This window comes from Lactuca sativa, chromosome 8 (assembly GCF_002870075.4).
Source record: "Lactuca sativa cultivar Salinas chromosome 8, Lsat_Salinas_v11, whole genome shotgun sequence".
Taxonomy (NCBI): domain Eukaryota; kingdom Viridiplantae; phylum Streptophyta; class Magnoliopsida; order Asterales; family Asteraceae; genus Lactuca; species Lactuca sativa.
The window spans coordinates 205316934-205389022 of NC_056630.2; the positions used below are offsets into that span (position 1 = coordinate 205316934).

At 38.6% G+C, this 72089-nt stretch overlaps 1 protein-coding gene and 4 long non-coding RNA genes across 7 annotated transcripts; 4 read left to right on the forward strand and 1 right to left on the reverse strand.

Annotated features, from left to right (window-relative positions):
* Window positions 1-33525: 33525 nt before the first annotated feature.
* Window positions 33526-34146, reverse strand: LOC111919292 (uncharacterized). Its single transcript, XR_002859450.2, has 2 exons — window positions 33860-34146; window positions 33526-33749 (listed from the first exon to the last, which is right to left on the reverse strand). It is a non-coding gene; the product is annotated as an uncharacterized LOC111919292 (long non-coding RNA).
* A 42-nt stretch (window positions 34147-34188) lies between these two features.
* Window positions 34189-35118, forward strand: LOC122195507 (uncharacterized). The gene is made up of 2 exons (XR_006185751.1): window positions 34189-34416; window positions 34511-35118. It is a non-coding gene; the product is annotated as an uncharacterized LOC122195507 (long non-coding RNA).
* A 181-nt stretch (window positions 35119-35299) lies between these two features.
* LOC111919291 (putative late blight resistance protein homolog R1A-10) lies at window positions 35300-39734 on the forward strand. Its single transcript, XM_023914899.3, has one exon. The coding sequence runs from the start codon at window positions 36634-36636 to the stop codon at window positions 39466-39468; it is 2835 nt and encodes a 944-aa protein (XP_023770667.1). The 5' UTR covers window positions 35300-36633; the 3' UTR covers window positions 39469-39734.
* A 3862-nt stretch (window positions 39735-43596) lies between these two features.
* Window positions 43597-47267, forward strand: LOC122195509 (uncharacterized). 3 transcript variants are annotated; one of them, XR_008225386.1, is made up of 4 exons: window positions 43597-43960; window positions 44248-45998; window positions 46694-47042; window positions 47107-47267. It is a non-coding gene; the product is annotated as an uncharacterized LOC122195509 (long non-coding RNA). The 3 variants fall into 3 exon arrangements; XR_008225387.1 differs by lacking the exon at window positions 43597-43960 and having other exon boundaries at window positions 43975-44303; window positions 44589-45998; XR_006185753.2 differs by lacking the exon at window positions 43597-43960 and having other exon boundaries at window positions 43975-45998.
* An 18449-nt stretch (window positions 47268-65716) lies between these two features.
* On the forward strand, window positions 65717-66704 carry LOC122195506 (uncharacterized). Its single transcript, XR_006185750.2, has 2 exons — window positions 65717-66412; window positions 66487-66704. It is a non-coding gene; the product is annotated as an uncharacterized LOC122195506 (long non-coding RNA).
* The last annotated feature ends 5385 nt before the right edge of the window (window positions 66705-72089 follow it).

Consider the following 72089-nt stretch of genomic DNA (forward strand, 5'->3'; position numbering starts at 1 on the left):
TACAATAACCATGTATGTGTGCAAAAAGACTTAAATACCCTTGCATTGCATCCACATCATTGAAAATATTTTCATTGGTGTCTCATAAAAAATGTAACTTCTTTCATCTTTAGATGTCCCATAAAAAAATTGCAACTTTAATTTTGGTATTTACCTCACAAATATTATAACAACTTTTATATTCCAAACTCTAGAGGTAAATTACAAAATTACACTACTATTTTTAAGGATATTTAGACCTTTGACTGATAGTCAAACATTGGAATTTCATGGGACAAATATAATGTAACATCCAAAATTTCAAGCAAATTTAAACTTTTAAAAACATGTCATGTTCATCAAAACATTACAAATTTAGTTTTCAAAACATTGACTATCAGAGTATTTTCCCAGAAACATAACATAGTAGGAGGATCTCTACGATCACGTCTTGGCCTTGCCGCGATCCCCTGAGGTACCTGAAACCATAAACTGAAACTGTAAGCCCGAAAGCTTAGTGAGTCACCCCAAAATACCGATACACGCACAGTCCACATAGCAATATCAACTTTAGCATATCATATAAATCAAAACGGAACAACATGTACTGGGTTCACAACTTTACAAGCTGGATTACCCATGGGCCCTCAGTACGAGTCTGGAATGTCTATCGGGCCCTCAGCTTGTATCTGGAATGCCATCGAGCCCTCAGTACGAGTCTGGAATGCCTACCGGGCCCTCAGCTCGTATCTGGAAAGCTCCTGAGTCCTCAGTATGAGTCTGGAATGCCTACCGGGCCCTCAGCTCATATCTGGAATACTCTCGGGTTTGTTGGCTACCGCACGGAGCAGTACAACCTCAACCCACCCCACACAACATGTCGACATGTAACAGATAAATGCACATACAGGTAACCAATCAGTATCACAAGCAGTCCTACAGATCTACTCGTCTAGCATATCAATTGGCATACATTACTAACTCAACTCAACATATCAATAACTACTAGGATATCAAAACCATTGGGTCGGCCTTGGTGCCTTAGACCCATTAGTATAGTGAGGATAACTCACCTCGAAACGTCGACTCACAGAATTTAGTTCCAACCTTCGGGTTACTGTCATGAATCCCACCACCTATAATTATTATGAATTGCATGCATAAGATTCTGATCCTTCTAGAACTGTCCTCAAAAGTCAACATATCAACTTAGATCAATGGTCAAAGTCAACAGTCAAGGTCAACAGTCCATGTTGACTTGACTCGCCGAGTTCCCTCAACTACTCACCGAGATTCCTTGGCTTCCGGTGCACTCGTCGAGTCATCGAGTGACTCGTCGAGTTTCCCTTGTTTTTCGACTGAACTCTAAAGCCACTCGTCGGGTTTCCTAAGCGGAACTCGACGGGTGCATACGTGGGCATATCCTTGGGAAAGTTCATCTGACTCGCCGAGTTGTTCATCAACTCGCCGAGTTTCATGACGATCTTCATCGGACTCGCCGAGTTGTTCATCCAACTCGTCGAGTTTCACGGCTTCCTTCATCAGACTCTTCGAGTCATCCTTGTGACTCGCCGAGTCCGTTTGGTCTTTTTCCATACAGACTTATTCTGAGCCATGCAGTGGCTCCAATTCATAGATCTAGGCTTCTATGGTATACTTATTACGTAAAGTCACAAACTTTACGTACATGCATTGCATTCAAGGCTCTAAATGCCAATTCTAAGCTCTTAATGGGGCTTCATGCCCTAGAGGGACCTCATACATGATCAATTCTGAGACTTTATGTTTCTAGAGCTTAGAAAGGGTTCAGATCTGAAGTTACAACTTCAGATCCAACTCATTGTTCAACTTATCAACCTTTAAGGTCCATAGAAAACCCTAGAACGTCAATAAAAGGAAAACTCACAGAAGAGATGGTAATTTAGGATACCTATGGAAGATAACAACTGAAAATAGTGCTGATTTCCCCACCTAACTTGCTCCAACCTCCTCTTCCTTCAAGCCTTCTCCTTCAAAATCTTCAATTCAAGCTTCATACACTCAACAAGTACACACACTCGAATCAGGGGCTCTCTAAGACTATAAAGAGACCCAAGGGAGGCTAAGGCTCCTTTAAATAGGGACACAAACCCCGGAATTAGGGTTTCACTTGCCAGATCCTACTCGCCGAGTCCCACTAGTGGACTCGCCGAGTCAGTCACTTAAGTTGCGATCCAATCCCGCTGCTACTCGACTAGTAGGGTAACCGACTCGTCGAGTAGGGCCAAAATCAAGAAACCAGAATTTAAACAATACCTGAGAATCGGGGCGTTACAACTCTCCCCCACTTGAACTAGACTTCGTCCTCGAAGTCCGCTGGACTAAACAATGTTGGATAGTGCTCGCGCATCTCCACCTCCGGCTCCCATGTCCACTCGGATCCCCTCCGATGTTCCCACTGTACCTTTACTAAAGGTATTTCCTTGTTGCGCAGAATCTTCGTCTTTCTCTCCAAAATGGCCACAAGCCTCTCCACATAGTTCAGGCGCTCGTCGATCTGAAAATCATCAAATGATACCACAACCTCCCGATCCGTAATTCACTTTCGCAATTGCGATACGTGGAAGGTATTGTGGATCCGACTAAGCTCTTCTGGAAGCTCTAGTCTATAAGCCACTTTGCCAACCCTTGCGATGATCCTGAATGGCACAATGTATTGAGGGACCAATTTCCCCTTTTCCTGAAACGGATCGACCCTTCCAGGGCGAGACCTTCAGAAGTACCATGTCGCCGGTATGGAATTCCAATTCAGATCGGCGTCTGTCGGCGTCACTTTTCTGCCGACTCTGAGCTGTCTGCAATCTCTGTCTAATCTGCTAAATCTTCTCGGTCGTCTGCAAAACCACCTCCGTCTGACCCATTACCCTGTGACCCACCTCCCCCCAACAAATCGGGGTGCGACATCTCCGCCCGTACAACAGCTCGAATGGCGGGGCGTCGAGGCTAGAATGATAGCTATTGTTGTAGGCGAACTTTGCAAGCGGTAGGTGAGAATCCCAACTCCCACCGAAGTCGATGGCACACGCCCTCAGCATGTCCTCGAGGGTCTGAATAGTCCGCTCGCTCTGGCCGTCTGTCTGAGGGTGGAATGTTGTGCTAAAGTGCAACCGCGTGCCCAACTCCTCGTGAAACTTCTTCCAGAAACGGGAGGTAAGCCTGACATCCCGATTCGAGACAATGGAAACGGGAATCCCATGGCGAGACACGATCTCTCGAACATACACCTCGGCCAACTTCTCGGCCAACAAACTCTCCCTTATGGCCAAGAAATGGGCACTCTTGGTCAATCGGTCCACGATGACCCAAATGGCATCGAACCCCTTCACTGTCTTTGGCAGCTTGGTGATAAAGTCCATCGTGATCTGCTCCCACTTCCACATGGGAATCTCCAGGGGCTGCAACTTGCCATGCGGCCTCTGATGTTCCGACTTGACCATCCTGCAGGTCAAGCACCTGTCGACGTACCAAGTGATCTCGCGCTTCATACCTGACCACCAATAGCTCAAACTCAAATCTCGGTACATCTTGGTGGCCCCCGAGTGGATGGAGAAGTGAGACTTATGAGCCTCTTCCATAACCATCTGCCTAATCTCGCCAGTGATCGGAACCCAAACCCGACTATAACTGGTCAGTAATCCCCGACTATCCAGCACATACCTGGTGTTTTCACCCTTGATCCTTTCCTTCTTCAAATTTTCCGGTCGCATGTCCTCTATTTTGGCATCCCTAATCAAGCTCACAAGCGGGGAGTCCACAGCTATTTTCATACATATTACAGGAGTGGAAGACCCCGCCGACTTGCGGCTTAAAGCATCCGCAAGCATATTCGCCTTACCAGGGTGGTAAAGGATCTCGCAATCATAGTTTTTTACTATATCGAGCCACCTGCGCTGTCTCATGTTTAGGTTCGGCTGATCCATGAGGTGTCTCAAGCTCTTGTGATCCGTGTAAATGGTACAACGGACTCCATAATGGTAATGTCTCCATATCTTGAGGGCGAACACCACCGCCCCAGCTCCAAATCGTGTGTAGGGTATCGGGTCTCATGCGGTTTCATCTGCCGCGATGCGTAGGCTATCACACGTCCCCTCTGCATGAGAACCATCCCTAACCACGTGATGGAGGCATCACAGAACACCATAAAATCCTCAACTCCCTTCGGAGTTTCAGGACTGGTGCCTCACACAAACGCTGGTGAAGGGTCTCAAACGCTCCCTGCTGTTCGGGACCCCACTGAAAATTCACCCCTTTCCTCGTGAGGCGAGTGAGGGGTACTGCAATCTTAGATAAATCCCGTATAAATCTCCGGTAGTATCCTGCCAGTCCCAAAAAGCTCCTAATATCCGAGGGGGATTTCGGGACCTCCCACTGCATAACCGCCTTGATCTTGGCCGGATCGACCAAAATCCCCTCTTAGTTAACAAGATGTCCAAGGAATTGGACCTCTCGCAACCAAAATTCGCACTTCAAGAACTTGGCGTACAGCCGTTCCCGCCTCTGGACCCCCAACATCTCTCGCAGATGCTCCTCATGCTGCTCTCGGGTCTTGGAATACACCAAGATATCATCTATAAGCACTATGATCGAGCGGTCGAGCATCGGTCTGCAGACTCGATTCATCAGGTCCATAAACACTGCTAGCGCATTGGTGAGCCCAAACGTCATCACCACGAACTCGTAATGTCCATAACGAGTTCGGAATGCGGTCTTCTCCACGTCCTCCTCCCTGACCCTGACCTGGTGGTATCCGGACCTCAAATCGATCTTGGAAAACCAAGATGCGCCCTGCAGCTGATCAAAGAGGTCGTCTATCCTCGGGAGTGGATAACGGTTCTTCACCGTTAGCTTGTTTAACTCCCGATAATCAATGCACATCCGATGTGAGTCGTCCTTCTTCCGGACGAAAAGGATCGGCGCTCCCCATGGAGAGCTGCTAGGTCGAATGAACTGCTTGCCCAGCAGTTCCTGCAGCTACGACGACAGTTCCTGCATCTCAGGCGGCGCCAATCGGTACGGCGCCTTAGAGATAGGGGCCGCACCTGGCACCAGGTCGATCTTGAACTCGACCTGCCTCTCCGGAGGTATCCCTGGCAACTCCTCTGGAAACACATATGCGAACTCCCTGGCCACTAGTACATCGGAGACCGAAATCTGGTCCCTGACTCGCGTATCTACCACGTACGCTAGATAACCCATACACCCATGCTGAATGTACTACCGAGCCCTAGCAGCTGAGCAAAAACCTGAACCTACTATGGTGCCCTCACCATATATCACCATTTCTCCCACACTTGGGGTTCGAACCACCACTCGCTGACCCTCGCAATCGATCATAGCACCAAACCTACTAAGCCAATCCATGCCCACAATCACGCACACCTCCCCCATGGGAATCAGAATCAAGTCTATCGGAAAAGACACCCCGAAAATCTCCAAGTCACATCCTCGATAAACTGAAGAAGCAGAAACCCCGTGTTCGTTAGCGATGGACAATCGCAACAGACACTCCAACTCGTCCATAGGCGTACTGAACTCCCCACTAAAAGACTGAGACACGAAAGATCGACTCGCCCCCGATTCGAATAAGACCAAAGCAGGCAAAGAATTCACCAAAAACGTACCTAATTACAGGTACAATAGATAAGCATATAACAGATAAATAAAACAAGGTGAGGATAGAAACATACCAGCAACCACATCTGGTGCTGCTCTGGCCTCCTCCGCCGTAAGCTGAAAAGCACGGCCCTGAGCCTTCGGAGGCTCTGTCCTGTCTGATCTCCCGTCTCTGATCCTCAAGGTAGTCGGTGCTGTAGCCTGCACCGGCTTGGCGGTAAGTAGTGGACAGTTGGCCCTCATGTGGCCAACCTGGTTGCAGTGATAACATAACCTCATACCCTGAACTGTGGCAGCCTGGCGACAATCCTTCACGTAATGCCCCTCCTTACCATATTTGTGGCACCCACTACCAGCCCGACATACCCCAGAGTGACCCTTGCCACACTTCCCATAAGTGCAGCCCTATTGACCCCCGGTCCTAGCATCGGCAGTCTTAGGCCGCTTCGGCGCTGGCTGTGACAGTACTGGGGCCGGCCGCTGCTCCCTCAGCTGCAGCTCAATCTCCAACTCTCGCTGCCTGGCGGCCTCATGTAACTCTAGTAGAGTATCACATCGCTGGGTGGATACGAACTGTCGGATATCAGTCTTGAGCATACTTAGATAACGGGTCATCTGAGACTGCTCAGAAGCAAATTCTGGGCAGAACATCGCCCTCTCAGTAAACATACGGGTGATCTCCGTCATCAACTCTCCATCCTGTCTCAGACTCAGAAAACTCCTGTGCCAAACGTTCCCGCTCAACCATTGGGATGTAACGAGCGCAGAACATATCCCTGAACTGCTCCCAAGTAACAGCAGCTCTCTAATCATCAGTATAAGCCCCAGTCGTAAGTCTCCACCATTCCTTGGCTCCGGACTTAAACAGGTTAAGAGCACACCTGACCTTTTGGTCAGTAGGACACGAACAGGTGAAGAAACACCCCTCCACATCTGAAATCCATCTCATAGCCTTGATGGGATCCTATGTCCCATCAAAAGTAGGGGGCTTCGTGTTGTCGAAGTCCCGGTACTGAAAACCCCTACCAACTCCTCCCCCTGCCATAGTTACAGCTGATGCAGCTGCTGCGGCGGCTGTCTCTGCGAGGGTTGCGTAACGCTCATCGAAATACTCCACCATGGCAGTCTTAATTGACCCGAACATTTCCGGCAATTCGGCCCGGAACAACGCATCAACCTCGTCATGCAGGATTGCTCGAATCCTGTCGTCCATTTCATCCAGCCTCATTTGGTCGATCGTCTCGGGTGCTGTCAGCTCCCCTGTCCACCCTCTCCTGATCCCGACCCTGATCCTGACCCGGATCCAGTCACAAAGTGCCTAGTCATCACCATTCTGAAACACATCGCAAGGTATTAGTTAACTTCATACACAACAACTAGGGACCAACCCCCAACAAAACCCTGGGAGTTGTGAGTTCCTTGTCATGCGTATAGGTCCTGTGCTTTTAGTAGTACGGGCCCATATTACCTTCCACACCTACCCATATTTGTTCCAAGTATCACCACAATGCCCTAACAATACATATAATCACATCGAGCACTCAAGTCTGGTTCCTAAAAGGATGCTAGACGACTCAAAATCGGCGGACTTATCCCAACAACCTTCCCACTCACGAAACTTCCACCAACCCTGCAGCGCTAGTGCATGCTAGCCACACATAACGTTGGACCCGATAGACTTTTGAATATTCAATTCTACCCTAAGCTCCCAATCAAACAAGAACAGAACATAAGGCTAAATCAGACATTCTCAGGCTATAAGGTCATAATTATGTACAACTGTGATGCATATAGTAAATCACTATAGTAATGATGTCAATTTCATGTAAAGGAAACCCTAGGCTAGCAGACACCACGTAATCATGCAATTTTATCATGCAATTCGTGAAGATCCCTAGCCTAGTACTAGCATGTTGTTCTAACATATCACAATATCAAGTAACTGTATGGTATTTTGGGGTCTACTTACTAGCTCCGGCTGATCGTACACCCTGCATCCTCCTTTACTTATTTTGAAAACCATTTAAAAACTATTTTGAAAATCTTTCCTTGATTTGAGACTAGATTCACCCGAATGTTCCTCCAATTTGCTCAAACCTAGACTCTGATACCAACTTGTAATATTCAAAATTTCAGGCAAATTTAAACTTTTAAAAACATGTCATGTTCATCAAAACATTACAAATTAAGTTTTCAAAAAATTGATTATTAGAGTCTTTTCCCATAAACATAACATATTAGGAGGATCTGTACGATCACGCCTTGGCCTTGCCGCGATCCCCTGAGGTACCTGAAACCATAAACTGAAACTGTAAGCCCGAAAGCTTAGTGAGTCACCCCAAAAATACTGATACACGCACAGTCCACATAGCAATATCAACATTAGCATATCATATCAATCAAAACAGAACAGCATGTACTGGGTTCATAGCTTTACAAGCTGGACTAACCCTGGGTCTTCAGTATGAGTCTGGAATGCCTACCGGGCCCACAGCACGAGTCTGGAATGCCTACCGGGCCCTTAGCTCGTATCTGGAAAGCTCCCAAGTCCTCAGTATGAGTCTGGAATGCCTATCGGGCCCTCAACTCATATCTGGAATACTCTCGGGTTTGTTGGCTACCGCACGGAGCAATACAACCTCAACCCACCCCACACAACTATTGGATTAGTGTCTAAGTCCATAACTATTTTGGTATGTACTTGACCCGATGGTGCATGGTCCTTTTGGGTTGCCTTCACCAAAGCAACTTGATAGGATGAATTATGGAGACAAAGGATTAAATATGATTTATTAATATATTATGAGAATAATATATTAAAGGAGAAATCATATTGTTTAATTAATATTAGTCAATAATTAATTAGTAATTAGTTTTGTGACTAAAAGAGATTAATTAAACTTAAGGGACTGAAATTATAATTATAAGATAATTGCAATTTGGGTTATGGATTGCCTTATATTAAGGAGTGGACGAATTCTATGGGAAACCCATGGGGAAATCGTCCAAGGCCTTAAGGAAAGGGATCCATGAGTTGCTTAGGGCTTAAGCATCCAAATTAGGGTTTCTTTGTTAGATAACCCTAATTGCCTCCTATATATAGATCCCTTATGACCCAAAAACGTGGCTAAGCATCCTTCTAGGGTTTCACACGTTTTTGGGCAGCCTCCATCCTCTCTCCTCTTCATCCTCTTGCTTATGGTGTTTGTGAACCATTAAAGGAGTGACATTTGTGACTCTAAGCTTTCAAAAGTCAATACAAGGAGAATTTGAGATTGTTATTGCTATATAACAATCAAGGTATGATCTAAACCCTAATTATATGTTATATTGATTATCATATGCTAGATCTAGGGTTTATAGTCTTGGATAAATTGCATGTACAATAGAGAAACCTAGATCCAAGCATTAGGGTTTGTATGAGCATATAGGATGTTCTTATGACCATAACCCATCAGTGGTATCAGAGCCTTGATTGGTTTCTATTGTATTGATGCCTTGTTAATTTGTTCATGCTTGAAAAAATCGTTTTTTGCCTCCTGCCTGATGTACTCGGCGAGTCCATAAGGGGACTCGACGAATTTAGCTGTCAGACAGGCGGATTTTCAAGATTTTTTTTACCTATTTTGACTTAGGATAATTGCCATAATTGTTTAAACTTAATAAAATTCGAATTTTGTTAATCCCTTATGATTATCCTTGTCAAAATAAAAGATTTTGGTCATCTAATTAGATAATTGTTACCTTATTTGATATATGTTAAGTTATGGAAATTATTTGATCATTATCTTGCAAGAATTTGAACTAGATCTAATTAGATAACCACCAATTATAGTTAATTGCCTTATTTGAATTATGTGATCTAGAATATTCTTGACAAAGTTTGGAAAAGTTTCAAATTAATCCCTTTAGGTTTTATAGTTTAAATTAGAACTCAAAAGTTTAGTTTTGAAATTTAAATAGTTGAAACCCTAGTATTTTGAAAGGTTTCAAAACTTGCCCTCAAGTTTTGGAATTTAAATTTTGATTAATAGTTTAACTTTGATGTATATTTAAATTCTAAACCCTAATGTTTTTGAAATGTTTCAAAACTTGCCCTCAAGTTTTGGAATTTAAAAGTTGATTAAAGGTTTAATTAGGAATGTTAAATTCTAAAACCCTAGTATTGTTATGAAAAGTTCAAATCACACCCTTATGGTTTTATTAATTAATTAAGGTATATAATTAAAAGAGGTTTAACAAATCCATAAAAGTTTAGGTTTACAATTTAATTGAATTAAAGGTATAATTATTAAATTTGACCACATAGTATTTTAAAAGTATAAAATACACCCTATACTATATATAACATTAAAAGTCTAACATTATATATATGTATGAGTAATAGTCAGTCTTACCGTTAGTAGGCCTCATTCACGAAGCTAGTCTATAAGGGGTGTTTAAGAAAATTGCCTATAAAATGGCGATTGAATGGGTATCCACTCTTACCCACCGCACTCTTGACTAGTGGAGGGTCGTTAGCCGAACGGGTAGGATAGGACAAAACCTTCCATTATAAGTATAATGAAGTACAAAAGTAACTAAATGTTTTACAAATTCCCAATCTTAGTTACTTAGGCAAAAGTGAATTGATGCAATTCCATGAAATTACACTTTGCGCCCTTGTGAAGACATTAGTGGAGCGTGTGTGGTTTACCGACACACTAAATGGTTCTAAGAAAAGGTAGCAAAGGGTGACTCAATGTTTGTCATAGTTCGGTGGAGCGTGTGTGGTTTACCGGCACATCGAATAGGTGATTGTAATATGTGAGGGCACCATGTAAGTTTGCATGGTTATTCACACCCGCTTTGTGATCCTCGGCATCCCAGTCACAAACAAGAGGGGCATATCGAGATTTAAACATGCCATTGAAATGTTCAATGAATCTCAAAGGATCTAGGAGTTTTCATAGATTTAAAACTTAAATTTCTTTTTCGTTTTTCATGGTGGAAATTAGTGAATCGTCATTCACTTACCTTCAAATATTCTGCAACTAGATTACGGCATCCCTTTTTTAGGTTGTAGCGTATTGTGTTGGGTCCTAGCCTTAGTATCTCATTTAGGTGATTTACTAAGGACTCAATCAATCAACTAACTTGAATTCGTTTTCTCCAGTTTTGTAGATGTCAAAGTTCGACAACTATGGTCTTCCTAAATCCCGTGGAACAAGCTTTCCACATGAAGATGATATTCCACGATTCGATCGAGGAACAAGAAATCATGCTTCACTTCCTCCACCTCCTCCAATTATTCTCCCTAACCCACAAGTTCGAAGGCTTGAAAAGTTCAAGCTCACTCAAGCCCTTTTGGCAAGTAAACATAAAGAAGGAAAGTCAGTGTGTGCACACATCCTAGTGATGAAGTCATACATTGATAGGGTAAGAATGTTGGGATCTGTTGTCTGTGAGGAGTTGGCTGTTGATTGGGTTCTTCAGTCACTTCCTAACTCATATAGTGAGTTCGTAAGACAGTACTATATGATGAACTGCAACGTGACCCTTATAGATCTCACTTATATGCTTATTGCTGTTGAATCAGAAATGGTTTGGCGCAATAGAAAAGCAAATTTGATTGGTGAATCTGCCTTCAAGACCTCTATGGATATAGACAATGGCAACGAAAGACATGCTATGATCGAAAAGTTTGATCATAAGAAAAAGGCAATGTCTGAAGTAGTTCCATGTCCTGTTCCAAAAGAGTCAATTTGCTTTTATTACCAAGAGAAGGGGCATTGGAGACGAAGCTGCCCTATTTACCTAAGAGATGGGAGAGTCAAAACGTATGACTCTGCTTTAGGTAAAATCCATTGACTAACTCTTTTAAGCTCCTATTCTAGATTCTTAATACATAATGTGATAAGATTACAATTGATGTTTTGTAGAATCAAAGAAAAGAGAGGAAGCTTAAGGGAAGAAGTGAGCAGAATCTAACCGTGAAGAAATGGATTTCGATCGCATTACTTGAAGATTAGATTTTGAGCTACTACTTAGAGTTAGAATTAGAAATATGTATTAACATAGTTTTTCAATGAATTGCACTGTAAGGACAAAAATTTTTCCGCAATAAATTAAATTTTGATTTTTATATTATTTATTTATCCTTGCAATGGCATATATGAAAAATTGATGTTTGGATGTTTCTATTATTAGCAATAATGGATTTGATTCTAGTTATGGAAATGTCGACGATTTACCAAATAAGGAGAGTTTCTCATCGCCCATGTTTCAATTGGACAGAAACTTGGAATCATGAAACTTGGTTGCACGATGAATGGGAAATTTCATATTTGGAAATTAGACTAATTCATTGACAAAGTGTCAAGTGAAGGGCTAAGAGATCGACTACACAAAGTCGTGTGTTGATCAAAGTCCACCATAAGAGTAACAAATATATCCGTCATGATTTACTAAAGGTTTAGTAAATATGAATATACTTATAAGATTAAGTGTAATTCTGAATTGATTGAAAATGTTTAAATCAATAGCAGAACGAATAAGAAGAATCAAGTAGGCAGAAAGATAAAAGTTTTTCCATTCTAAGAAGAAGGGAGAGTACCTTTTATGCTTTATGATATGTCTTAAAGATTAAGAACCATATCTCAATTGATCCTCTAAGTGAGTCTTAGTATAATTGTATGTCTAAGAAGAGGAATCAAGAATTGAAGAAATGGTTAAATCAAGAAGTCAATCATACTTCATTCCAAAACAAGTCTTAGAGTTAAGATTGTGACATTGAGTTATAAGTATTAAGAAGGTTTATAACATTCATCAAATGAGGAAAGTTGTGATGTCTTGGATAAGACAAAAACCAACTTGGACCTATTTATGAAATGTTTTGATAAAAACTGCACTAACTCTTGAATATTTGTTTGTCAAGAAATGTTTATTGACAAAAGAATCTTATATGTCAAGGAGTCAGTGGGAGTCTTAATGGTCTTGAAAGGATTCAAGAACAAATCAAAATAAACCTTATCGATCATCACTAGCACACAAGTTGAGGTTTACAACCTATCGTGTTGACACTATATTGTTTTTGTGCCATTACAATTGAGTTAATTATGCATGTGAGTTCTATGAATTCTCATTTGAATGCATAAAAGGCAAGAACCTTGATCAATGAAAAGTACATTGATAGGAAAAGGTGAGCTGCTTAACTACTTGGAAGACATGGTGGGCAGCTGTGCTACCATGAGGCAAGAAATTAAGATTAAGAAAGTTCGATCCATATGAGTTTGAATTTGTCGTAAACTTTTGTTTTGACAAATTCACATGGATAGGAACACATACACCGTTTAAATCTAAGTGTCATAAGATTTCCTCCTTCATGAAAATTATTGTGAGAAAATGCTTTCACTAAGAAAGATTTTAAGAAGATAGTGGTTGTAAAATTGCATTCTCGAATTCGATTATGGTTACGGTATCCCTTTCCATGATTTGAATTGAGAGGTTTGGCAATTAGTATTAATTGTTTAGACACACATATGAACTATCCAAGGCAAAGGTGTATAAGTTCAAAAAGCCTTGATAAAAGGTTATCAAAGCATTAAGTATTAGAAACATGGACTTAAGAAATTCAATAGGTATTGTTTTTCTGGAAGTTAAGATGTTTATGAATACATGTCGAAGCTACTGGGAGCATAAGTGTTATGTTTTATAATAATAATCATGATAGTGGGAGCATAAATGTTATGATTGTATGATTATTAAGGCACGTATTGCAAGTTGGAAATATTAATTATAGAAAACAAGAGTCATACCTTGCAAAGTCGTAAGGGTTGTAAAGTTGTTTTGCTATAATTAAGGGAGAGAATATTATGCCTCATTTCAAATCTAAAGGCTTAGGTTGTGGAATGTTAATAAATTTAGTCAAATGTACATAGTGTGTTCTTAAAATTTCGATTATGATTACGGCATTCCTCTTCACAATTCAAATTTTGAGAACATAGCAAATAAAATATTATGGCAGAAGATTGATAAAGTATCAAATCTTTATGTAAAACATTATGCATCGTGTCCCATACGCTTCGGGTATAGGATCGATTACAAATGCTTTAATATTTGACCATTCTAAAATTTTCCAAATGTCTAGCGCATTTTGAGGGAAAAGTGACTAGAATCGGTTTTGACTAAAATAATTAAACAACTATCAAAGGACAATCCAAAGTTCAGCGAGGATTGGTTGCTTGTGAGTAGTTGGAAGCATGGTATTGAATGGACCATATCGACATTATTACGAATAGATAGGATTCTATTAAGAATGAGTTGTCATATGGAAAATATGGAAATGTGTACATATTGGGAATTGAATATTGAAAATCTATGTCTAGATTAGAAACTTTTATGCAAAAGGATGTTCAAAGGAATGTACTTTGAGTGAGAGACATCATATCTAAGGAATTGTCTTGTAACAATCTCCGATAGAGGACTTTGTAATATCATTGGCAATAGTCTTTGTGACTTTGGTGCAGTGACATTACGAAAGGATCGTTGCATATAATGTAGCAAGATTTTGATATTCTTTCACTTATGAAAAAGGATTTGGAGTTGTGAAATGAGAATGATTGGAAATGTGCTCAATTTGGTCTATTTCACAAAGTAAGAACCATAGGTAAACATTGTGTGCATGCTAAGAGCATGGGACAAGTGTAATAATTCAAGTAAGAAGTTGATTACCCGAAACAACAAATAATGAGTAATCGATATGGTGATAAATAAAAGGTGTTTTATTTATACTCAAAGGTTTGAGGCCATATGGGATTAGTATTATTCTTGTGTTTCACATTTGCATGTTTTGACTTCCTGAATAATTTAATTGGTTAAGAACAGTTAAATTATTCGAACGGGCCACAGTCGTTCATATGTTGGAAGTAGGTATGAATGAAGACTGTTGTGAATTGGTGTGTGGATTGTCTAAAGAGCATTAGACATAAGCAAATGTTTGCTGCAACGTTAATGAGGTCTTATGAATATGAGTTTGAGCATCGGATTAAACCTACGCTCACTTGGATCCCTCCATGAATTGTATCACGAGTGATTGGTGAGACGATAACATCTTATATTCTTGAAACCAAGATGTGTGAGTTGTATCTTGCAAATCGGTTGCACATTGATAATATGTAAGCGCACTAGTAACTTGGTGTTATAAAACTTATTGTTGTGTGTGATTCGGTGAGTAAGTGCAAGTAAGCATTGTATCAAAGTTTATCTGTTCCTTTTATCCAAAGTAGGATAAAAGCGATATCTTTGGGCCGCTTGATGATTTAGTGATGACAAACGTAAATGCTCGGCCGGGCTAGGGCTAATTTGATTTGTTCAATTAGTCAGTTGTCATAAATCAAGAATCGAGATATAGTACAAAGAGAATGATTTGAAATCATATCTCATATGATATCTAGAATGGAGGAATATATGATCCCTTATCTAAAGGAAACGCGTATCTGATAGGATCAGAGTTGACAGTGGCTTTAGAAAGCTATGATTGCAGATCAGGATCTGAAGTCATACGCATGATAGTTATTAGACTTATCCAAGTGGGAGACTATTGGATTAGTGTCTAAGTCCATAACTATTTTGGTATGTACTTGACCCGATGGTGCATGGTCCTTTTGGGTTGCCTTCACCAAAGCAACTTGATAGGATGAATTATGGAGAGAAAGGATTAAATATGATTTATTAATATATTATGAGAATAATATATTAAAGGAGAAATCATATTGTTTAATTAATATTAGTCAATAATTAATTGGTAATTAGTTTTGTGACTAAAAGAGATTAATTAAACTTAAGGGACTGAAATTGTAATTATAAGATAATTGCAATTTGGGCTATGGATTGCCTTATATTAAGGAGTGGACGAATTCTATGGGAAACCCATGGGGGAATCGTCCAAGGCCTTAAGGAAAGAGATCCATGGGTTGCTTAGGGCTTAAGCATCCAAATTAGGGTTTCCTTGTTAGATAACCTTAATTGCCTCCTATATATATAGATCCCTTATGACCCAAAAACGTGGCTAAGCATCCTTCTAGGGTTTCACACATTTTTGGGCAGCCTCCATCCTCTCTCCTCTTCATCCTCTTGCTTATGGTGTTTGTGAACCATTAGCGGAATGACATTTGTGACTCTAAGCTTTCTAAAATCAATACAAGGAGGATTTGAGATTATTATTGCTACATAACAATCAAGGTATGATCTAAACCCTAATAATATCTTATATTGATTATCATATGCTAGATCTAGGGTTTATAGTCTTGGATAAATTGCATGTACAATAGAGAAACCTAGATCCAAGCATTAGGGTTTGTATGAGCACATAGGATGTTCTTATGACCATAACCCATCAACAACATGTCGACATGTAACAGATAAATGCACATACAGGTAACCAATCAGTATCACAGACAATCCTACAAATCTACCCGTCTAGCATATTATAACAATAGTCAAATTCGGGTCAAGTCTAAGCCGGACAAAATCAACGAGTCAAACCGGTCAACTCAATTAAACCTTGTATAATAGGGTTTGTATTATGTAAATTTCTGTATAACTCACTATCTTAATGAGAAAACATCACTTGGAAAGTTCGTGTGTTTAAATTTCTTTAACCTTAGTGCTAAACAATGAACAAGAACAATAAAACAATGTTGCATACTCATAGGGAGTGTGTAAGATCCTAAAACATGGCATAACGGGGTTTACGAACCTTGCATTGCGAAGCCGGACACTCACATTCGTCACACACGAAACCGCTCTCAATCGTTTTCACTCTATCTCTTCTTATCGAGAAATCTCTCCAAGAATGTCAAATCTCTCCTAAATCTCTCTAAGTATGTGAAATCTCTCCCAAATATCTCTTTGTATGAGAAATCTCTACAAGAATGTCAAATCTCTCCTAAATCTCTCTAAGTATGTGAAATCTCTCCCAAATATCTCTTTGTATGAGAAATCTCTCCAAGAATGTCAAATCTCTCCTAAATCTCTCTAAGTATGTGAAATCTCTCCCAAATATCTCTTTGTATGAGAAATCTCTCCAAGAATGTCAAATCTCTCTAAGTATGTGAAATCTCTCCCAAATATCTCTTTGTATGAGAAATCTCTCCAAGAATGTCAAATCTCTCCCAAATCTCTCTAAGTATGTGAAATCTCTCCCAAATATCTCTTTGTATGAGAAATCTCTCCAAGAATGTCAAATCTCTCCCAAATCTCTCTAAGTACGTGAAATCTCACCCAAATATCTCTTTGTATGAGAAATCTCTCCAAGAATGTCAAATATCTCCCAAATCTCTCTAAGTATGTGAAATCTCTCCCAAATATCTCTTTGTATGAGAAATCTCTCCAAGAATGTCAAATCTCTCCCAAATCTCTCTAAGTATGTGAAATCTCTCCCAAATATCTCTTTGTATGAGAAATCTCTCCAAGAATGTCAAATCTCTCCCAAATCTCTCTAAGTATGTGGAATCTCTCTCAAATCTCTCGCAAAATCTCTCTCAACTTTCTATAGTCACTCGAGGCATCCCGACCCTCGAATTTGGCGAAAACAGCCCAAAAACGGAAGTCTAAGCGAAAAACGGATTTAAGGAGCCGAAACCCCTCTTAGGAACCGAAAGTCCTCTTAGGACCCGAACCCTTATGAGTCGAACGCTGCTGAACCGAACCTCACTCAAAGAACCGAACCCGAAGGCTCCTGGAACCGAACCTCGCATGCCTCACCCGAACCCGAACGTTCGGTCCATTTCGGGTCAAGGTTCCCTCGGTCTAGTTCGTTTCTGTCTTGCTTCGGACCGAGCCTTCGGACTGACCCCTCGCCCTTCGCTTCTCGCTTCTGGTTCGCACCTTTCGCTTCTGACTCGGCACCAGCAAGGACCGAACCTCGGCCTAGGACCGAGAGGTCTCGCTGGGAATGCTTTTCTTCCCGGTTTTCGACTAAATTTGCGTTTTAGGCCCGTTTGTAATTGTTTTAACACGGGATTTTCACCCAAAACTTTATTTTAACATATAAGGACCCATAATTATTAAATTATCACGTTTTTTTTAAAGATAAAACCTTATCCAAAAGAGTGGGTGAAGTACAAAGGTAGAGTGTTGACTTTCCTTTAAGTTATGACACAAGCAACCACTCCCATACCCACTCCATGTCACTATTCACCACCAACCCATACCTTGTCACTTCCTTGTACTTTTTACCTCTCTAACAAGTTATTCCCACGTTTTTGAGAGCTAGATATTTATCCTCTCTTCTCATTTTTCTTCCAATTACTCTCATTTCACCAAAGATCCAACTCCAACTTTTCCCTCAAACTTTTCTCTCCAATTCGAGATCCCAAGGCTGATCATCAAGTGTTCTTCCACTCTTGGTAAGTATAATTCATCATCCTTGTGATTATTGCACTTCATTCTACTCAAATCATTGATTGCTTACACAAACTCCATAACTATGATGCTAGATTCTCGAAAATCTTCAAGGCATCTCCAAGTGTTCTTGAGTTAAACACTCCCATTCTTCAACAATCATCCACTGAAATCACTTAAGGTGAGCTCATACCCCTACATTTTTATGTTTTCTTAAGTTTTTAGGGGGGGAATACAAGTTAAAACACCAAGAACATAACTAAAATTTTCTAACAACTTTCATCAGAAAAGTTGGACTCCATTCACGGACTGTTTTGGACAACTTAAGCATCTTTGTTTGAAAAACTGTTTTAGGTGTAAGTAGTTCTAGTTCTTAGGTTTAAAATGACTACTTGCACATCTCCATAAGATTTTTTTACAATTTATGGTGATTTTTACAAAACTGCCTATCATTTCAAACACCAATCCGGACCAGTCTGTGATTATGGACTTTTTCACCCAAGTTGGAGGTCATTAAAAATCATGATAAAAATTATGAGTAAACTAGTCACATTTTGGGAACTCTCAGAATTTACGGAATTAGTTTTCAACTTCGTATGATTTTTCTATGACTTTTCAAAAACAGTGTAGAAAGGTTGAAAATTTGTTAACAGCTTATAACTTTCATAACACTTTGTATTATGTTGAGCAAAGTGTATAACGATAAGTTCTAAATATTGAATGTGTTTCCTTGTTAGTTTATCATCATAAACTGAAACATAGTCATTCATGATAAGATTATTCATTCATTTAGAACACGCATATTAAGCTATAATGAGCATAGTTTATGGATTCATAGCATTAAGGCATTCATAAAAGAATTCTTATACATTACAAACGTTTTGGATAAACTATAATAGGTATAGTTTCTGTATCATTTACTTCTCAAACTTATTTACCAAAGGTTTTCAGTTTAGTTCACGTAAATCTGTTAATGAATAAATTTGTGAGTCATTCCCTTCGGGTTACTTCCAAAGTAACAAAGTCAAAAAGTCCTGTAAATTGTAACCAGAGTCTCTTGTAGGGAGAACGTGATAGTTGTGTATAGATCTATATTGGGTTTGACAAACCCACACCAGAGCTGCTTGCAACAGCTAGACCGGCAGGTCTGTGGTGACAAGTGTCATTTAACGGCGACGCCTGAAGAACGTCGTATTACGAGTCCGTCTATGTCAAGTATGGTTATGATAGCTCACATGTGGTATTAACAATCATAAAATTTACGGGTTCTAACTTTAAATTAGTGAGTTATGTCGATTTAGCTATCAGAAATTACTTTAAGTATGGAATAATACTTGTGCGCTTTCATGTCAAAAAGGGGTTTTATGCTGACTTAAAACCACGTTCATATCATTAACTCTGGAAATCACTTGTTCATTCTCGGTCTTGGTATTTAGGATCACATAACTTTTATAAGGAAAATATTGGATTTTCTTGGTAGCATACAACTCATTATAAGGATCGATTTTCCAACTCTTACTGTTAAAAGCTTATGAACTCACCAACCATTGTGTTGACACTTTTTCAAACTACTTGTATTCTCAGGAAATCGCTAAACAGGTAACAAAGTACTTTTGAGGATGGGACGTTGAGGCGTCAAACTTATCATATTTTGTCAACATATTGTAATTGATTTTGAAACATGTAATTCATACAATTATGTAACTCTTTCAATTATATATATGTTGGTTGTGTTTACTTTCATCACTATTGCCATTGTTGTTATGATACTACACATGAAGTCCTCCACCCCCGGACGTTTCCGCCATCCTTGGTTTGGGGGTGTGACAGATTGGTATCAGAGCACGGTTTATAGTGAATTAAGTATATCAAACAACATAGGATATACAAACTATAAACACAATTGGGACAAAGAGTCTCTGATTTTGAAACAACCTAACGGGTTATACTTTTAGAAAATGAATGGATTCTTGTTTAAAAGTATATCTACATGCATTGCATACTCGCGTAGTGTCATAACTAGAAGAACATAAACTAAAAGAAGAGGAGTTGAACGCTACGAGTATGCCTTGGTATGTGTAATCAGTTTTGGGAAGGACATAGTCTGATCAACTATAGTCGTCCGGGAAGTGACTTACTCATATCGGGGGATAGTCGTAGGAGGGCAACAAATCTAATAACCTAACTTCACCCTACAAAGAATGCTATAAGAACCAAATCTAAACATTTAAAATACTATAGGAGTATTTGTATGTTGCTATATCGCAATATTATTAATATCTACCGCTATCTGCTTCTTACACCCCTATTCTCGCGCAGACGACATGGCAGGATTTCACCTACCAGGAGACCCATACTTTCCCAACCAGGGAAATGCCGGCTGGATTGAGGAAGAGCCCGAAGAGCTGATTGAAGAGGATCCCGAAGAAGAACCCGAAGAAGAAGAAGAAGAAGAAGAGGTAGACGAAGAAGAAGAAGAAGAAGAGGAAGATGACGAGGTGGACATGGATGAGGATGAAGGTGAAGAAGAGCCAGAGGAGGAAGTCTTCAACCCTCCTTACATCGCGAGGGTACCTGCAAACCGCTGGGGGCACAACGGGCCTAAGCCCCGTTGGGCAACTATGATCGAGAGGTGGAGCCGGCAACAACGCCAGAGGTCACCCTATGGCGACCAACGAGGTTACTATGACCTCAGTCACGGGGGACCGGCTGATAGAGCTCTCCCCGTTATGACCCAGCACATCACGAACTTGGGGAACCAGAGTAGGGAAATGGCAGACCAGGTTCGAAATGTTCGCGCTATTACGGCAGCTACCGATGCACGCACCCAGGATTTGGAGAGGGACTTCTATCCAGTGGACCAACTCATCGAGGACCTTACCGCTGCTCGAGCGGAGGTAAGGGAGTACCAGGAGAGGCACACAGCTCTCGAGGAGAGAGTGATCGCGGCCGAATGCCGGATTGCGGAGCTTCAGGGAACCTCGACCTCATCCCAAGGCCACCATGGACCAGATGCTACTCGCCGCGAGTAGTGTTCGCGCTACTTATATTTTGTTATAAATCTAGGATTTCGATTATGCGTTGGTGCTAGTCTTTATTGCGAATGGGTTGACCTCGCGACTAAGTGATCACATTAGTCAAAGGGGATTTTGTACTGCCAAAACTTTATCTTTTATTATGATGTAATGTAGACCCTTGTGAGGCCAAATTTCTCAAAACAATATGTACTAACAAATTATCAATGAATGTGGCATGTATTCTACTTCCTTAGATGCTGACACGAACCAAACACATGACTCTGCTCGGGTCAACACTATTTAATTCATAAGTTTAATTGCATAAACTTTTCGATGAATTACCTTCTAAATTAGTAAACTCGGATAAAATACAATTAAGATGAAACAAGTAACGCTCGACTCGTTATCACCATTGAATTCTTACCGAAAAGTCTTTTCTTTTTATTTTTTTATGTCAGAACCATGCCGCCAAGGAAAAGACCAAGACCTTCCGGAAACTCAGCACCAATCCCCTCCGCCACCACCTCCGGAGTTTGATCCTGTAATGTTTCAGGCTGCAATAACAGCAGCCGTGGTAGCAGCAATGTCGCAAATAGGTACAAATGGTTCCGACAGTTCCGGATCCGGGAATACTAACTCGAATCAAGGGGACAACACGGGGCGTACTAAGGAGTGTTCTTACAAAGACTTCACAAATGGCAAACCCGATCCTTTCGACGGAAGCGGGGGCGTCATAGCGCTGATGCAATGGTTCGAAAGGACCGAAGCAGTCTTCGAAATCTGTGCTTGTCCCGAAGCGAGCAAAGTCAAGTATGCATCATTCACTTTCACAAGAAAAGCTCTTACTTGGTGGAATGGCCGAGTTAAGTCACTTACTCCTGCAGTGGCTAACTCCATAGGTTGGGAAAACTTAAAAGCATTGATGTTAAAGGAGTATTGCCCGAGGGGAGAAATACAAAAACTCGAAGAGGAACTCTGGAATCTCAAGATGTCGGGGACAGATCTCGAAGCTTATACCGCCTGATTCAATGACCTAGCACTCCTCTGTCCTGAAATGGTCACTCCGGAGGAGAAAAAGGTAGAACGATACCTTTGGGGGCTATCATCCCAGATTCATGATAGTGTTTTGGCCTCGAAACCTACCACCTTTGAAAGTGCCAAGGAATTGGCACAACAACTTATCGATCATAGGGTCAGCCGTGGCATCATGGTCGCCACCACCGACCAAACAAAAGGAGGGAACAACAAGAGGAGGTTCTGGAACAGTAAAAAGAAACAACCGGCGCAGGACCTCATAAAGAAGCAACAGACTGTTGTTGTCCGTGCAGCCACTACTGCTACCTCTCCAGCGCCACCAAAGCAATACGCAGGAACTCTTCCCAAGTGCAACAAGTGCAACTTCCACCATACCGGTGCTTGTCGGGAAATGCACTGCAGTAATTGCAACCGGAAGGGGCACACTGCTCGATTTTGTAAAGTGCCAGCCCAATCCGCCCCTCAAGTCGCCCCAGCCGCCAACACTGGAGCAAGTCAAACCTGTTACGGATGTGGAGAGGCAGGGCACTTCAAAAGAAACTGCCTAAAAGCACGAAACACCAATGCTGGAGGTGTAGGGAGAGTCCTGACGATGGGACATGGAGAAGCAGTCAAGGACCCCTCGGTGGTTACCGGTACGTTCCTCCTCAATAATTCTTATGCATGCGTACTTTTCGATAGTGGGGCAGAAAGAAGTTTCGTAAGCCACCAATTCAAACATTTACTTAGGCAAAATTCCCAGTCATTAAAAGATTCATACGTCGTAGAAATGGCAAACGGAAAGGTTGAGTGCGCTAACGATATTTACATAGGGTGTACCCTCACTCTAGACAACCACTTGTTCAAAATCGATCTAATGCTAGTCACAATAAAAAGTTTCGACGTCATCATTGGTATGGATTGGTTGGGTCCTAATCGTGCCGATATTTTATGTTACGAAAGGGCCGTCCGCCTCAATCAGTCGAATGGCAACACCCTCACCGTTTATGGCAACAAACCTAGTGCGAACCTACAAATCATCTCTTGTGTCAAAGCCCGAAAGTATCTCCGAAAGGAATACCACGTCTTCTTAGCTCACGTCGTAGATAAGAATCAAGGGGTAAAGGACATCAAAGACATTCCAGAAGTGTGCAACTTCCCCGACGTATTTCCAGAAGATCTGCCAGGTGTACCGCTCGCACGACAAGTCGAATTCCGAATCGACTTGGTTCCCGGTGCTACCCCTATAGCCAAAGCACCATATCGCCTCGCACCGGCAGAAATGCAAGAGTTGTCTAGTCAATTGAGCGAGCTATTAAACAAGGGATTCATCAGACCGAGCTTTTCACCCTGGGGAGCACCAGTTCTATTTGTGAAAAAGAAGGATGGATCCTTTCGTATGTGCATCGATTATAGGGAGTTAAACAAACTTACCATCAAAAATCGATATCCCCTACCCCGAATCGATGACCTTTTTGACCAACTTCAGGGAGCGAGCTACTTTTCAAAAATCGACTTGAGGTCGGGTTACCATCAATTGCGAGTTCAAGAAGAAGATATCCCCAAGACGGCATTCAGAACTCGCTATGGACACTACGAATTCGTAGTGATGCCATTCGGGTTAACAAATGCGCCTGCGGTGTTCATGGATCTGAAGAACCGAGTGTGTCGACCCTTCTTGGATAAATTTGTGATCGTATTCATCGATGATATCTTGGTTTATTCAAGAAACGAAGAAGAACACAGGTGACACCTGAGACTAATATTGGAGACGCTAAGGTCTGAGAAGCTTTACGCCAAGTTTTCAAAGTGTGAATTTTGGCTCCGTGAAGTGGGATTCCTTGGCCACGTGGTAAGCAAGAAAGGAATACATGTGGATCCCTCAAAGATCAAGGCGATTGAAAATTGGGCAGCACCCACAACGCCAACGGAAATCTGACAATTTTTGGGACTTGCGGGCTACTATCGAAGATTTATACAAAACTTCTCCAAGATTGCTAAGCCCCTCACCACCCTGACTCAGAAAGGCGTGATGTTCAAATGGGAAGATAAACAAGAAGCCGCCTTCCAGACACTAAAGCAAGCTCTATGCAGTGCGCCAATCTTGTCTCTTCCGGAAGGAACTGATGACTTCATGGTATATTGCGATGCTTCAAATCAAGGCCTCGGATGCGTGCTCATGCAGAGAGGGAAAGTCATCGCCTACGCGTCAAGGCAATTTAAAACACACGAAGTTAATTACACTACCCATGACCTTGAACTGGGGGCGGTAGTGTTCGCCTTAAAGATCTGGAGGCACTACCTCTACGGCACAAAATGCACCATCTTCACCGATCACAAAAGTCTTCAGCATATCCTCAATCAAAAAGAGATCAACATGCGACAGCAGAGATGGGTTGAACTGCTAAACGACTATGAGTGCGAAATTCGCTACCACCCGGGCAAGGCCAATGTAGTGGCTGATGCCCTAAGCAGGAAGGAATACTCGGGCCGCCGAGTAAGATCCTTAACCATGACCATCCATTCCCACCTGACCACGCAAATCAGGGAAGCCCAACTAGAAGCCTTGAAACCAGAGAATGTGGCAGGTGAGGCATTAAGGGGAATGGATAAGAACTTAGAAGTCAAGGATGACGGAACTCGTTATCTCAGTAACCGAATCTGGACACCGAAGTTCGGTGGGATCCGAGACGTGGTCATGAATGAAGCACACAAGACTCGATACTCCATCCATCCAGGGTCAGACAAGATGTATCTAGACCTCAAAAAGTTATACTGGTGGCCGAATATGAAAGCCGAGATTGCTACTTATGTGGGCAAGTGTCTGACTTGCGCCAAGGTCAAGGTGGAATACCAAAAACCCTCAGGACTACTACAACAGCCTGATATACCAGAATGGAAGTGGGAACGGATAACCATGGACTTCATAACCAAGCTGCCTAAGACTTCAGGCGGGTTTGACACTATATGGGTAATCGTAGACAGATTGACCAAGTCTGCGCACTTCCTGCCAATAAAGGAAACCGACAAGATGGTGAAGTTAACCAGGATATACATCAAGGAGATTGTGCGACTGCATGGTGTACCAATATCTATTATCTCCGACCGAGATACTAGATTCACTTCGCGATTTCGGCAGTCCCTGCAGAAATCCTTGGGAACTAGGCTAGACATGAGTACGGCCTACCATCCACAAACCGACGGGCAAAGCGAGCACACTATACAAACATTAGAAGACATGTTGAGAGCCTGTGTGATAGACTTTGGTAAAGCATGGGATACCCATTTGCTGCTGATTGAATTCTCCTACAATAACAGCTATCACACTAGCATTAAGGTTGCTCCATTCGAAGCTCTTTACGGTCGCAAGTGCAGATCTCCCCTATGTTGGGCTGAAGTGGGGGATACTCAGATAGCTAGGGGGCAAGTCCCTAATAGCACCCTCACTGGTCCTGAAATCATAAGGGAGACCACTGGAAAAGATTGTTCAAATTCGAGAAAGGCTGAAGGCCTCCCAAGATCGGCAAAAGAGTTACGCGGATAAGCGACACAAACCTTTGGAATTCCAGGTTGGTGATCGAGTGCTACTAAAAGTTTCCCCTTGGAAAGGAATGGTACGTTTTGGCAAGCGTGGGAAACTGAATCCAAGGTATATTGGTCCATTTGAAATCCTTGCCAGGATGGGACCAGTGGCATACAAACTTCGATTACCTCAAGAACTCGATAAGGTACATCCCACCTTTCACGTATCGAACCTGAAGAAGTGTATGTCCGACGAGACACTTGTAATACCTCTCGACGAGATCGAAGTTAACGAAAATCTCCACTTCGTAGAGGATCCAGTTGAGATTATGGATCGGGAGGTCAAAAGAACGAAACAAAGTCGTATTCCCATCGTGAAGGTTCCATGGAACGCTAAACGAGGACCTGAGTTCACCTGGGAGCGCGAAGACCAAATGAAACAAAAGTACCCGCATCTTTTCCTAAACTCTTGAAGTCCCGGCCAAAGCGTAAATTTCGGGACGAAATTCCCTCTAACCGGGGGATGATGTGACAATAGTCAAATTCGGGTCAAGTCTAAGCCGGACAAAGTCAACGAGTCAAACCGGTCAACTCAATTAAACCTTGTATAATAGGGTTTGTATTATGTAAATTTCTGTATAACTCACTATCTTAATGAGAAAACATCACATGGAAAGTTCGTGTGTTTAAATTTCTTTAACCTTAGTGCTAAACAATGAACAAGAACAATAAACACAATGTTGCATACTTATAGGGAGTGTGTAAGATCCTAAAACATGGCATAACGGGGTTTACGGACCTTGCATTGCGAAGCCGGACACTCACATTCATCACACACGAAACCGCCCTCAATCGTTTTCACTCTATCTCTTCTTATCGAGAAATCTCTCCAAGAATGTCAAATCTCTCCTAAATCTCTCTAAGTATGTGAAATCTCTCCCAAATATCTCTTTGTATGAGAAATCTCTCCAAGAATGTCAAATCTCTCCCAAATCTCTCTAAGTATGTGAAATCTCTCCCAAATATCTCTTTGTATGAGAAATCTCTCCAAGAATGTCAAATCTCTCCCAAATCTCTCTAAGTATGTGAAATCTCTCCCAAATATCTCTTTGTATGAGAAATCTCTCCAAGAATATCAAATCTCTCCCAAATCTCTCTAAGTACGTGAAATCTCACCCAAATATCTCTTTGTATGAGAAATCTCTCCAAGAATGTCAAATATCTCCCAAATCTCTCTAAGTATGTGAAATCTCTCCCAAATATCTCTTTGTATGAGAAATCTCTCCAAGAATGTCAAATCTCTCCCAAATCTCTCTAAGTATGTGAAATCTCTCCCAAATATCTCTTTGTATGAGAAATCTCTCCAAGAATGTCAAATCTCTCCCAAATCTCTCTAAGTATGTGGAATCTCTCTCAAATCTCTCGCAAAATCTCTCTCAACTTTCTATAGTCACTCGAGGCATCCCGACCCTCGAATTTGGCGAAAACAGCCCAAAAACGGAAGTCTAAGCGAAAAACGGATTTAAGGAGCCGAAACCCCTCTTAGGAACCGAAAGTCCTCTTAGGACCCGAACCCTTATGAGTCGAACGCTGCTGAACCGAACCTCACTCAAAGAACCGAACCCGAAGGCTCCTGGAACCGAACCTCGCATGCCTCACCCGAACCCGAACGTTCGGTCCATTTCGGGTCAAGGTTCCCTCGGTCTAGTTCGTTTCTGTCTTGCTTCGGACCGAGCCTTCGGACTGACCCCTCGCCCTTCGCTTCTCGCTTCTGGTTCGCACCTTTCGCTTCTGACTCGGCACCAGCAAGGACCGAACCTCGGCCTAGGACCGAGAGGTCTCGCTGGGAATGCTTTTCTTCCCGGTTTTCGACTAAATTTGCGTTTTAGGCCCGTTTGTAATTGTTTTAACACGGGATTTTCACCCAAAACTTTATTTTAACATATAAGGACCCATAATTATTAAATTATCACGTTTTTTTTAAAGATAAAACCTTATCCAAAAGAGTGGATGAAGTACAAAGGTAGAGTGTTGACTTTCCTTTAAGTTATGACACAAGCAACCACTCCCATACCCACTCCATGTCACTATTCACCACCAACCCATACCTTGTCACTTCCTTGTACTTTTTACCTCTCTAACAAGTTATTCCCACGTTTTTGAGAGCTAGATATTTATCCTCTCTTCTCATTTTTCTTCCAATTACTCTCATTTCACCAAAGATCCAACTCCAACTTTTCCCTCAAACTTTTCTCTCCAATTCGAGATCCCAAGGCTGATCATCAAGTGTTCTTCCACTCTTGGTAAGTATAATTCATCATCCTTGTGATTATTGCACTTCATTCTACTCAAATCATTGATTGCTTACACAAACTCCATAACTATGATGCTAGATTCTCGAAAATCTTCAAGGCATCTCCAAGTGTTCTTGAGTTAAACACTCCCATTCTTCAACAATCATCCACTGAAATCACTTAAGGTGAGTTCATACCCCTACATTTTTATGTTTTCTTAAGTTTTTAGGGGGGGAATACAAGTTAAAACACCAAGAACATAACTAAAATTTTCTAACAGCTTTCATCAGAAAAGTTGGACTCCATTCACGGACTGTTTTGGACAACTTAAGCATCTTTGTTTGAAAAACTGTTTTAGGTGTAAGTAGTTCTAGTTCTTAGGTTTAAAATGACTACTTGCACATCTCCATAAGATTTTTTTACAATTTATGGTGATTTTTACAAAACTGCCTATCATTTCAAACACCAATCCGGACCAGTCTGTGATTATGGACTTTTTCACCCAAGTTGGAGGTCATTAAAAATCATGATAAAAATTATGAGTAAACTAGTCACATTTTGGGAACTCTCAGAATTTACGGAATTAGTTTTCAACTTCGTATGATTTTTCTATGACTTTTCAAAAACAATGTAGAAAGGTTGAAAATTTGTTAACAGCTTATAACTTTCATAACACTTTGTATTATGTTGAGCAAAGTGTATAACGATAAGTTCTAAATATTGAATGTGTTTCCTTGTTAGTTTATCATCATAAACTGAAACATAGTCATTCATGATAAGATTATTCATTCATTTAGAACACGCATATTAAGCTATAATGAGCATAGTTTATGGATTCATAGCATTAAGGCATTCATAAAAGAATTCTTATACATTACAAACGTTTTGGATAAACTATAATAGGTATAGTTTCTGTATCATTTACTTCTCAAACTTATTTACCAAAGGTTTTCAGTTTAGTTCACGTAAATCTGTTAATGAATAAATTTGTGAGTCATTCCCTTCGGGTTACTTCCAAAGTAACAAAGTCAAAAAGTCCTGTAAATTGTAACCAGAGTCTCTTGTAGGGAGAACGTGATAGTTGTGTATAGATCTATATTGGGTTTGACAAACCCACACCAGAGCTGCTTGCAACAGCTAGACCGGCAGGTCTGTGGTGACAAGTGTCATTTAACGGCGACGCCTGAAGAACGTCGTATTACGAGGCCGTCTATGTCAAGTATGGTTATGATAGCTCACATGTGGTATTAACAATCATAAAATTTACGGGTTCTAACTTTAAATTAGTGAGTTATGTCGATTTAGCTATCAGAAATTACTTTAAGTATGGAATAATACTTGTGCGCTTTCATGTCAAAAAGGGGTTTTATGCTGACTTAAAACCACGTTCATATCATTAACTCTGGAAATCACTTATTCATTCTCGGTCCTGGTATTTAGGATCACATAACTTTTATAAGGAAAATATTGGATTTTCTTGGTAGCATACAACTCATTATAAGGATCGATTTTCCAACTCTTACTGTTAAAAGCTTATGAACTCACCAACCATTGTGTTGACACTTTTTCAAACTACTTGTATTCTCAGGAAATCGCTAAACAGGTAACAAAGTACTTTTGAGGATGGGACGTTGAGGCGTCAAACTTATCATATTTTGTCAACATATTGTAATTGATTTTGAAACATGTAATTCATACAATGATGTAACTCTTTCAATTATATATATGTTGGTTGTGTTTACTTTCATCACTATTGTCATTGTTGTTATGATACTACACATGAAGTCCTCCACCCCCGGACGTTTCCGCCATCCTTGGTTTGGGGGTGTGACACATATCAACTGGCATACATTACTAACTCAACTCAACATATCAATAACTACTAGGATATCAAAACCATTGAGCCGGCCTTGGTGCCTTAGACCCCTTAGTATAGTGAGGATAACTCACCTCGAAACGTCGACTCATAGAAATTAGTTCCAACCTTCGGGTTACTTTCATGAATCCCACCACCTATAATTATTACGAATTACATGCATAAGATTCTAATCCTTCTAAAACTTCCCTCAAAAGTCAACAGATCAACTTAGGTCAATGGTCAAAGTCAACAGTCAAGGTCAACAGGCCATGTTGACCTGACTCGCCGAGTTCCCTCGGCTACTCGCCGAGTTTCCTTGGCTTCCGGTGCACTCGCTGAGTCATCGAGTGACTCGTCAAGTTTCCCTCGTTTTTCGACTGAACTCTAAAGCCACTCGTCGGGTTTCCTAAGCGGAACTCGACGGGTGCATACGTAGGCATATCCTTGGGAAAGTTCATCTGACTCGCCTTGTTTTTCAACTCGCCGAGTTTCATGACGATCTTCATCGGACTCGCCGAGTTGTTCATCCAACTCGTCGAGTTTCACAGGTTCCTTCATCAGACTCGTCGAGTCATCCTTGTGACTCGCCGAGTCCGTTTGGTCTTTTTCCATACAGACTTATTCTGAGCCATGCAGTGGCTCCAATTCATAGATCTAGGTTTCTATGGTATACTTATTACGTAAAGTCACAAACTTTACGTACATGCATTGCATTCAAGGCTCTAAATGCCAATTCTAAGCTCTTAATGGGGCTTCATGCCCTGAGGGACCTCATACATGATCAATTCTGAGACTTTATGTTTCTAGAGCTAAAAGAGGGTTCAGATCTGAAGTTACAACTTCAGATCCAACTCATTGTTCAACTTATCAACCTTTAAGGTCCATAGAAAACCCTAGAACTTCAATAAAAGGAAAACTCACAGAAGAAATGGTAATTTAGGATACCTTTAGAAGATGACAATTGAAAATAGTGCTGATTTCCCCACCTAACTTGCTCCAACCTCCTCTTCCTTCAATCCTTCTCCCTCAAAATCTTCAATTCAAGCTTCACATACTCAACAAGTACACACACTCGAATCAGGGGCTCTCTAAGACTGTAAAGAGACCCAAGGGAGGCTAAGGCTCCTTTAAATAGGGACACAAACGCTGAGAATTAGGGTTTCACTTGCCAGATCCTACTCGCCGAGTCCCAGTAGTGGACTCGCCGAGTCAGTCACTTAAGTTGCGGTCCAATCCCGCTGCTACTCGATGAGTAGGGTAACCGACTCGTCGATAGGGCCAAAATCAAGAAACCATAATTTGAACAATACATGAGAATCGGGGCGTTACATATAATACTAAATGAGTATAAGTATTACATCACCTGTTGTGTTTTTGAATTACACTCGATACAAGAAGGGGCACCAATTAGCTTCTTCAGCCCCTCTCCCTATGCAAATATAAATAATAATAATAATAATATCATTATTAAGTTAATATTAAAAACTATTCGAGGTATATGAATAAAGAGGCCCTCTTTCTTAAACATTATTCATCACATCTCAAGGGTGGTTTTGTCATTTAAGAGAAGTTAACTTTCAAAATAAATTGCATAACGGTTTTGAAGTCAACTTAACACCCACAGGACTATTAAATTTTATAACTATAGGCATTTCGTAGTCGACCTGTTACTATAATAATCATAGAGAACATAATAATTCAGTGGGTAAATTCACAAATTGGTGAAAGTAATTTGAGCTATTATGTATTTTTCCCTTTTTATCCAAAACCATGAAACATAGAAAAATCGTTTTTTAAATGGCCAAAAATAGTTAAGTGGCTAAAATAAATAGAATGAAAATACAAGTGCTTTCTTTACTTTCCCCTTTCATAACTTCAAATATAAAGTAAACAAGATTTAGGGTATGCAAACCATAAACAATGCATTGTATGAAGATTAAGTCGATTTAAATGGGCTTATTGCTTGAGATTTGTTTATTTAAACTATTATTCATCATCATGTGTAATACTAATACCTTGAAAACTATTTTTCCTTATTAATATGTGAAACTATAAAGCATGTAAGGGTCCACTTGGATGTTACTTCTTTCTTTTCGGCTTTTCGGCTTAATGACTTAATAGATGCAGTTTTAATTGGGCAAGCTATATACCAGTGTTTCTTAAGTAAATTACACGAATGGTCCTATGGTTTGGGGTAATTTGCACGTTTGGTCCTTAACTTATTTTTTTAACTCGGAAGGTTTCTAGTGTTTGTTTTTGTTGGGCGCTTGGTCCATGTCTTACCTAAAAAGACTATTTTACCCTTGATTTTTTAATTTATTTAAATAAACACACCCCTGACCCCACCTCCACCTCACCTTACCTTACCTACCCCACCATATTTAAATAATTTAAAAAATCAACGACACAATAGTCTTTTAGGTAAGACAGGGGCTAAGCATGCAACAAAAACAAACAGTAGAGACCTTCCGAGTTAAAAAAATAAGTTAGGGACAAAACATGCAAATTACCTCAAACCATAGGGACCATTTGTGTAATTTACTCGTGTTTCTTTTTTTTTTTTTTTTTTTTTTTTTTTTTTTTTTTTTTTTTTACATAGAAAGTCATAAAAATGAGACTTTTCACATTAAGTCGTAATCTTTTTACAAATTTGCCCTTGTTTATATTTTTGTTCTTTACCGTTGCCCTTGTTTATATTTTTGTTCTTTACATTTACTGTACCTGAGCTGTAGTTATTGGAATCGCACCAAGATGATCACTCAAAAATTGTTTATCATCTGGAAGATCTAGAAAAGATAAACATTTAGTCAGTATTGGAGGGTATTTTGGTCATTTGAGGTCATAACTTGTCCACATTGAATAATGACTTATAGTCTCTCTCTTTTATAAAAATTGAAAAAAATCGATTTTTTGGATGCTTAAATTGAAAAGCATCCCATTTTGGCAACCATTCTTCATCACAAAAACAAAAGTATTGGAGGGTATTTTGGTTATATGAATGACAGTCTAATGCAAAATGATAGAAAGAACAGGACAATAATTGCAATCATTCATTTTGTTAATTAAATAAAAAATTTATAAATGAAATGATTCACCGAATGTACTATTGCTAATAAAAGGGTAAAATACAAGAAATAGCACTGTACTTTCATCTATTTGTGTATTGTATTTATAGCATCATTCTTTCATTTTTTCCTATTACAAAATTGCACTTCCATTTTTTTCTTATTAAGGCATTATAGTTTGAAAAATCTCACTAATTTTAACGGTAAAAGTTGATTCCATTATGTTGTGATTCCCATTTTTTATACAATATGCATGACAACCGTTTGGATGTTATGGTCCTATTGCAATGCTTTGGTTTTTAAAGATAAGAAGTTTAGTAAGGATATGGTTTTTGATTCCATTATGTTGTTCTCGCATAATTGATTTTTCCAAAGACATTTTAAGGCTTGGAGGGACTAGTTTTCGTGGCTTAGGAACCTATGGAGCCTTAATGCTTTCTTTTGTATTGTTTTTTTGCTAGCACCTAGCTAGATTCTTTTTTTATAAAATTATTGTTGTTCAAACAAAATAGGAACACCAATTAGTAATGAGGATCTTATTTGTGGTCCCATCAAGAAACCATAAGTTAGTAGGAAGACCAAAAGAAGAAAACCAGGCTCTACCAAATCAAAGACAACTTATTTAAAAGACCAAAAGAAGAAAACCAGGCTCTACCAAATCAAAGACAACTTATTTAAATTGAATGAAGAAACTCTTTATGATGTGTCTGTTAGTAGGCAAACCAAAAGAAGAAAGGAAATATACAAAGAGGGAATGGAAATTCAAACATAAGAACTTAAGCTTGAAGGTACAGATTTACAGATAAATGATTAATCTAGTATATTATCCCTAACATTAAGAATAGTTTCTCATAAAGCAATAATCAGCCTTTGAGACTATATGATACACAAACTACTGTTAATAAACTTGAATTCCACTTCTTCGGACATTGAATGTCCGTGAGTCATGTGATTGTAGATCAACCTAACCATAGACAAGCAGAAACAAAAATTATAGTTTTTCAACGAAGAAAAAACGATTATACACAAACTACCAGTTGATAATCAGAGGAATTGAATTAGGCGAAAACTTACCAAAGAAAACGAAATTGGTACCAAATTCTGGAAAAAGGAGTTGCTAGCGGTATTGGATAATTGGTGGCGAGCAACCGGTAAACTGTAGTAATTGTAGGGTTCGGCGTAAGTTTGCAGTAACTTGAGTTTTGGACTTATAAATTGGGCTTACTTTATATTACGATGTTATGGGTTCACATTATATGACCTTTTCCTTTGTTCGGCCCTTCTGCAATGTCATTTAAGTAACCCATTTTACAGATATTGATCCATATACATATTCAGACCAGTTTCATAAATCATAACGCTAACTAATTCATTAAAATCAACCGAAACTCAGAGTCAACTATTTACATTGACAACCCACACCACAATGATTAAAATCAATTAAAACTCAGAGTGAACTTCACTACTACTGATCTGCAGGAGGGGGAGAAACAAGATGATGATGATGACGACTATGGAGCAATGAAGAGGGCTTATAAACATTACACACAAACTTGTAAAATAAAAGGAATTACCATACGGTTTCAACACTCCATGTGGCTGTTCAAGCTTTCTCTCCTCAAATGGGTTATGTATTCTTCCTTTACCATTCGCTGTGTTTTTTGTATCATTTTAGTTTTTTTTTTTTTTCATTCTTCAAAACGGGGTGTTTGGATTGAATTACAGAGGTTGCTAAGGAAGGATTTGATGGGAATGAAGCTGAAAATTGGGTTGTATAAGTCCTTGACATGCCCAAGGAAAGTGCACATAAAGTGTTTGTAAAAATGCACAAGAGAGAACAAGAGGTGAGCATGAGCAGTAGGGAAGTCAACATGAGTTTTCACAGGTTTATCTCCATGGAATTGTTAAAGTTTTCTCTTTGAGATTCCTTTGCTTACTCTGTTTGGAGGTTTATCAACCCGTAATTGTGTGTGTGTGAGAGAGAGAGAGTGTGTGTGTGTGTGAACTTTTACCTAAGGTCTTGAGACAATAATTGTTAATAGTTAGCTCTTTAAACGTATTCAAAATCAATCAGATGCACATGTACTGCGTACAAAAATTGCAACAACAATAGCAGAGGGTACTAGAAGCAATACAAAAACAGCATATCACAACAAGTAGAAAAATAGTTTATTCCTTTCTCACTAAAGGTAATAGCAATGAAGTAGAACCATTATCAGTGGTGCCCAACTCATTTCACCAAATGTTTTGGTACGACTAGGGTAAGAAGTTGTTCTTTTGGAAAATAGAAGTTTCCCTTGTGTTCATTGTTAATTCAATATGTGATTTTGACTTGGATTTGTTTTTTCTTTTTCATATATATATATATATATATATATATATATATATATATATATATATATATATATATATATATATATATATATATATATATATATATATATATATATATATATATATATATATATATATATATATATATATATATTTGGTAAATATAGCTAAAAGGTGTCTCATGTAAGACTACAATGGTCTTACTCAAAGGTTATGGGTCTAACATCTTATTCCTGGGCCTTGTCATTCTTTTTTTCCTTATTAGAAGAGGTTAAAATGCAGTTCATGAGGCCTGTGACAGATTTGCAATTGGTTCTGTTTTATATCGCTGTAGAATGCCTGAATTGAATCTTTGTCTCCTTCAGTTGGTGCAGATATGATGATTGATCATGATCCATGCTTTTTTTTTATTTGCTCAAAATAAGATGCTTTTACCATAAAGCATATTTGCTCAGCAAATTTTGATGCTCTCATTCATACTCAAGAAATAATTCAAGCAAAGGCATAGTAATTGATGTTTTTGGTGTGGAAAAAAGATCAAAGTTTCACTGTTTGTTTGCAGATGCTGATTTTGCTGTGCAGGTGTTATATTAATAGTATCTGAAGCTCTCATCAAAAGATATTGTCTAGGTGCTAATTCTCTGGTGCTGTTAAAGCTTTCCTCAATATATGACAAATGATAGGAGAGTAAATTCCCTTTTTTCTTATATATTATTAATAAACATCTTAGATATAATCTATGCTAAAGGTTACATATTTTAATGATAATGCTAGCAATGTTTTTTTTTTACTGACTGAAGAAATGACAATGTATTTTTTCTTGTTTTTACATTTTGTGAACACGCAATTGAAAAAAATAGTTGAACAAAGTTAAAGTAAAAATAAAATGAATAATAGCAACATACTTATCTTTTAAAATAATAATAACAGTATACTTATCTTTTATCCATTAATAGCAACATACTTATCTTTTATAACAGATAATAGCAAAATACTTATCTTTTTATAACAAATAATAGCAACATACTCATCTATGTTTGATGCTATAAAAGAAAGTGTAACCAGTCCTTTGTTTCTTCATTGATCGACCAGACCATGGACAGGTATAATACTAGTTTTATTTGTTGATTGTTATTATATACTCTTTTAATAAAAAAAGTTATGTACTTTTGTTATTTATATGTTTCTAATAGGATCTTATATTAATATCGATCGTGAAGATATATTAGTAATTGTTATTAGTTGTATATTCTGTTTATATTCTGAATTTATAACTTTATATATAAAATGTAATAAAGTTATGAACTATTATTTGAAATGGAATGGAAAAAAAAATAATTAAAAAGTGAAAAGTGAAACCTTTACTATGTTGGTGGTGGATTGTAGGGACCATAATCCCATTTTGCAAAAAAGAAAGGAGCCAACCTAGTTTGACAAAACTGCTCTCTACTGTTTGTCTTAATTCAAAACTTCAATATAGAATACAACTGCTCTTCAAGAGAAGAAGAAACAAGATGGCATATGCACATGTCCAGATGTTCATGGAAAAGCTGAAGCAGCTGATATACTCCAATGATATTCCAGTGATCAACAACCCATCAATCATTTGTGAAAGGCCTCAATTCCAACTGCTTTATGAAGAACTTGGCTCCATGATCCAAATTTTTTTCAACCACGAAGACCAAGATCTACACAACTTTGAAGAAGTTAGAAAACTGAAGAAAAGATTCAAAGCTGCAGCTGAAGAGGCAGAAGATATAGTTGATATCTTTATTTCCTCTGTCCACGTTAGAAATAACGGGTATTTCACTATCTCTGATGTCTTTCAAACATCTCTGAACCTTGAGGATGTTATGAGATCAATTAAGTCTATCAAAGTGGAATTCATGACCACAAGAATCGATAATATGAAGATTGATTCGTCTCGAAGAACTGAGTCAGCTGCTGGAACTTCCAACCCTACAAATTCATTAGGATCGAAGAAAGTATTAGAAGAAATGGTGGTGGGGCTAGGTGGTGATGTTGTGCAAATGCAATCTGCAGGAACTTCCCGCAGTAGAAGTGCACTCGGATCGAAGAAAGCAGTGGAAGGAATGGTTGTGGGGATTAATGGTGATGCTGAGATAATACGGGACAAACTTGTTGAAGATGGAAAGCATCTGGATGTGGTCTCTATTGTTGGTATGGGTGGAATAGGTAAGTCAACCCTAGCTAACAAAGTCTTCATTGATCCTTATGTTGTTTATCATTTTCATGTCCGTGGATGGGTCACTGTTTCACAGACATATGACAAGCGGGATCTGTTGATTCAAGTTCTGTCATCCATAGATGATCAGTTAGAGCTTGAGAAAGCAACGGACTCTCAGCTTCATAAAATGTTGCACAGGAGCCTATACCATCAGAGATATTTGATTGTCATTGATGATATCTGGAGTACAGAGGCATGGGATAAGATGAAGTTGTTTTTCCCTGACCATAACAATGGAAGTCGGATTCTGCTTACTAGCCGCCTCAACGAAGTTGCTTCGCATGCAAAATCACATGGACTCATTCATCATTTACAACATTTGACAGATGAAGAAAGTTGGAAGTTGCTGTGTCAGAAGGTGTTCCAAGGAGATGAATGTCCCAAATGGTTGGTTGATCCAGGAAAGCAAATTGCAAAAAACTGTCACGGATTGCCTCTTTCTGTGGTTGTGATGGCAGGAGTTCTAGCAAAAGAAACAAGGACTAAAGATTTATGGCTCAAAATTTCTTGCAGGTTCCATTCATACATTGCTAGTGATGAGAAAGGATGTCTGGAAACAATAGCATTAAGTTACGACCATCTGCCTCTTCATTTGAGAGACTGCTTTCTCTATCTGGGAGGGTTTCCAGAAGACTATAAGATATATTCACCCTGGTTGCTTTGGGTATGGATGGCTGAGGGATTTATACAAGAAGATGGAAGTCGAAGCTTGGAGGAAATTGCGAACGGTTACCTGATGGATCTAGTTGACAGAAATCTTCTAATTGTAGAAGAATTATATATTTTGGGTGGTGTCAGTGTTTGTAAAGTCCATGATCTGGTGAGGCAGGTATGTGTGGAAAAAGGAAAAGAAGAAAGATTCTTCCTGAAAATAGACTCCCCACCATCAAATCGTCTTTTTGGTATCATAGGAAAACAAAACAAGAAATTAAGAAATTGGAAAAAGGTAATTACCACAAATAAGCCACGTCGTGTGGTCACATATCAAGAAATCAATATTAAGAGATTGTCTCCTCCGCCCACCCCAAGTATTCGAGCATTTGTATGCCTTCATTGGGAAACAACCATAATTCACAATATCTCAAAGTTTTTTCGTTCCTTCACATGTCGTAGGGTGTTAAATCCAGAAAAGTTTTTATGTTCCTTTGCACTTCTTAGGGTGTTACTTCTAGAAAAATGTGAATCGAATGATTTTTCACCCGGTTTAGCATTACTAGTTCACTTAAGGTACCTTGACATTTGGGTGTCATCATTCCCGCAATCAATATGCAATTTATGGAACCTTCAAAGCCTTGGTATTAAAACAAGTTCTAGGTCTATGGTTTTACCTAGTAACATGTCAGATTTGGTGAATCTGAGGCGTTTATACTGTAACGCAGATCTTTATCTTCCTTCTATTGGAAAACCCATGAAACTACTGGAAGTTATTAGGAAAGTGGTGTTGGGAGATGGGGTAGATAATTTTCAGAAATGTTTTCCCGGGATCAAGGAACTTACAACTACTCTTTACTCTGATGAGGAAAATGACTTTGAAGTACTCCATCACCTTCAAGCATTGAAGTTAATTGGGTCGGGCTACAGCAGAAGGAGATCAGTTGAGCGAGAATTTCTGAGAGGTGAACCAAACCTGGGAAAATATCACATTAGGTTCCCTGCAACACTGAAAGAGCTTCAACTTATAATGTGTGGTCTACCATGGAGCGACATGTCGATCATTCAATCGTTACCTAATCTTGAGGCTCTTCTAATAAAAGACAATGGTTTTGAGGGAACCCTCTGGAAAACAGGTGAGGAGCAGTTTCAACGACTAAAAGTCTTGAAACTTAAAAAGTTAAATATCAAAAAATGGGAAGCCTCAAGTATCAACTTTCCATGTCTCAAAGAATTACAGGTGAAGGATTGTGTTAATCTGGGAGAGATACCCCTTGAACTAGGGGATATCTCAACACTTGAGTATATTGTAGTAAAGAATTGTGGTGTTTCTCTTCTGGAATCCGTTCAAAAAATACAACAGGAGCAAGATGATGCGGGAAACTATGAACTGAAGATCAGTGTTGATGGAAGTTATATGCCCTCCTGTGAACCCAATCATGACGATTAATACATTTTACTTGACACCATGAATGTTTAGTACATAAATAGTTGGTGTATTTGCTGCAGCTAGTACAATGCCTGTTGGTATTCTTTACCCAAAATTTGGTATTGTTCAATTTGCTTTTTTTCTTTTTATCTGGTTGAATCTGTTTTTTTAATCAAGTGTTCTTACCTGGTTAGGAGCGGAAGGATAAGCGTTATTTGTCTTTTATTGGAAAAGACTTACTCCAATTAATTGAATTAAGCATCCTACCGGATCACATGTTTCAGTTAGCTGTGAGTTTATTATTTGTAGAAAATGTCAATATTTTACATGTTAAGCTAATCCAGGAAAAAGTGAGGAAAGGAAACATAGCTGTATTTTACTATTTTATCCCTACTGACTACAAGCTCACCAGTTTGTTCACAAAACCCCTTGATGAATCCATGTTTAGCTGCTGAATTTGTCTTGCATAAGATTTTTTTTAATCTTGCATATCATTATATTTTTTTTATTATTTACAAAGTCTATACATCTAAACGTTTTCTTCTTGAAAAAACTGTATATGTGTATGTTGCATGTTTGCTATATAAGGTAATCATGTTTTTGACAAAGCAGCTTTCCTTTGACCTGTCCACATTATTGCTATGGAGAGAAATTCAACTACAAGGGAAACATTGGAGTTTATCTCCATTGACTTTCCGCATTAATCCCATGGAACGGAATCTCCAATCCAGTTCCTTTGGATTCCATCGAAATCCACAAAACCAATACATCCTAAGCATATAGTAACCATTCAAAAGTAATTTCATTATCAACCCTCTTAAAATCACATCTTTCAACAATCTACATAAGATAAAACCATATTACATATTACCCAAATAGTGCCCAAAGTCTCAACTATTTGGTGCTAAAGAATTACATATATCAACTTACACAACACAAAACACAATAAAAGTGAGCAAATTCATTAAAAATTATATAATGAGCATAAGTATGGCATACATGCAAAAAAGACGAAAATGCCCTTGCATCCACTTCATTGAAAACAGTTTCATTGGCGTCTCATAAAAAATGCAACTTCTTTCATCTTCAGATAATTAGATGTCACATTGAAAAAATTACAACTTAATTTTGGTATTTGCCTCACGAATATTATAACTACTTTTATGTTCCAAACTCTTAAGTTAGATTACAAAATTGACCTAGTGTTTTTAAGGATATTTAGACCTTTGACTAATAGTCAAACATTGGAATTCATGGGACAAATATACATACGAAATGAGCATAAGTATGACATCACCAACTGTGTTTTTGATCTTACACTCGATGTAAGCAGGGGCCCAATTAGCTTCTTCAGTTCCTGTCCCAACACAAGCATAAATATAATAATATCATTATTAAAAAATATTAAAAAGTATTCGAGGTACTGCATTAAGATGGATAGTTTTGTAAAACATATTCATGAGTAAAGAGGCCCTCATTCTTAATCATTATTCATCATGTGATATATCTCAAGGGTTGTTTTGTCATTTAAGAGAAGTTAAACTTTTTCAAAAGAAATTGCATAATTGGTTATGAAGTCAACTTAATGCCCACAAGACTATTATATTTCAGGATTATAGCCATTTAGCCATCGACCAATTATTATCATATTCATTTGGTCAAATAATAAAAAAGACTTTGACAAACCTCAGATAGCACCACATACACCAAACCCATACAGATCTAACTAAAAATCTTAAAATAAATTTCTAGCATGGAAGAAATTTTAGAAGAGAAAGGTGATCATGTATATAAGGTGCAGGAAAAGTGACAGGTATTATAATATACACCAAATTACAATTCTACCCTTCATCAGTTTTTCATTAACCCTTTATAATCTTTGAATCAGGCCCTTAACTCATCGACAACTTTCTGCCTATGATCTTATACCTTGGGATTGAACGGATGAAAATACTGTTGTTTCTAGAAACCTCAATCAATTTGTTGCTTGAGCAATGTAAGTTGTTACATCATCCTTCTCTTTTCCCCTAAAATGAAATTATAATGTTCTCTGCACATGAACATGATCTATAATGAATGTTCTTCTTTTGAATGCCAGTACGTGGTTGAAGAAAATAAAATGCATGCCAATGCTTGCAGCTGTTGAAAAAATGAAAGAAGGTAATTGGTATATCATATATGAAAGCTATAAATATTGTAGATCTGATCTTTCTACATCTTTCACTGTTCTCATAAAATCATCATCATCATCATGTGAATGTTGTCTGCAGGGTTGATGCTTCTTGTCTTCATATCACTCCTTCTTGCAGTTACCTCCAGCAGTATATCCAATATTTGTATCCCTTCAAAAGTTTTTATGATAGCGCATTTTCTCCATGCAACAAGCCTGATAAGAGTCACGAAAACAAGGATTATAGTAAGCATTAAATCAAATCACAAAATCTGTCAAAAGGTGAGTTAAATATCTCTAATCATTATGTTATTTGCATATTTTAATTTCATCTTCTGTTTTTTCTTTTCCTCACTAACTCCTGTATTGGTAAAGTGGCTGAATGAGTAACAATGTGTGTCTGGATAACATGTTGTATACATAACGTCTGTTATAAACCGTTTGAATGAGACTAAATGACTAATTTACCCTTACATTACAAAAGTAAAAGAACATCCCCTCAATGTTCTTTTAAATGTACAGGATTATGAGCCAAAAGTAAAAAATATTGCTTTATTTTCAGGATAATGGGGGTCACGGATTGCACAATGATATCCTCAACACGATATAAGTAAAATCCAACCGATAAATTATTAAAGCTTTAAGATGCAAACATGATATCTTCAACGCGATATAAGTAAAATCCAACCGATAAATTATTAAAGCTTTAAGATGCAAACATGATATCTTCAACGCGATATAAGTAAAATCCAACCGATAAATTATTAAAGCTTTAAGATGCAAACATGATATCTTCAACGCGATATAAGTAAAATCCAACCGATAAATTATTAAAGCTTTAAGATGCAAACATGATATCTTCAACGCGATATAAGTAAAATCCAACCGATAAATTATTAAAGCTTTAAGATGCAAACATGATATCTTCAACGCGATATAAGTAAAATCCAACCGATAAGTTATTAAAGCTTTAAGATGCAAACATGATATCTTCAACGCGATATAAGTAAAATCCAACCGATAAATTATTAAAGCTTTAAGATGCAAACATGATTTCTTAAGTATAATTTGATTTATTTATTTTTATATGCATTCATTCAAAACAGAATTAATGATTTTTTCATTTCTTAGTAGGAGAATGACAATTTTGAGTTCATCGGGCCAACTTTGTTGTAAGTACGTTGCTATTTCAAGATGCTTTTAATGTTGTTATAATACTATTTTTGATTTTCTTATTAGATTTTGCTTTTAGAAGATGTGCAGTTTCGTGTATAATTCCACTTGGTAAATAATATTTTTTTGAAATTTGTTTCTTTCTCTACAAATATCTTGGGTATTTTTTGTTTAGGATTGGAACACCTAATGTTAGCTCTAATCGTACTCCATCCATTTCATAATTATTCCTCATCATTTTGTTTCATACTTGCAGGTTTAAAGCAAGTATTTTGTATGTATTTTCATAGAAATGGAATCTGAAAAATGGAACTTGCTTTATCTGTTGCTCATTTACAGGTTCACTTTTTTTTTAAATGACACTTTTAACAACATACTTTGATATTTTGTTTTTTTTTTTTATGTGTTTTATTTTCCAGGTAAGACCCGTGTCTAGAAGTTTTTCTAAAATAAATGGTAAGGTACTTTTAAAAAAATATGTTTTTTATTTTATTTCTGGCTGTGTTCATTTCCAAGTCAGCTTAGAATTTATATAGCAACTTTTTTAAAACTTTTTTTTATGAAATGGAGGTTCAATAGAAATTTACTTTTTTTATGTGATGAGCTTTTGGATTTTGTACCTCTGCCTTGCAAAACACTAAAACTTCCTGCAATAACAGTAATGCTTAGCCTAATATATATATATATATATATATATATATATATATATATATATATATATATATATATATATATATATATATATATATATATATATATATATTACTCAAAACATATTATTTGATCGGTTTATCTTTAGAAAAAGCCTTATATTTTGACTTAATTAATTGAAAAGTTCCAACTTTTTGTTTTTTAATAGAAAAAGACAGGATACCTGGTAAACATTTAGAAAAAAAAAATCCTTTTTGCTAGGCTTTGCATACTCCACATTGCAATTTGGGAAGACAGATTTTTTGCAAAAAATTAAAAGATTAGGTCCTCAGATTTACTATAGCAAGCAAATACAACATATTTTTATTCTTTAGTCTTTTTGATGTAATGTCATTGGCTAAAAGTCTTAACAAAAGTTTGCATCCAATTGAAGCTTTGTTGCTGATATTTTCCATGAGTTGCATGAAGAAGTGACAATTTTTGTAAGGGGCTCAACAGACATAACATCCGGATTCCCAGGTATCTCATTTTAAGTATTTATATTGAATATTAGAGATGAACTCGGCGAGTAGACGCTCAAACTCACCAAGTGGGATCGCGTATGAGTTGGTCTGATTTAATGATGGACTCAGCGAGTCCACGCTGTTTAATGAAACCCTACTCTCCCGGGTTTGGGGCCTATTTAAGGACCCTTATAGCCACCATTTGCGGCTACCAGACCCTTGAGAGAAACCCTAATAGTGTTTGAGCGTTTGAAAGAGAGAAGAAGCCATTTTTAGACCTTTGTGGGTTTGTTTTGCAAGAAGAAGTTGGTTCCAGTTTAGAGGAGGCCAAGGAGGTTTGTAACAGCCCGGATTCCCAGGTATTAATTAGTCATTTATTTTTGTTAATTGTGAGGGGACTCGGCGAGTCGGAGCCTAGACTCGCCGAGTATGATCGCGGATTTAGACGCGGGTTCGCATCCGGACTCGGCGAGTCCACGCTGTTTAATGAAACCCTAATTTCCTGACCCTAAGCCCTATTTAAGGGGCATTATAGCCCTTCATTGCGGCTACCCTCGACCTTGAGAGATCCAGAGCAGCTGTGAGCCCTTGTGAATGTGAAGAGAGGCCATTAATCACCATTTTGTGTGTGTGCTACGAAAAAGAGAAGAGGAAGACCAAGCTAGAAGAGTTGGGGAGCTAGGATCTAACTTCATTTCATCAGAAGAGGCTGATTGAGGTATTATTCAGAGCTTATTCTCGTGTTTTTGTGTATGTAGTCAAATCTAGGGTTTCTTCATGCCTTGTTTGCCTTGTATTTAGAGAGTGAGAGGTCCCATGGAGAAATGGTACCTAGATCTGGACCTTATTAGGTCCAGAGAGTCCCAAATGCCTTGCTTTATGCCCATCCTTTTCAGTTGTGAACTTAGGTTGCCATTTTAGATGCCATTTTCCCAAAAGAAGCCCTGTAAGCGATGCATGGCAACCAAGTTAGGGACTTTACATGATGAATGAGCTTGGAAGGACTGGATCTATGATCCTTTGGAACGGATCTGACCTTAGATGCAAGTTTGAGCTGTTGCATGGCATGGAGTCGCCGAGTCTGAAGAACAGACTCGACGAGTAGCATGAAGATTGCCCAGAACCACTCAGCGAGTGGTCTGGCCGAGTTGAGGGTTGACTCAGTGAATCAGGAAGAGTCAGAGCGAGTGGGCAGGTGGACCGAGTCAAGCTGGAACTCGCCGAGTTGTTCTTGAGACTCGGCGAGTTGAGTCGTGGTGGCCCCACAACTCATGCCAGGTGGAACTCGTCGAGTTAGGAGAATACTCGACGTGTCGGAAGAGGATCCAAGGGAGTCCGGGGACACGCATAGACTCGCCGAGTCACTCGAGTGCACTCGGCGAGTCCAGTCAAAGATTTGACCGTTGACCATTGACCAGAGTTGACATATGTTGACTTGATAAGAGCTAGTCAATCTTAGTGGTGAAAGTGTTAACAAGGGATATAATGTGTTAAAGGAGGATTATAGCACGGGAGAGTGACTTCAGGTATTTGCGAATTTACCGAGATACGCGAGGTGAGTCTTCTCACTTTACTTTACCTTGAGTAGGTAACTAGAGTTATGTGATAGAGTATTTGTATATTATATATGCTATGTGTTGCACTGCATTATTTCTATGTGATTTATGCTATGCATGTTATCAGAGTTAGAACCTGAGGGTTCACAGAGTTTGGGTGCACGGACCCACAGAGTTATAGTCTCGAGTGGCTAATATGTGTTATGTATGGTATTTTGGGAAACTCACTAAGCTTTGTGCTTACAGTGTTTAGTGTTATTTTTTTCAGGTACTAGTGATGACCGTGGGAAGGCGCCGGCTTGACCAGTACACACACGAGATTTTTATGCTATGTGATCTTGGGATTTTTATATGATATGTATTTGGGTTTCAAACAATGGTGTTTTATGAAAATTAAATGAATTATGTTTTTATAAATTGCGAAAAATTGTTTCGAAATTTTACGGCGTTACAAGGTTGCTTATTCATGGATTGCAAGCAGAGGGCATCATCCTTGAGGTACCACATCGATCATTTCTCTATTTTGTTAAAGTATCCATGGATCTAGGGTTTTCTATACCCTTTATTGAGATGATGTATTGAGAATATGGTCCCTTATCACGTTTGGGTATCAGATCTGGACCCATAGAGGTCCAGAGGACTTATCGCATCTTGCTTTATGAGGAGTCATGGAAGAGATGGACTTAGGATGTTGTATTTGGGGCTAAATCATCAACTAGTGCCATTTGGACGTTGCATGAGTATCAAGTTCGAACCTTTACGTGTTTATTGAGCTTAGGAAGGTTAGATCCATGGATTAGAGGAACAGATCTAACCTCAGAAGGTTATTTTAGTGTGAGCATGGAATGAACTCGCCGAGTCCATGAGTGGACTCGACGAGTCGAGTCGGGGTTGTCCCGCGATTCGTGACAGGTGTAACTCGTCGAGTGGAAGAAAGACTCGACGAGCCAAGAGAGAGACTGAAAGGATTCAGGGGACCCGCATGTACTCGCCGAGTCACCTTTGTGCACTCGACGAGTCGGGTCAAAGTTGACCATTGACTTTCGTTGACTTTTAGGGTTTTGGTCAACATTTGGACTTTTGGGTTAAGGAGGGGTAAGATGGTCTTTTACCCTTCCGTGGATTTGTAGAAAGGGATGTAGTCTAGCCTTGAGAGCCGTTAATGATTTGAAATAATTACTTTATGTGATTAGGCGGGGCTAGGTCATTGTTACGAGATTTAGGGATATCGAGCACGTGAGTTACTAGACATCATACGAGGTAAGTCTTCTCACTATACTGTACCTGGAAGGGTACCTATATGCGACCGGAAGGTCTTGTATGCTATGAGATGCATGTGCTATATGTTGTTATGGGATATGTATGTGATATGTATGTGTTATGTATGTTATGCATGATATGGACCGGAAGGTCAAGAGGTCACGAGCCGGAAGGTCGATACGGGTAGGACTGGAAGGTCTACCGGGATTCGGGATGGAAGTCACCTGAGACACTTGGATCGGAAGATCCCACAGAGTTGAGGCCTGGAAAGGCATATGTGTGGTATGTGGTATTTTAGGGAACTCACTAAGCATTTATGCTTACAGTGTTGTGTTATGTGTTTCAGGTACTAGTGACGATCGTGGGAAAGCGCCGGCATGATCAGTACACACACGAGGAGTTTTACATTTTCATGATCTTGGGATGTGATGTTATGAACTGAATTTGTAATACAATGATATTTTGATAACAATTATGAATGCATGTGTATTTTTAAAATGTGAAAAATTGTTTTGAAATTACGTCGTTACAACAGATTTGGTTGGAAATCCCTTCACTTCAAAGGTCATAGGAATGTAGGATGATATGAAATCGGTGTCATGGTTGTATAGCATAACTTGTATTTTATGTAAGGAAATATAAGTACGTTGATATTATAAGAAATTTTTTTTTAAAGATGTTGCAATTATGTGTATACAAATGTAAGTACACTGTTACTATGGGTAAAAAATGCAAAAACATCCGACCCGGCAACGCATAGGCCTCTTCCCTGGTTACCATTAAATAACCACAAAAATGAAACATAATTTAAGAGGGTGTTTAGCTAAACTTAAAAATAAGTGTTTTAATGTATTACCGGTTCTATATTGATATAAGTTAAAATGAGTGTCTGGATAGACAGTTTTTGAAAATCAACTTATAGCAATGTGAAACCGGAAATAAGCCATTTTTTATAAGTTACTAACCCTTAACAAAATTTCTTATAACTTATTGTTGTCCCACATCTCTACGGTCATTTTGCCAAACATTAAAAAATGTTTATCAAACTTATAGTGGTTTGATACATATAAGCTAATCCAAACACTTTTTGAAAAACTACGTTTTGACGTTATAAACTAATAAGCTATAAATTAGAACTCATTAATAATTTCAAATAACCACTCCCAGCCACCCCATAAATTAGTCATAATTTTCACAGTCGACCATCTTTGATTTTTTTCTCCAAAATGAAGTCATTTTGAGAGTTTAACCGCGAAAATCTTTGTATGAGCTGCAAAAATCTATGGGCTAAGGCCTGGTTTGGTAAGACGGTTGGGGACTTGAAGTCCTTTATCTTCGGTGACCAGTTTTACTATATTACTGAGGAGGAAGTGGTATTAGAAAATTGGGTGTTTTGATTGCTTCGATTCACTGAGAGTCGTGATACACTTTCAAATTAAAGTATTTCGATGGTACAATCAAAATCTCAATTGGATAAAACTCAATGATTGATGAATAAAAACAGAGAACAATCAAGGTTATGAACTCTTGTGTAGCATATTTGTATGCCCAATAGGAAATAACCACTTTCTTAATATTTATCAAGATTATATTGATCAACGAGTTCACCTCATTACATTTAAATAATATTGGTGATACAAATCACTAACACATGATAATAGTCTGCTGGTTATACCTTCTTTGTGACAGGATTATAGAGAAAAAGATAAATGAGAAAGATAATTGTTGGTTGGCTCACATTAGTCGATGACCGGTGCAATTGGAATAGGTATAAAATATAAAAATAATTTGTAAAGTTTACAAAAAAATATGGTTTATTCATCATGATTTTTTTAAAATCTATTTTATTTCCTTGTATGAAAAATACGAATGGGGAGAGTTATTTGTGGTTGTGTAGTTACTTTAAGTTACGAAAGATTTTTAAAAAGCTACACAAGTGTAACATCCTAAAATTCAGAACCAAAAATTTCTTTTTTAATTAAGTAAATTATAAAAACGGTAGTCTGAAAACATCAAGAGTGTCATCTAAATCATAATCAAACCCAAGTGTCAAAAACCACAACATGTCATAGGAAAACAATATCATAGTACAACCCCCAAAGATCTCATAATGCGGAAAATCATAGTGTGATGCGTTGCGATCATACCGACTCCTTTCCTTTTGAAGAAGAAGTACCTGAAACCAAAACCGAAAACCGTAAGCACGAAGCTTAATGAGTTCCCCCCACCATACCACATAGCAAGATACTGCCAGGCATATCTGCAGTGTCGGTCCAGATGGTGGCCAACTCGGGTGACCGCCCAGGGCCCACGTCTCCAAGGGGCCCAAAATTTATAGGCTATGTAGTGTATATTATTAAAAAAAAATTATTACCTAAATGATTTTAGGGCTTAAAGTTGGTTCAAACTCAAATTAGCTCAAAAGATAACAATTTGGCTTGCTTGTTATTGCTAATTGAACACGTATATACCGAAGAATAAATGATATTTTTTTAATCTTTATTTTATTTGTCTTTGAGGGGCCCTGTTTTTCTTTTCACCTCGGGCCTCACATACATTGGAATGGCCCTACATATCTGGGTGTCCGACCTACCCTGTCAGGCATATCTGGGTTCCCGACCTACCCTGTCGAGCATATTTGGGTGCTCTACCTACCATGTCAGGCATATCTAGGTGCCCGCCCTACCCTGCTGAGCATATCTGGGTGCCTGACCTACCCTGTTAAGCATATATGGGTGACCGACTTACCCTCCAGTTTATTTCAACCGGTCATGGGGTCTATTTCACTCATACCACTACCACATAAGAGCATAGCATAAACATGTTGTGAGGCATATCTGGGTGCCCGACCTACCCTCCAGATTATTTCAACCGGTTACGGGATCTATTTCACCCCTACCGCTACCACATAATAACATAGCATAAACATATTGTCAGACATATTTGGTTGCACGACCTACCCTCTGGTTTATTTCAACCGGTTACGGGGTCTATTTCACCCCTACCACTACCATATAATAACATAGCATAAACATAAATTTCAACAGGTAGTGGCATACCAGATAATTATCACAAAGACAATCATCTCAACTACAAACAACTACTAGTAGGCCAGTATTGGTGCCTTCGACCCACTGGTATAGGGAAGGTAACTCACCTCGCACTTCTGAAGTCCCGCGGATAAAACTCTAGTTGCTGGATGACAGATTCCCGTACTATCAACATCAAAAAAAACACCCAATTAATAATTGGGTTCCAATACATAACCATAAGTTCATGCTTGGGGGTAAAAAGACTACTTTACCCCTAACCTAGCTTGATCCCACCCCAAGGCCCAAACACACACTCTAAATGCCCAAAAGTCAAACAATGAACCAAGGCCCAACATGTGGCCTAATTTTCCAAATTGGGCCCAAACCCCTCACATGGGCCTTACCCTAAAGCTCATCCAAATATTCTAGTCCATATACTTGTCTTAGATGGCCCATCAAGAATTCAACCATCTAAGCCTAATAGACAAGCCCAACTCAAAACCCAGTACAATTAGGGTTTTCACATAAAATGACGATTAGTGTCAATTAAAAAACACTTAACCCATTGAGTCCATCATTCTACTAGGTCAGTCACACGGTGTGGTCGGGCATAATTCATAATTCAATTCCAATGGTCCAAAATGCTGGTCCGAACAACTTCAAAACTAACATACACCAAATTAGGGTTTTCTAAACCCTAATTAGGGTTTCCAACCCAATCGCATGCCAATTAGTCCAATGGTTAAGTTTTTAGGTTAATTAATTGTTAAATAAGCCGGGCACCACCTACTACCACCTTGGGCAGTGGTGGTCAGTGGCGGTTCATGGTGGCAGCCACCACCTCACGGCGGTGGTGGTGGTTTTCCTTCAATTCTTCTACCAAGAAATACTCGAACAATCTATTTCCATTAAACAAACACAGCAACACCATAACATACACACAACCACCACCACCGGTGGCTGGTGGTGGTAGAGCGGTGGTACAAGGTGGCAGCCATCATGTTTGGTGGCCATGGTGGTTCTTCTAGACTTCCGGCCAACCAAAGTATACACACGCCTGAAACATAGCACCACTAGAATACACACCCAATCAATAACCTTGTGGCGGCAGACGGTGGTTGGAGATGAGAGCCACCACCTCAAGGTGGTGATGGTGGCGGGTTTTCTTGATTCCCTACCAAGTAACACACGCCAGCACACGAACACATGCTCAAACGTGATTTGAACACCGCAATGAGCACCCTGATCTCATCCATCCTCGCGGTGGCGCATGGCAGTCGGAGAAGATTCGTAGAATACGACGCTGACTCGGAACAACGACGATAGTGGTAGTGTAGTGACGGGAAAGGCAGAGGAGGGAAGAGGTTAGCGTTCTAACTAGCAAACAACGACAACAACACCCACAACTTCGTTTCCCGACCATACCCGATTAACACGTCGTCGGGTTAGAAATTTGTCGTCTTCTCCGTCAATTAGAGTAGTGGTGGCGATGTTCGGCGGTCCTTGCGTGATTAGGAGGTGGCAGCGGCTAGAAGTTGGAGGGATAAGTTGGCGGCTAGTAGAACTCGTTAGCGTTAGGATTTGGTTTAGAGGAAGGGGAAAAGTGGGTTGACGGGTTTAAGCCCTCGTTTCCAGCTCCCAAACTTACATGCATATATGACACTTCCAGCCCCTCCTCCTCTTATTCTTTTCAAATCAACTCCATAAATTACCATTCAGCCCTTAGCATTCCAAAATCCTTTCAATTTAAGTCCAATGTTTACCAAAGACCCATGGCTTCTGAAAATCTTTACAAAACCAATCTGGAACTTACACTTTTAACCCCCAAAATCCAAATTATATCATATAACTCCTCGAAACCAACACCCCGCTAAATATTAAGGATTTAGGGTTACAATAAAATAATATGATTTAGATTTCGAGGTTAAGAGTTTATTATTTATTTACTTATTTAATTAAATTTCAAATGGAATGTTACAATAAGTATGAAATTTGTCTCTTAAGTGAAGAAAATAACAAAGACTTATAGTACAATGTGTGTGCTTAGAGATGGAAATAGGACCGAAGAATATTGGGCTCATCCTTATCCTGAATCCTCATTCCAATTCCCATACCCATACCCATCACCATCGGGGAATATAAATGAATCCCCATCCCCATCCCCAAAGGGGAATCATGGATATCTTTACCAACATAACTATAAGATTTTACAAAACATAAAACGTTTATTGATTGCATAAAAACTATAAACAAAATTTCCACCCAAACATTCATAGATTGCATGTATGGTTAGGGATCAAAACATGATTTTGGTCCTTTAACAAACTTTATGACAATCAAACACTTGCATGGTTGTGGCTTAACCATCAAGGTCCGATTTTTATGACTCTTAGTGCCTCTAAGAGCCCAAAAGGACAGCTCTTAGGGTCTGAAACCATCAAGATGCAATAAGCCTCAACAACGGAGTCCAAAAGTGGCATAAAACACCCCAAAATCATATCTAAGCATGCAATTATCAAGTTTGAAGCTTGATACCTCAAATGAGTCATAAATGGTGCTAATCTCCTAGATCTACAAGCTCCTTTTGAATCCTTGCTCCTTCTTCAAGCTCCTTTCTCTTCCAAAACACCAAAACTACACCAAGATGCTCTCAAATGGCTTCCAAATCATAAGAATACACAAATATGGGTTTGGGTTTTCATGGTGGCTCCCTAGAGGTGGGAGGGAGGCTGGACCAAAGGCATAAGGTCCTTTATATAGGGATCAAACCCTAAAAGTTAGGGTTTTAGAATCTGCGCGTACCCTTTGGTACGTCGGGCGTGTGTGCATGGCCTCCCCACCCAAATCCCTTGAGTACGTTGAGCGTACCTGGCATGGTACGCCCAGCGTAATGCCCTTCTCAGCCCAATTCTTGAAGCCCAACGATCTGGCCCAAACCAAAATAACTCATTACTCAATAAGATAATTTTAATATTAATACCTAGTAAATCCCAGATGTTACAAATAAGGTGGGTTGCACCTGATCTAACATCGGCTTGGAAGGAGAAACAAAACATTTCCTTATAAGGGGTGTGGATAACTTCCTTGTCACAACATGTTTAATAGCCGTGATGGCAGCATATCACATAAGAACTCTGCAGTTAAGCGTGCCCGGGCGAGAGCAATGCAGGGATGGGTGACCCCCTGGGAAGTTTTCGTGTCGGGACCCCAAAGTGGAAAATATTGTGATACGTACCAAAGGGGGATGTTACAAATGGTATCAGAGCTGGGGCACGGGATGATGTGTTCGATGGGGGACATCGAACCCTATAATGTGGGGTGAAGGTGGGTTGCACCTGATCTCACATCGGCTTGGAAGGAGAACGAAACATTTCCTTATAAGGGGTGTGGATACCTTCCTTGTCACAATGCATTTAAAAGCCGTAAGGGCAGCATATCACATAAGAACTCTACAGTTAAGCGTGCCCTGGCATGTGACAACCCGAAACTTTTTCCGTTATCTTTAATCGATTTTCATTAATAAAATTTGAGTTTGATTGGATTTCCGTCAAATTCCTTGGTTTGGAAAAATTATTACGGTTTATATAAATAAAATTATATACGAGTCGGAACAAGAAATCATGCTAAAACTCAATTTTTTCTCGAAAAACAACATGTGTGCAGCCAGAACGAGTTTATGGCCGTAAAGTCGTGTACGGTTGGTGCCAGGTGGACCCCACCACCGACCATACCCCCAACCTATATATACGGGACCCCCACCTTCATTTTAAGCTTCTTGGCCAAAAACTCTCTCTTTCTCTCTCTAGACTCCTGACCGTAAACCCCAAACACACCCTTGTTTCTTCCGAAAATCATCAAAAATCGTCATTAGGAGTCGATTTAGAGCATCTAGAAAACATTTTTCATCGAATCCAACACCCTTGTTCTTGAATGTACGGCCATACACCCTTCAAATCTGCAAAGGGTCGTAAACCCTTCAAGAGGAGTTTATGTCCGTAAACCCCTTTCACGGCCGTAAACTACCTTCTCAGTAGTAAACCCCTCTTCATGGCCGTAAACACTTCCAAAGTGGCGAAAAATCGTTTTCCTCGATTAAATCAAGTCCTGGTAACATTCCTTAACCGAAAGCAAGTTTTTTTCTAACACTTTATTTAACGAAATCGCTAATTTAGATACACTTGTGTATTTAATTGTTATTAGGATTTCGTTAAGTGCCACGTACAGCAACTCGGGGGTCTTCGTTTCCGGTTCAATGCTTGCACACAACAAACTGTGAGTTCATACCCCTACGCTTTTATGATTTTTAACGTTTTCAGGGGGAATACAAGCCAAACACAAATGATTTTTGTGAACTAAAACAAAAGGATTTCAATAAGTTAAAAACTTATGCAATTGATTCAGTCCAACGAATTCTACAAAATACATAGATATTTTATCCCTTTTGTATTATGTGGAACATAAGGGACACTTTAAGCTAGAAAATATAATTGCACAGTTTTCAGAAACAATACACAAACCAAGTAATATACATTTCAGGCAAACTATAATAGGTATAGTTTGGGAAGTTATCATACAGTTTTTACCAATCCAGATTACATACGTGGACAAACATATAAACTATGACAGTTTTAGTTTATGAATTGCATTACTACAATCGGATGACAAGAGTATAACACTAAATAATTATTTAAGTATAATTATTAATACTCTACCAAGTATACATTGGTTTCAATTATGAGAAAACGACACAGAACTACACGTAAACTAGTTAATACATGATTGTGAGACATCTCTTCAATTGTACCCTTTGGGGCACTAGTAAAATCATCGACACTTAGTATAACCAGAGTCCCCTGGAGGGAGAGCGTGAGATTTGTGAATAGATCTATTCGGGACTGACAATCCCACACTTAAACTGCTAGCTACAGTTAGGCAGGCATGCCTAGGGTGACAAATTTCATATCGTACAACGCCTGAAGAAACGTCGCTGAGGTCACTAGTCATATCAAGCATGGTTATATGAACTCACAATAGTATAAACTAACCTATGTTTATGTTAGATTAGTGTCTAAGGCTGTAATTATATTTGGTAAGTACTTGACCCGATTGTGCATGGTCCTTTTGGGTTGCCTTCACCATAGCAACTTGACAGGGTGATTTATATAGAGAGAAGTGATATTATTATTAATGTATTAGAAGAATAATATATTAAAGGAATAATAATATTATTTAATTGATATAAGTCATAAATTAATTAGGAATTAATTTGGTGACTTAAAGAGGTTAATTAAATAAAGGGGCATAAACTGTCAAATGTATGATAGTTGTGTTTTGGGCTTTGAATCCTTATGGATAATGAGGGGGACAATTTTTAGAGATAAAGATATCTTAAAATCGTCCAAGCCATTATCTAGAAGGATCTTTGGATTGTCTAGAGGCTAAGTTATTCAATTAGGGTTTAGGGTAAAACCCTAGTAGCTCATAGTATAAATAGACCTCTTAGGTGGAGGAAATCGGCTACTCTATGATTGAAGAAACCCTAGGGCCGATTTCTCACATCTCTCTCAAATCATCTTCTTGCTAGTTGGTGTTTGTAAGCCATTATAGGAGTGACAATTGTGACTCTAAGCTCCAAGAACAAGAAGTTTCAAGCATGCAACTTAAGGTAAAATTCTAGATCTGTTTTTCATATGTTATGAATTGATTGTTTACATTAGATCTATGAATGTAAGCCTTGGATACATTGCATGTTCAATTAGAGAAACCTAGATCCAAGCATTAGGGTTTGCATGTGCACATAGGAAAGTTCTTATGGCTCAAACCCATCAGTGGTATCAGAGCGTTGATTGGTTTCTATTGAATTGATGCATTGGTTGATTGATTGTTGCTTAAAAAACTCGATTTTTTGGATCTGCCTGGTGAACTTGGCGAGTTCCATAGTGGACTCGGCGAGTAGCACCAACTCGGCGAGTCCATTGTGGAACTCAGTGAGTTCAAGGGTCAGATAGAGCTTATCTCGGGATTTCTTGCTATTTTACTTGAGGATACTTTACTTAACTGTTTTGGGTCATCAATATCCGAATTTTATGATATATATGGGTATATTCTTGACAAAACAAAAGATAATTACCATTTGAATGAATGGTAATTTCCTTATATGATACTGATTGATTATTTGATTTTAATTGGATAATTATCTTACAAGTAATATTAAATAAATCAAATATAGATAATTATGAAATTGATTGTTTAATTTAAATTATTTTTTATTTGATTACTTTAGTTTTGAAAAGTTCAAAATTTGTCCTCAAGTTTTGAAATTTGAATTTTGTGATTAAAAGTTTAATTTTGAAGAATTTAAATTTCAACCCCTAGAATTTTACAAGTTTAAAATTCAACCCTATACTATTATATTATTACAAGCTTAATGAATATATATGTATAATTAAAATGCTAGTCTTACCGTTAGTAGGCCTCATTCACGAAGCCGATCTATAAGGTGGGTATAAGGTTGCTGTCTATAAAATGCCTCTTAATGGGTGTACACTCACACCCACCGCTTGCTTGACTGGTGGAGGGTCGTTAGCCGAACGGGTAGGATAGGGAAACTCTCTCTCCTCATCGAAATTATAATGTAAAATATAAAGTAACTACATGTTTTTCAAAATCCCAATCCTAGTTACTTTAGGCAAAAGTGAATTGATGCAATCCCATGAAATTACACTTTGCACCCTTGCTAAAAAGTTAGTGGAGCGTGTGTGGTTTACCGGCACACTAATTGGTTCTAGGAAAAGGTGGCAAAGGTTGATTCGTTCTTTGTCATAGTTCGATGGAGCGTGTGTGGTTTACTGGCACATCGAATAGGTGATTGTAACAATGAAGGAACCGTGTAGATTTGCATGGTTATTCACACCCACTTTGTGATACTCGGCATCCCAATCACAAACGAGAGGGGCATATTGAGATTTAAACATGTCATTGAAAAGTTCAATGAATCTCCAAAAAAATCTAGGAATTCTCAATACATGTCATTCACGTACCTCCAAATTATTTACGTGTTGGATTACGGTATCCCTTTTCTAATGTGTAAATAATGTTGTTGGGTCCTAGCCCTAATTTTTCATTTTGGATGTTTAAGTAGGGATTTAATTCCAATCAAACTTTGTCCTTTCTATTTGTAGATGTCGAACGCGAACAACGTTGCTGCTAACTCATTCACGCTAATGAGTCTTTGTCAAAAGGTGACTTTCGATGGATCGAACTTTAGCGAATGGATAAGATACATTCGCACGATTGCGCGCTACGAGGACAAAGAGTATGTCCTCGACGAAAAGCTCGAGAAGGTCAATCCATAAATCGCTACTCCCAAAGAAATGACTGTCTTTGAGACTCATGAACGTGATGCAATGAAAGTCCATTGCATCATGATAGCCACAATGAACCAAGAATTCCAAAAGTCCTATGAGGACATGTATCTGTATGAAATGCATCAAGACTTAATGGAGAGGTACCACCAAAGCGCGAGGCAAGAGCGCTATGACATCATCACAAACATGATCACCGTAAGATGGGAAGTGGAGAATCTCTAACTGTGCACGTGCAAAAGATGCAAAGATATGTTGATCGTCTTTGCAAGTTAAATGTTAACTTTGGGGAGGATTTGGCCATCGACATTGTTCTTCACTCCTTGCCCTCATGCTACAACCAATTTAGGATGACCTACCACATGACCAAGGAAGAGGTCACCCTAAGCAAACTCTAAGGACTGCTGAGAGCAACCTCAAGGAAAATTCTGTTGCACCGACTCCCGCACCACCCGCTGCTCCTGTTTTGGCTATTGGGAAAAGAAGGGGGAAGAAGAGGAAGGCTCCGATAAAGAGCCACCACAAGGGAAAGTCCCAAGATGGTTCCTCTTCTAGTGGGACCAAGGATGGCCCTGCTAAGCCCAACTCTAAACCAAAGGAGGCAGTGTGCCACTATTGCCACAAAATAGGGCATTGGAAGAGAAGTTGCACGGAATATTTGCAAGCCATCAAGGATGGGAAGATCAAGCCGTCTTACGCAGGTATTTACACAATTAAATCTAATGACTCATCTCATGCTATTTCTTGGGTTCTTGATACAGGATGTGGTTACCACATTTGTTCTGATTTGCAGGGACTAAGAAGAAATAGGGATGTGGAGCATGGAAGAATAAATCTAATCATGGGAAACAGAAGATCGTCGCCTGTCAACAAGATTGGAGTGTATTCTCTAGTGTTTTGTAATGGATTAGGTTTAGATTTAAATAATTGTTGCTACTCGCCAGATATGGCAAGAAACATCATTTCATTTCATGGTTTGTTTACACAAGGATTTAGATATTCGTTTAATAATGAGAATGGTTCTATTTATGCTTATCTAAATGGTGTTTTATATTTTGAAGCAATTCCTTGTAATGGAATTTATGAAACTATTATGGTTGTAGATAACCTAGGAAATGATGTGTTGTCTATGGATTCTTCCAATAGTATGGATAAAGCATGTTTGTGGCATTGTCGTCTTGGACATGTCAACAAGAAGCGCATAGCCCAACTCCAAAAGGATGGAGTGTTGGAGTCATTCGACCTTAGGAAAGATGACACGTGCGAATCTTGTTTACTTGGAAAGATGACCAAGTCACCCTTCACTGGCACTTGTGAGAGGGGTGAGGGTTTGTTGGATCTCATACATACCGATGTGTGCGGGCCCTTTAGATCCACCACAAAGGATGCGAACCGCTTGTATGTGACTTTCACCGATGATTATAGTAGATATGGGTATATTTACTTAATCAAGCACACGTCAAAAACGTTTGAAAAGTTCAAAGAGTTCAAAAATGAAGTGGAGAATCAATTGGGCAGGAAAATCAAGATGCTTCGATCTGATCGAGGAGGAGAGTACCTAAGTCTTGAATTCCATGACTATCTCAAGGAATGCGGAATAGTTTCGCAATTGACGCCACCTAGGACACCGCAGTTGAATGGTGTGGCAGAAAGGCGTAATCGAACCTTGTTAGACATGGTTCGTTCTATGATGAGTCATGCTTTACTACCTATCTCATTCTGGGGGTATGCCTTAGAGACTGCTGCCCATATCCTTAACTGAGTCTATACAAAGAAGGTTGCCAAAACACCTTACAAGATGTGGACAGGGAAAGCTCCCTCGTTGGCACATATCAAGGTTTGGGGTTGTGAAGTTTTGGTAAGACGAGAGACTCACGACAAGCTCGAACCTCATAGTGAGCGATGTATTTTCATCGGCTACCCACAGAAATCCTTTGGATATCTCTTCTATAGACCGAGTGACAATGTTGTCTTCGTTGCAAGGAGAGGGGTTTTCCGAGAGCGAGAACTCATAAACCAAGGAGATAGTGGGAGGCAGATTGATCTTGAAGAGATTTATTAGTCGAGTGATGAAGGAACCTCTACCGCTAGCGCTCAGACCGAGGAGGAAACTCCAGTTGAACCAATTGACGAGTCCTTACCTCTTAGATGTTCCAAAAGTGTTAGAGTTCAACCCCAACTTTATGGTTTCATATTACTACTGAAGGGGACACGTATATTAGTGATGGTACGCTAATAAATCTAGATGAACCTAATAGCTATAAGGAAGCCATGGCAGGCCCAGAGTCTGCAAAATGGAAAGAGGCGATGGACAACTAGATTCAGTCCATGTATGACAACCAAGTTTGGAATTTGGTTGACAATGTGCCCGGACGTAAGACGGTTGGGTGCAAATGGATCTTCAAGAAGAAGACCGACGTGGATGGAAATGTACACACGTATAAGGCACGATTTGTTGCGAAGGGATTTACTCAAACTCCCGGAGTTGACTATGATGAGACCTTCTCACCAGTTGCGAAAATAAAGTCTATAAGGGTGATGCTAGCCATTGCTGCATTTCATGATTGTGAAATATGGCAGATGGATGTCAAGACTGCTTTCCTTAATGGGAAGTTGGCTGAGGATGTTTACATGGCTCAGCCAGAGGGTTTTGTCGATACAAAGCATCCCAATAGAGTGTGCAAGCTTGAGAAGTCCATTTATGGACTTAAGCAAGCATCTCGTAGAAGGAATCTTTGCTTTGATGAGAAAGTCAAAGAGTTTGGATTTGTATGAAGCGAAGATGAATCATGTGTATATGTCAAAGCCAGTGGGAGTATAGTTAGCTTCCTCGTTTTGTATGTCGATGACATACTACTCATGGGAAACGACATCCCGACTCTGCAGGAAGTAAAGTCCTGGCTCGGGAAGTGTTTCTCTATGAAGGACCTCGGAGAGACTTCTTATATATGAGGAATAAGGATAGTGAGAGAGCAAAGTAAGAGACTAATAGGACTTAGTCAGAATACTTACTTGGATAAGGTACTAAAACGTTTTACTATGGAAAACTCGAAGAAGGGAGAATTGCCGATACAAAGTAATGCCAAATTGAGTAAGACTCAAAGTCCGAGTACCGAAGCCGAGATAGCTGAGATGAGCCGAGTTCCTTACGCTTCCGCAGTTGGCTCGATCATGTATGCTATGACTTGTACTCGCCCTGATGTGGCCTTTGCTTTGAGCATGGTCAGTAGATATCAAGGGAACCCTGGCAGAACTCATTGGATTGCGGTCAAGAATATCCTTAAGTATCTTCGGAGGACCAAGAAATGGTTTTTAGTCCTCAGGAGGAGTGATGACTTAAAGGTGCGAGGGTATAGTGACACCAGCTTCCAGACCGACAGAGACAACTACCGTTCGCAGTTGGGTTGGGTCTTTAGCCTTAATGGAGGAGCAGTAACTTGGAAAAGTTCCAAGCAGGAAACTGTAGATGATTCAACGTGCGAATCAGAGTACATTGCAGCGAGCGAAGCGTCAAAGGAGGCGATATGGTTGAAGAACTTCATTGGTGACCTTGGAGTTGTGCCTGCCATAAAGGAGCCTATTGAAATTTTCTGTGATAATGAAGGAGCGGTTGCCTTGACCAAGGAACCGAGGGATCATGGTAGATCTCGACATATCGACAGAAAGTATCACTTTATTAGACATCGAGTAGAAGAAGGACACCTCGTGGTTAAGAGGATATCATCAGAAGATAACCCAACAGATCCGCTTACGAAGGCACTGAGCAGGGTTAAGCACTTGTAGCACGCTAGGAGCATTGGGCTGAAGGATGATATTAGTTTGGATTAGATAGTTTGGAAACTTGTAATAGATAAATGTAATTGATATTTGATGATTAAATAAAGAAGTATTATTTAAAGGTTTTGTCTTATGTTAATTGTTTAACTATTGTTTCACTTTGCATGTTTTGACTTCCAGAATAATTGAGTTTATTAAGAATAATCAAATTATTCAAACAGTCCACAATTGTTCATATGTTGGAAGTAGGTATGAATGAAGATTGTCATGAATTGGTGTGTAGATTGTATAAATGGTATTAGACATAGCAAAGGTTTGCTACAACGTTCATGAGGGCTTATGAACAAGTTTTGAGCATTGGAATAAACTCGCGCTTGCTGGGATCACTTTTTGGAATGTACTGCAAGTGATCACAAGACGATAATATCATATGGTCTTGAAACCAAGATATATGGTTTATTATTTACTAATTGGTTGTGCATTGATAATGCGAAACCGCATCAGTAAATTGATGTCATAAAACACATTGTTGTGTATAGTTGATTAGTGAATAGTAAATGCATATAAGTCGAAGTTTATCTGTTACTTTTATCCTAAGAGGGTAGAAGCGATATCACGGCTGCTCAATGATTTGATTTGACTTATGTGTCGGGCCTGGTCAGGACTGAAATTGATGTGTTCAATTAAGTTCTATGTCAAATAAATTTGAGATCGAGAAACTAATTGCTAGACAATAAGTATGACAATGTTTCATGAGACTGTCTGCACGGTATCAAAACAGAGGATTGTACGATCCCTTATCTAAAGGACAGGATATTGATAAGATCAGAGTTGACAGCATCTTTGAGAGCTACGATTGCTAATCGGATTGTGTTTGCATTTATAGTTACTAGAATTATCCAAGTGGGAGACTGTTGGATTAGTGTCTAAGGCTGTAACTATATTTGGTAAGTACTTGACCCGATTGTGCATGGTCCTTTTGGGTTGCCTTCACCATAGCAACTTGACAGGGTGATTTATATAGAGAGAAGTGATATTATTATTAATGTATTATAAGAATAATATATTAAAGGAATAATAATATTATTTAATTGATATAAGTCATAAATTAATTAGGAATTAATTTGGTGACTTAAAGAGGTTAATTGAATAAAGGGGCATAAACCGTCAAATGTATGATAGTTGTGTTTTGGGCTATGAATCCTTATGGATAATGAGGGGGACGATTTTTAGAGATAAAGATATCTTAAAATCGTCCAAGCCATTATCTAGAAGGATCTTTGGATTGTCTAGAGGCTAAGTTATTCAATTAGGGTTTAGGGTGAAACCCTAGTAGCTCATACTATAAATAGACCTCTTAGGTGGAGGAAATCAGCTACTCTTTGATTGAAGAAACCCTAAGGCCGATTTCTCACCTCTCCCTCAAATCATCTTCTTGCTAGTTGGTGTTTGTAAGCCATTAAAGGAGTGATAATTGTGACTCTAAGCTCCAAGAACAAGAAGTTTCAAGCATGCAACTTAAGGTAAAATTCTAGATCTGTTTTTCATATGTTATGAATTGATTGTTTACATTAGATCTATGAATGCAAGCCTTGGATACATTGCATGTTCAATTAGAGAAACCTAGACCCAAGCATTAGGGTTTGCATGTGCACATAGGAAAGTTCTTATGGCTCAACCCCATCAGTTTATGGGATTTCATTCTTTATTAGTTTTATTTTAATTAATAAAACTACTATACATAATGGTGGTAGCTAGGGTTTTCATGCAGAACATACTATATATACTGGTGGTAGCCAGGGGTTTTCACACAGAAGTTACTATACATACAAGTGTTAGTCAAGGTTTTTGAACAAAATAAAGTAACAAACTTACATGTTAGAAAATATTGGATTTTCTTGGGAAACATGCATACCTTTTTCAGATTCATTAATAGGTTTTCACTACAAAAACATTTTTATGAACTCACCAGCTTTATGCTGATACTCTTTCAAAATCGCTTGTATTCTCAGGGAATCAGTAGGCAGGTACTCCTACAACATTTGGAGAAGACGGAGCTTATAAGGACACGTCTTTAATATTTTTTTATACTTTTGATGTATGCAAACAATGAATCAAACAAATGTAAATATTTATATCTTAATGTAATGGTTGTGTTTACTTCGATTACTATGATGCAATTGTTGTGATACTACACATGACGTCCTCCACCCCCGAACATTTCCGCCGTTTCGGTTTGGGGGTGTGACAGGGCGAGAGCAATCCAGGGATGGGTGACCCCCTTGGAAGTTTTCGTGTCGGGAGCCCAAAGCGGACAATATTGTGATACGTGTCAGAGGGGGATGTTACAGACGGTGATGGCAGTGGTGGGCGTGGCAGCGGTGGTGGTGGTAGAGATGGTGGTGATTTGTGTGTGTTTTTTCTTTCTGAAAGTGAATGTGTGCGTTGTTTTCATTTTTGATATCGATTTTCGTGTGTGTGAATCTGAAATCAGTTTGTGTATGTTTGAGTGTTAATCTTTTTGTTTTAGATCTGCTTACCCTTCTCTCTCTTTTGTAATTGTTTTGGGTACTCAAAACAAACCTAGATTCCTAGGGACAAAAATAATCGAGAACTCATCCCATTAATGGATTCTAAAGTTGTATGTGGGTTTCATTTAACTCACTCCGATGAGACCTAGCCTCCCGAAAGTTCGAAACAATGTGCGAATGTGTTGTGTTCTTAGGTACGAAGGATGTTACCAAGAGGTAGAGATAGAAATTCTCGACACGACCCGCGACACGACACAAAATAAATGAGTTTGGATTGAGTTTTTCAACCTGCCAACCCGTTTATTAAACGGGTCATATATGGGTTTCTCAAAAAATAAACGGGTTGACCCGTCAACCCTTTTGTATTCTTAATAAAAAAAATATTTTATTTTTAAAGGTATTTATGTATCAAGTATTAATATTTAATAAGTATTATATAATATATATCATTGATTTATAGACCATTTGACTGTTTTGACATTTTGACTCGTGGTGGATGACCTAAGGTCGTAAGTCATAAGTTATAAGGCTAAGTCTATAACATGTTTCTATGAATGTTTTTAATTTTCATCTTGATGTTTAAGACTTAAATGTCTAAAATTCAGATATGTTTGCATCAACCATCAAGAATTTATTCATGTTTAATTGTCAATTTTATTTATGGAATCTGACCCCACGAACCCGAATTTGACCCACGAACCCGCCAACTTGTGAACCCGTATAAATAAATGGGTTGACGGGTCATATATGAGTTTATGTTCCAAACCCGCCAACCCGTGACCTGTATATTTAAATAGGTCGTGTTTGGGTTGACATATTTTTACTCGCTAACCCGCCAACCTGAACACGACACGATTATCAGGCCTCCTAAGAAGGACACAATGTTAAATTGAAATCGATCCTGATGTGTTCAGTGGGCAGAGTGGCAGATCCACGACCAAAATTAACGAGGGTCCATTATATATATATATATATATATATATATATATATATATATATATATATATATATATATATATATAACATATAAAAATATAACGCTTTGAAATTTTGAAATATTTTTAGTTTCTTTCAGCAAATCGATCATGATGTATTCACGAGGTGTCATGGAGAGAATTTTTTAATAAAAGAATTGTTTAAGGATGTTTTTGGTAATAGAATGGGTGGCAAGTCGGGTGCATGCATCCACCCCACTTCTTACTAATTGGCAAGGCTTCGCAACTAGACATGTTCAACCAGGACCGGTCCTGAAAAATGAAATATTTTTAAAGGCCCAGGACGAACAAGAAAAAAAAAGTCTTTATCTTTATTATAATTTTGTATTTGTATTTTTAAATAAAAATATATAATGAAAAAGTTTGGGTCCTGTGTAGCTGCCCACTTTGCCCTCCCTCTAAGCCCCCATGTGTTCAACGAACAACATGTCTGTTTTTCTTTTTGAGTTGTTGAATTACCTTCCGGACCTTGATGGACACAAAAAATTTCAAGTTTCATCGATGGTTATTGGCTCACTACTTTTTGAAGAACACAATTTCAATTTTTTTATGGTAGGGCATCCGGTTATGGTGATTGTGGAAAGGAAGTGGTGGGTGAAATTTTTATATCTTATTCAACTTTTTGAATGTTAATTTAAATGGGAAAAAAAAATCAAATAAGAGTAAAATAGTGATTTAGGATCATAAAAGAAAATAAAACTATACCACTAACCGCTCGTTAAATAAAACCATAAGGACCAAAATAACCAACTACATAGACCAATCCCATAATTTTGCCATTTTCTTATTTTATAATTTATATAAGGGAAAATGACTTAAAAGCCCAACGAAGTTTCCAAACCATTCAAAAAACCCCAATCAAGTTTTGTTTGTTCAAAAAAACCCAACGAACTTAACATTTTATCTAAAAAGTCCAATAAAGTTCCAAACCGTTCAGAAAATCTCAATTTTGTTTTGCTTAAGTTCGTTGGGTTTTTTTTGAACAGTCAAAACATAATTGAAGTTTTTTAAACGTTTTGGAAACTTCGTTGGTCTAACAAGTCATTTTTCCGATACGGTAATAAGCCACGTCATATGTTTCTCTTATTTGACTTTCAGGAAAGTATAACTTAGTTGGACTTTTTAGACAAAATGTTAAGTTTGTTGGGTTTTTTTGAATAGACAAAACATAATTGGGGTTTTTTGAACGGTTTAGAAACTTAATTGGGCTATTAAGTCATTTTCCCTTTATATAATTTGATTTTTTTTATTGAACTTTATTTGTTTCGCCTTTATTAAGAGACGTGTTCCGAATCGATTAGATCTTAAAGTTCGATCCGCCATACTTATTATACCTTTGAATGCTTCAGGAAACATGGGGCTCAGATTTAAAATGTATCTGAACCATTTAGACAGCCAGGAAAGGCCCATTTTACCCTTGAGGCCTTGACCTCTTCAAAGCAACCACCCTCATCATCAGCGCCTCCTCTCCGGTGTGTCACCCTCACATCGACGCTTCCCCTCCAGCGACTGTGGGTGGGTGTGTGCAAGAGAGAACTCCAAGAACTGAAGATGTCGTGTAAGACCTCATAGATTCATTTTCCCAATTAGGTCTATGAGAGTTCTAAATTTGATTGTGACAATTCGCACTTCAGGTTGCCCCTGCAAAAACAGTTGTGCTAATTCGCATCTCTTGTGTCTAATTTGAACTCGCTTCTTTTTTACTGCCTAATTAATGATAATTTCATTTGCATCACTTGTATTGTTGTAATTATTCAAAAGCAGTTGCTTCTTTCAAATGCATTTTGGATTAGAAATTTAGCAAATTAATACCAACATTTTTCCATTCCTACGGCTTGTTATGAAGTTCACTGTTTCTGTGAGAACTCTGAAGTTCACTCTTAACGTTTTTTTAATTGGCAAGAAGCATCTAGCTGTCAGATACAATAAACCCATGCCGAGATCGTCGACCACGTAAGATTTCAAATCTCTTTTCAGTTATTATAAAAATTCAGTCTTTTTTACAAAATGTTTCTTTTTTTGTTCAGATATTGTATTCTTGGAGATGGTTGTCAAATGGAAGGGATTGCAAATGAAGCATGTTCATTTGCAGGCCATTGGGGTCTTGGAAAAGTTGATTGCGTTTTATGATGATAACCACATATCGATGATTAATTGAAGCTTGATTTGGTTTCCTTTGGGTTTGATTTGGATATTTGATCCTTGTTTGTGAATCCGCTATAGAAAGAGTAGATATTAAACTTGATTTGATTGCAATAACTTTGAATTCTCTTCCTTTTGAAGAAAAATATGTATATATCATTAGATTACAACTTGTTGGATAGAAGGGTAAAATAGTCATTTTTATTATCAACACAACAATTTAGAACATATTTTCATTCAGAGGCTCTAAATCATTAGGGCCTATCATTTAGAGTTTGCCAAGCTACCCTTTAGTTTATACTCTTTTAACATTTATTTATATGTTTATAACAGTGTCCAATATTAATATCAACTGTGAAGATATATTAAAATTTGTTATACGTCAGTAGATTCTATTTATATTCTAAATTTATAAGTTTATATAACGTAATAAAAGTATAAACTATTATTGGAAATGGAATGAAGAAAAAAAAATAAAGATTTAAAAATGAAGTCATGAAAAGTTTTTAAATGAAAATTAGTATGTAGTGTCCGGATTGGTGGGACCATATTCCCAGCAAACATGAGCCAACCAATTTTTTACAAAGAAAATTCAAAGGGTCCTAATAATCCACAAAACTTGCAAAACTCCTCTCACCTGTTTGGCTTAATTCAAAACTTCAATATAGACCATATATTAACAATCTAACACCCAAATTTTTAAATAATATTTCACATTTTAAAAACACACTTCATTCATATTTTTTTATAAAAATATCATTGTATCACATAATCAATTCATAACATAACATCCCAAGATCATAAAATGTAAAAGCTCCTCATGTGTGTACGGATCAAGCCGGCGCCTTCCCGCGATCCCCACTGGTACCTGAAACACATAACATAATACTGTAAGCATAAATGTTTAGTGAGTTCCCCAAAATACCACACACAACACATATTAGCTACCCGAGGCTATAACTCTGTTTGACCCACTGGTCAATGTATCTCAGTGGGACCCTCCAGTCCCATAACTCTGTGGGCCCTCTGGCCCTAACTCTGTGGACCTTCCGGTCCTAACTCTGAAAACTCTGTAACACACATAGCATAAATCACATAGAAATCACATCATGCAAAAGCATACAAAATACTCTGTCACATAACTCTAATTACCACTCTAGGTAAAGTATAGTGAGAAGACTCACCTCAATGAAGTCGGATAACTCTCGTGCTCAATGTCCCGACTTAGCCTCCCCCTATCATTCAATTAACATCCTGATCAATATTCTCTCATGATCTCATCTCTACAAATTGGGTAGAAGGCCATTCTACCCTTCCCTAAACTCTCCTGATCAGCCTTGACCAGAACCCTAAAGTCAATGAAAGTCAACGGTCAAACTTTGACCCGACTCGTCGAGTGCACATGGGCGACTCGGCGAGTCCATGTGGGTCCTCTAAATCCTTTCAGCATCTCTTGGCTCGTCGAGTCATCCATCCTGTGACAACCCGACATTTTGAGTCAATATAACGAAACACCAGTCAAACTTAAGCCAAAATTTAACTTTCCTAAAATCGTATTTGGGTTAAAAAAAGTGGTAGGAATCGTATCAAGGTTTTCATACATATAAAGAACACTAAAATCCGAGTTATAACGGAGAAGTTATGACCAACTGAAGATTTTCGGCAAAACCAGGCAACACCGATTAAGCAAAAAACACGAAGTTTCAATACAATAACATTTAGCCTTAGGTATCTAAACGATAGTCGTAGATTACGTTAAACCATGATCATGAATAAAAAGAACACCCAAAACGGACATCGTATGAAGAAGTTACAAATTTTCTAAGTTTCGTAACAGCGGTAGACAGCTAAAAACTCGAAATAAAGATCGAGCGATTTCTAGCCGACACAACTTAAACGAGAATTGAAGGTCTCGACAATAGTAGTTTGATGGTAAAAAGACAAACGAAAACGGACGTCGGATGAAGAAGTTATGGATTTTTAACGTGGATATCGTGTCCCGACCTATTAATTAAAATATAATTAGAATTAAAGACAAAATTAGCCGACGGAGTCTAAATGAAAGTTGTAGAGTATTTTCTCACCTTCGCGTGGATATAAAGAACGTAAAAAACGGAGCTCGTATGCGAAAGTTACGCATTTTAGAAGTTCTTGGCACGCACTTCAAAGTCTTATCTGAAGGAGTACGCCCTGCGTACCCTCGTACGCCCAGCGTACTCGGATACTAGGCTCCGGATCATCCATGTCGGCCACTCACGTCTTCCGAGGATGCGGTCAGCAATGATGCAAGCGAACGCCCCGCGTACCTTCGGAGTACGCCCCACATACGAGGAACGCCCCGCGTAAGTCCGAAGTACGCCCAGCGTACCGAGGACCTCCAGCTCCTATAAATAGATTGCGAGGGTGCTGGCTGTTTTCACTAAAATCCTTCATTTCTCTCACATTTTTGCCTCGTTTTCCGTGCCGACAACATCCCGACTTCCCGGTTTCATATCTAAGCCCCGACGAAGGTCCGAAGCCCCTAGATTCCCGAGAATCTCGTCACTTTCCGGTCGAGGTGCCGCACAGGAAAATCTCGTTTTCTTCAAATCACGCACTTTCTTCGGTGAGTTCATACCCCTATAAACTACATTTTTAAATGTGTTATCAATACTTTTTATATACACTTTTAGGGGGGGGAGGAATACAAGTAAACACACGATTTTTATCGTGTGTAACCTAAGATTTCACTAAATACTCATTTTTATCAAGAAAATCATATGTGATTCATAACCACTATATGGAATCCTTCGTACGCAAAATATATCACGATATCATCTTATCTGTTGAAATTAAATATGTTGTTATATACGAATCAAACACTTTATTTATACCTTGAGTATATGTGTTCATTTATGTCACCACAAAAAGTCACACATTACATAACAAGTGAGCATCACACTAGGGTTTACTATACAAACGAAACAAACTTTTGGAAAAACTATAATAGGTTACGACAAACATTTTTACATGTTAAAAACTCTTTATCAAACTGTCTTACATACTTTATGTTTCCTTTCAAACGCTGTTAGAATCGTATTTCAAATAAAGGTCTTCTTATACTCAAAATTGTTCTCATCAAACAAACTACTTTCAAATCGTTTTATAAACTGACATCCAGTCATCATTTCTTCTTTATTGAACTTCTCAAAGGTTATACAAAAACTTCTTTTATATTTTTATTGTTAAATGCACGCCTATACATGTGTAGTTATATATATATGTGTGTGTGTGTGTATATATATATATATATATATATATATATATATATATATATATATATATATATATATCATGTATACAGATATAAACATAAAAGTTTTCCATCAGTTGGTTCAGTACCTTTGGGTAGCAAATGCATATTTCGGTTATACACATACACTACTAGTAACTATAATAGGTATACTTAGGATATACTACTTACCATTCCAAGTACGAGGAATCACACAAGAGTCAGTTTATTTATAAGTCTATACTAATACATTACATACTATATAAGGAGATACGATTATATACATTTACAAGGCATATAAATTTCAAGACATACAATTACAAGAGATACGATTACATCAGATAGTGTACTAGATATACATAAAATTTTACATACTACAAGTACCATATCAAAGGGGTATTTTCATATACAAGAACAAATGGACATTTTCATACGTAAATCTGTTTTATACTAGGTTGTGAGACTTTTCACATACTTTCGAGTATGCATTATTAAGTCCTGTATTATATACCATAATCCCTTGTAGGGGGAGCGTGATACTTGTGTATAGATCTATACGGGATTGACAATCCCGCACCTAAACTGTTAGCTACAGTTAGACCGGCAGGTCTGGGGTGACAAATGTCATAACATTCCAACGCCTGAAGAACGTTGTTACAGGCAGTCTGGGTCATTAGCATGGTTATAAAACTCACATGGAGTATTAAAAACACGTTGATTTACGGAGTTTTCATATATCTTAGCGATTATAACTGTACACAAATCTACTATTTTATGACATGAAAAACATCATGGTAGTTCATTTTGGGACTTTTAATCTACCATCCACTTATAAACAAATATTGGATTTTTGAAGAAAACATTCAAAACAGTCGAGTCTTGGTAGAATGCTACATTTTATACTAGTAGAAAATATGGGATTTTCTAGGATTTCAAACGTTTACAATTACTTACAAACTTGTTCGTTGGTACAAACTTTCCTTCATACATTTACAGGTCTTTCTTTACAGCTTTACAAATCAAAGTCACATAAATACTTATGAATTCACCAGCATTATTGTTGATACTCGCTTTCAAAATAACTTGTATTCCCAGGATACGGATAGACAGGTACGACTACCAGGTTCTGTGAAGATGGAGCGATCAAGACTCGTCTTTTATTTTTGAATATTCATTTTTGTAGAATTATCCTATGAAAGAACTCAAATGTAATTAAAATTATACTATTAATACAATGGATGATGTTGTTGCTTGTTTACTACTTTGCATTGTTGTGATACATTACATGACGTCCTCCGCCCCAGAACGTTTCCGCCGTTCTCGGTTTTGGGGTGTGACAGATTGGTATCAGAGCATTGTTTATAGTGAATCGAGTATATCAACCCATAAAAGATATACAAACTATAAATACAATAGGGATTAAAATACTCTGATAAAGAGTATATACTTTTAAATAATAAAATATTTAAGTAAGTATACGTGCCTGCATTCATACTAAAATCAGTATCACTAGGACGGAACAAAAGTACTACGATTGTTGGGCAGCACAAGTAGACTTAGAGACATATAGTCGAAACTGGGATGATATAACCTGATCAACTATATTATCTGAGGGTTGACTAGCATGTGCCTAAGTGTGGTTGTGAGCTGCAACAAGTCTAAAAACTTACCCACAATACCACAATGTGAACAATAGAACATAAACCTAAAATACTATAGGAGTATTTCATGTATTACTATAAACTACTTATGTGTTAGATTCTTATACCTCAATTACCGTATAGATAACATAGCTGGACCCCATCCCCACGACGACCCGTACTTCCCGAACAAAGGCAATGTTGGATGGTTCAGAAAAGAACCAGAGAATGATCATCCAATCCCTTTTGAGTGATCACCATACTGAAGACCTTTCGGATGATGATAACTCTGAACTCGAGGATGAGAACCTACCCCCGGTAGCTCCGAATTCAAAACCCTAACCCTCGTCTAGCTCTTCATGGCCCGACGCCTCCTTAGGAAGAATACTTGGAAACATGGAGCGAAGAGCAAGATCGACCTATGCCGTTTAAAGGAGACCGAAGCTGATACAACTTAAGCGAAGGAAGCTCAGCATACAAAGTTCTACCAATCCTGATCCGTAGAGTTGCTTGAAACGAAATTCAGGGCAGGACGACTCTCCAATATACCGAAGAGGTTAAATGGCAATACAAGAAT

Bases quoted from the DNA above. Each gene is read 5' to 3' on its own strand.
- LOC111919291 (XM_023914899.3), top strand. From the start codon at position 36,634: ATGGCATATGCACATGTCCAGATGTTCATGGAAAAGCTGAAGCAGCTG.